Source organism: Taudactylus pleione, unplaced genomic scaffold (assembly GCF_031769625.1).
Source record: "Taudactylus pleione unplaced genomic scaffold, aTauple2 ptg000125l, whole genome shotgun sequence".
NCBI classification, from domain to species: domain Eukaryota; kingdom Metazoa; phylum Chordata; class Amphibia; order Anura; family Myobatrachidae; genus Taudactylus; species Taudactylus pleione.
The window spans coordinates 2,102,120-2,174,208 of NW_028284527.1; the positions used below are offsets into that span (position 1 = coordinate 2,102,120).

At 46.1% G+C, this 72,089-nt stretch overlaps 1 protein-coding gene and 2 pseudogenes across 1 annotated transcript in view; 1 reads left to right on the forward strand and 2 right to left on the reverse strand.

Moving 5' to 3' along the window:
* Positions 1-24,120: 24,120 nt before the first annotated feature.
* LOC148523894 (uncharacterized) lies at positions 24,121-27,101 on the reverse strand (annotated as a pseudogene).
* A 3,760-nt stretch (positions 27,102-30,861) lies between these two features.
* On the reverse strand, positions 30,862-46,402 carry LOC148523895 (uncharacterized; annotated as a pseudogene).
* Positions 46,403-56,200: 9,798 nt separating this feature from the next.
* LOC148523896 (adenylosuccinate synthetase isozyme 2) overlaps positions 56,201-72,089 on the forward strand; it is a 177,522-nt gene continuing 161,633 nt past the window's right edge. The window contains exon 1 of the mRNA XM_088472490.1: positions 56,201-56,482. Coding sequence (XP_088328616.1) covers positions 56,318-56,482 — 165 coding nt within the window. The 5' untranslated portion in view covers positions 56,201-56,317. The remainder of the gene's footprint in view (positions 56,483-72,089) is intronic.

The window sequence follows — 72,089 nt, forward strand, 5'->3', positions numbered from 1 at the left end:
ATTATTTTTTGAGTGCCGGTTCACCCTTGGAATATATATATATATATATATATTATTCTTATTTATTTATTGATGAAATTGGCACTCCAACAGCATAGGTAACAGCAGAGGGTGGCAGGATAAAAAAAAATACAGAATTATGGTATGAACATACCTGTTGATTCTTTTTCTTCAAGGTCCATTAGGGTCCACAAGAATTACCTTGGCATATATAGTTGGACGGCATCCATTGCACCAAACAGCAAAGTTTTGGAGCTCCCAGAATGCACTAGTCCTCCTCCCTATATGCCCCGCCCCCAGCATTCAGTTAGTGACTAAGCCTCATGGCAAGGAGACAGAATGGAGAAGGAAGAAACATACGAAGAGGGAATCTCATGATATATAGTTTTAAGAATAGGGTCCCTCTGAGGCCAGTTGCGTCAGTGAGGGTGCACTGTGGATGTCAAAGAAAAATAATTATCAACAGGTATGTTCATACCAAAATTCTGTATTTCTTCTTTGGGTTTCATAGAGTCCACAGGAATTACCGTGGGACATCCTTAAGCAGTCCTTAGAGGTGGGGACGGTCCTGAGAAGATAGGAGAATCTGTCGCCCAAAGGAAGCATCCTGGGAGCAGGGGTGCCGAGAGGAGGGGGGAGCGGGTACAAATTGCCCAGGCCTGGGCTTGCTGCAGGGGCCTGGCACCGCTCCTCCTCCCTCTAAAGTCACAGCAGCCGGAGCTGTCTCCTATGCCTATGGGGGGAGTGATCATGCTGATCGCGCCCCCCCATTGGCTGTGCACCGGGCTGAGGGGCACACAACGCCCCCCTCCCCAGCGCGCTTCCCAGCACTGGAAAAAATTATATATTTTTTATTTAATTTTCTAAGGGGGTGTGGCCATGCCTCCCACGATTAGGCCACACCCTGTCACCTGGGCCCGGCACAGCTCTCGAAGGCCCTGCCTGGGAGGCGTACGTATCAAAAGCATAGAACTTTCTAAACGTACTCACAGAAGACCAGTTGGCCGCCTTGCACAGTTGTTCAGCAGAGGCGCCCTGTCTTACCATCCATGACGGTCCTACAGACCGAGTAGATTGGGCTGTCACCCTGTTAGGTACAGGCAAACCTGTATAGACCTGCGAGATGGTCATACGAAGCCAGCGAGACAACGTCTACTTGTTGGCTGGCCAGCCTCTCTTGTGGAATCTATACAACACAAACAATGAGTCTGTTCTCCTGATGGCCTTAGTTCGGTCCACATAGATTCTGAGAGCTCGGACCACATCAAGCAAAGCTTCGCCTGTAGACAGGCCTGAAGTCTGGAAGGCCAGCACCACAATTTCCTCATTAATATGGAAATGAGAAACTACCTTTGGGAGATAGTCCGCCTTGGTAGGGAGGACAGCTCTATTCGGATGAAATACCAAAGTATGGGGAGCAACATGACAAAGCTGCCAGATCAGACACCCTACGAGCTGATGAGATGGCCAGGAGAACCCGTGTTTTTGCCGTCAGCCATCTCAAATCCACTTTATCCAAGGGTTCAAAAGGATGTATCTGAAGCGCCCTGAGAACCAGAGAAAAATCCCACGGTGCTACCGGTGGGAGAAATGGAGGTTGCAGTAACAGTACCCCCTGCATGAATGTCCTGACATCCGGCAGAGAAGCAATTTTGCACTGAAACCACACCATCAAAGCTGACACCTGAACTCTCAAGGTGGCCTGGCGGAGACCCAAGTCCAATCCAGCCTGGAGAAACCCCAGCACTCTAGCCACCTTAAATATTTTAGGGTCGTATTTCCTGTTATGACACCACAGGAAAAATGACTGCCAAACCCTGTGATATATGCGTGCAGAGGCCGGCTTCCATGCCCTAAGCATTGTCTGTATCACAGATGAAGAAAACCCCCTGGCTTTTAAAATGGAAGACTCAAGAGCCAAGCCATCAAAGCCAGTCGGTGTAAATCCTGGTAACAACATGGACCCTGCATTAGTAGGTCTTGTCGCAGAGGCAGTGGAAATGGACTGTCTACTGATAGATGCTTCAGATCCACAAGCAAATGCCTCCTGGGCCAGGCAGGAGCTATTAGCACTACCCTGCCACCTTCCTGCTTGAATTTCCTGACCACCCTTGCAAGGAGGGAGGTCAGAGGAAACAGGTATGCCAGTTTGAAGTTATAACTTACTGATAAAGCATCCACAAAGGCTACTGAGGGGTCTCTTGTCCTGGACCCGTACCTGGGGACCTTGTAATTGTGACGCCATCAGGTCTACCTCTGGCAGACCCCATTTGTCCACCAGGGTTTGAAACACCTCCGGATGAAGAGCCCATTCCCCGGCGTGTATATCCTGGCACTTAGGAAGTCTGCTTCCCAGTTCAGCACTCCTGGGATGAACACAGCTGTTATCGCTGAAAGATGGCTCTCTGCCCACAGCAGAATCCCTGCTACCTCTCTCATAGCCGCTGGACTTCGTGTGCCTCCCTGATGGTTTGTATAGGCCACTGTCGTCGCTTTGTCAGACTGAATCTTGACATATCTGCCCCGAAGAAGGTCCTCTGCCGGAAGAAGTGCCCTGTGCACTGCCCGAATCTCTAATATATTTATTGGCAGATGGCTTTCTAGGTCTGTCCACCTTCCCTGGAAAGTGTGCTGACCAATGACTGCTCCCCATCCTCTGAGACTTGCTTCTGTGGTTAGGAGTACCCATTCTGGGATCCACAATGGATGACCCCTGTTTAAATGAGTACCCTCCAGCCACTAGGCTAAGGAGACATGAACCTCTGGCAAAATCAGAATCATCTGTCGTTTTATCTGATGATGTTGACCATCCCACTGAGCCAAGATCCACCATTGTAGGACTCTGGAGTGGAATTGCACATAAGCCACCATGTCAACATGGCTACTATGGAGCCCAGCAACTGCATGGCCAGGTAGACAGATACTACCAGTTTGCTCAGTAGACCGTGTACTCATGGGTTGGTGATAGAGAAGATTACTTCCAGCTGATCACCCACCCCCGTGCTTTTGTAGACAAGCTACCGTAATTCGTAGATGACACAGTAATGTCTCCTGCGACTGAGCAAGTATCAGAAGGTCGTCCAGGTATGGCAGGATTCTAATTCCCTGACACCTGAGACAGGCCATCATGATCGCAATTATTTTCGTAAACACTCTTGGAGCTGTGGCCAGCCTGAAAGATAGAGCCTGGAACTGCAAATGCTGTTGATTTACTACAAACCTGAGAAATCTCTGGTGGGATTTTGTGATTGGGACATGCAGATATGCATCCTGAATATCCAGTGTAACCATGAAGTACCCTGGTTCCATTGCAAATTTTGGTGTCCTGACAAACCTGTAGAAGGATTTTAGATTTAAAATAGGTCTGTTTGACCCATTGGATCAAAAATAAGGTTAAATCATAACCCATCACAGGGACTGGGATGACAACCCCTGCTCTCAGAAGGGCCTCCACCAAATCCTAGTAGTCCCAAATGCTGACTGGTTCCCCCGGTAACTCCATAACCAAGAACCTCCGAGGGGTTCGGCTTCTGAATGTTATGGCATAGCCGTGAGTTACCAACTCCCGTACCTATGCATCCGTGGTCATCCAGTATCGGGCCTAGGAGAACTGTAGCAGTCAGCCTTCAACCCAGAAATCCTCCATGGGAAGGCCTGCCCCATCAACCAGCAGGCTTATCGTCTGGTTTAGACATTGAATATTTGCTTGCCCAGGACTTTCTGGGTGATCCCTTTCTCTGAGACTGCTATCTCTTAGCTGAGGACTGTTTCTTTGCCCCTTGCAACCGAATGGACCGGGAAGGCCACTATCTTCTGGACATAGAGGTAGTCAGTAATTCTGCCGACCTTGGTGTAGCCAGTGATGTCATAATCTCATCTAATCCTGGACCAAAGAGCACCTATCCTTTTTAAAAAATATGAATGTGGGCAAAGGCGCAACCTCCTAAGATAACGTTACCAGATGAAGCAAAATACAGTCTCAAATTATGTGAGTTCATTGAGGATTGAAAAGTCCTTCTTCAATTTAGACAACACCAAATCCAACAGATGTATCCCTCGTAGATCACATATAAAAAGAAGAGAAGAATCGCACTATAGCATAGTAAAATTTAATCACATAAAATATCACACATCTAAAACACAAATCCTTCACCAACATATAAATAGCGTACCAGAGATGGCGGTGTATAATGCACACCTATTCACATATGAGCCAATGTATCCCAAAGTCTCCTGGGAATGACCTGGAATGGCAGTTCTTAGGTGTGTATTCCTCACCAAGATGGAGATCCTCTGGTGCTATATCTCTGTCACCAATGCGTTTCAACTCCCTTCTGGAGTCTTTTTCAAGGTGTATTTTGCTTCATCTGGTAACGTTATCTTAGGAGGTTGCGCCTTTGCCCACATTCATATTTTTTATCACTGTTTTCGAAGTGTTGTATGACCACTTCAGTGGACTGAAGAGCAGCATCCATTTATTGAAGCTCAGGTTCCTACTTTGTTATTTTCACTTTTCCATTTTAAACTCTGGAACCACTCTTCAGGGTTTCAACCATATGGTCCTTCAGGCTGCCACTGTATTAGCAGACACTTTCGATGCAATTACAGTATATCTGCATCAATGCCTCTTCACCCAAGTATACAGAAGCCTCCTGTATCTGACCCAGCAAAAGCTTTTGTTCTCTTGTTGGGTCTACAATCATGTCAGCCATATACTTGGGGTCTCATTCAGACACGCTTGCGAGCGCAGGACACTCGCAAGCGGGTCAATGTTACCCCAATGCGCATGCGCACGACGGAGGGAGCTCTGTTGTGCGCATGCGCGAGACCCGGACAGCGACAGCCAAGCTGTCGCTCCGGGTCTCGCACCAAAGGTGGTGTGCTGTTGATGGTGACCGACAGCACGCCCCCTTTGGTGAGCGTGCCGGGGGCATGGCTGCCAGACGGAGGCGGTCCCATGGGAACGCCTACCGTCTGGGTCTGGCCCCACTGGCATCACTAGTGATGTCAGTGGGAGTGATTTTGGCTCTGATAGAGCCAAAATCACTCCAGAGCTTGCTGCCACGAGACCCTACTGCAGGGTCTCCGTCGCAAGCCCGATGGTCTTGACCATCGCGACCATCATCATGGACGCTCGCATAAGCTGTGGGTGGTAACCCACAGCTATGCGAGCGTCCATAAGGCCGCTCCAAGTTGAGGTAGGAGGGCCCTGATTCAGAGTGAGCGCTGTGGTCAGAGCGTCCGGCTCTGAATCAGGCCCTTAGTCCAATCTTCCATTGCCTTAGCCACCCAGGCTATCGTCATGGCTGGTCTGGTAATTTTCCCTGCTAAGGAAAATATTGTCTTCAGATAACTGTCCAGCCCCCTATTCACACCGTCCTTTAGGGAAGACGCCGTTGGGATAGGCAATGTAGCACTCCTAGCCACTCTAGTAATATGAGCATCTATTGTGGAGGAAACCTCCCATTGCTACATGCTCCCGGCGCAAATGGGTACCTAGCTGCAATCTTTTTAGTAGATGAAAAAGACTTGCAAGGGGGTCTTCCATGCCTCAGAAAAAAAGATTTGTTAATTGCCCTGAGTGCGGAAAATAATCTTTCGCCATAGCCTGACGTCTAAAGACCACTTCTTTAGAGGCCGGTAGGACCTCCTCCTCCTCCTGTATATTGAGAACAGACCTCACTGCCCTCACTAAGGCAGGAACATCCACCAGGGATTGATAATTGTCATTCAATGAGCCTTTCATAGGAGTACCCCCATAGGTAGAGCCCACTGTGGGAACCCCATAACCTGAGGTAACTCCATAGCTGCAATCCGCCCCTCTGTGACCTTGTTCATTAGGAAAGACAGTACATCTGGAGTGACAACCACCCAAGAAAGTTCCGTAGCTGATACAGGATTCGTAGTAGTAGCAGACTCACCAGGCACCTGTTTACTGCAATTTTTACAGAACCCTTCCAGATTCACATCCTGTTCTGATAGGCCTGTAGCACAGGACTTACAAAACACCAGAACTGAAGAACTTGGGGCCTGATTCAGAGCCACTCGTAAGCGACCGCTCGTTCGCGAACCAGTCATTGCGGTCGGAAATTGTGTGCTCGCAAAATAGCGAATGTCTGCTATTTTGAGTGACAGGATGAGGCATTTGTGGGTGGTAACAGGGGAAGATGCTTGAAAACGGGGAGTGGAGATCTGAACGCAGGCGTGCCAAACGGTCAAAACGGACGTTTTAAGGGTGTGCATAATTAACAAAGCAGCGTCATCGACCATGTCACTTGGTTGTCTTTTAGCCTGAACTGCTCGCATGATTGCGGTAGGAAAATCCTACCACAAGCACTGCGAGCAGTTCATACGCCTTTCGATGTACTCGATTAATCTAATAAATAGCGGAGATGACGTAGGATGCGAGCGGCCAGGGGGCGTTTTTTTAAAAATAGCGAGTGAATGATTCGTTCGCTCGTTCAGACATAGAGGCATCAACAGACCGCAAAGAGCGAGCGCTCTATTTAAATATCCGGCCCCTTTTTCTGAACGAGCGAGCACAAATAGCGTCCGGCTCTGAATCAGGCCCTTGGTCCTTTATCAACTGACATAATTGAAAGAACAATGCAATACTTTTACCATCAGTGATGTACCTTACCTTCAAAAGGATAAAGGGAAACACAGGAATAGTAATACCTGACATTTTGTGAACCATAGGCAGTGTACATAAAGCAGCTGATACACAGTCACATTCAATGCATAAAGACTCGCAACTGCATCTGCAATATGTACTCAATCAACTAAACCAACCCCCAAAGGAGAAAGGTAGTGTCACGACCAGGGTTTCTCGGCATGGTGGTAGACAGGTATTACCTGTGAGGTCATTGTGGCGGGGGGCGACTGGCGGTGGTGCTGTGTATGGCGAGGGGCATTGGCTGTGCATGGCTCTGCATGGGCATGCTGTCACGTTGGGCTGGTGAGGCCTGGCAGTGCTTCCGTTCCGTTTGGCATGAGCGCCGCCATCTTGCCTCCGGCCATGTGATTTGCTTGCCCAATCCTGGTTTATCACATGCTCTCTCTGTCCAGTCATGGCACAGCACTTGGTATTTAGGGAGGTTCAGAGCCTCACTTCATTACCAGTGCAACGTGTTTCTCAGCATAGCTGAGAGATAGTTCCCTGTGCTCACCACCTGTTAACCCTACAGGCTGATAATTTTCCCACTGCAAGAACCAAAGTGGCTTACATTGTCTCCCTGTTGTCCGGCTCAGCCTTTGATTGGGCTTCCCCTCTCTGGGAGCATTCAGATTCTCTGCTGGATAACTACACTGACCTTGTGACATCATTCAGGAGGATTTTTGATGAGCCTAGACGTACTGTATCAGCCTCATCTTGTATTATGACACTGACACAAGGAACCCGTCCTGTCAGCCAATATGCCGTACAGTTTCAGATTTTAGCATCAGAACTCAAGTGGAATGAGGAAGCCCTCACCTCAGCTTTTTGGCATGGGCTTTCTGATCGACTAAAGGATGATCATATCGTTTAGGTTAACCTTCCTGTTAACCTAAACAATATGATTTACCTCTGTAATAAGATTGACCTACGCTTCAGAGAACGTCAGGCTGAATAGCACAGAACTGACCGGCAAAGGTCACCTACTTCTCCCTCTACTACCCGTCCAACCCCTCCTTCTATAGATGAAGAGCCAATGCAGGTGAATCATATACATCTCTCCAAAGAGGAACGTCAGGGAAGAATATTAAAAAACCTCTGCCTATACTGTGGAGAAGCGGGTCACCTGGTGGTCTCCTGTTCCTGAAAATCGGAAAACGCTCGCTTCTAACTGACCCTGGGGACATCAAGTTAGGAGTTATGAGCCCATCCCCAAATTCTAAAGATTTTGTATTGATCTTAGCCATAGATCTCAAGTCAAAACCTGTCTTCGTTACCACTCTACTAGATTCTGGAGCAGCCGGAAATTTTATAACCTCCAGCTTAGTGGACAAACTACAGATTTCTTGTTCAGCCCTCCATCATGCGATTTCCTTGACTGCCATAGATGGTCGGCCTCTGGCTAATGGAGTCATCACCAAAGAGACACAACCAGTACTAGTCCGTATCGGAGCACTCCATTCTGAGTCTTTAAAGTTCATAGTGATACCTGAGGTGTCTCAAGACATCATTTTAGGACTACCCTGGTTACGCCTGCACAATCCTAGGATAGATTGGTGTTCTATGCAAATTCTTTCATGGGGATCTGACTGTCAGAAATCCTGTCTTCCCAAGATACGACCTGTAAGGAAAACAGCTTCAGTAATATCTCCATCTATTCCTAAGGAGTATCAAATGTTCACTGATGTCTTCTCTGAACAACAAGCAAATGTCCTACCTCCTCATACAGAGTGGGATTGTCCAATTGATCTTTTGCCAGACAAGATGCCGCCTTGTGGTTGCATCTATCCTCTGTGCTTACCGGAGACCAAAGCTATGTCTGAATACATTCAGGAGAATTTGGAGAAAGTATTTATTAGCCCCTCCACCTCTACTGCCGGAGCTGGGCTCTTCTTCGTTGACAAAAAGGACGGTGGCTTAAGACCTTGTATAGACTACCGAGGCTTGAATGATATAATGGTGAAGAATCGATATCCGCTTCCACTAATCACGGAGTTATTTGTCAGAGTTAAGGGGTCCATCATATTCTCCAAGTTAGATCTTAGAGGGGCCCACAATCTCATTTGTATTCGCTCAGGTGATGAGTGGAAGACCACTTTTAATACTAGAGATGGACATTTTGAATGCCTTGTGATGCCTTTCAGCTTGTGCAATGCCCATGCTGTCTTTCAGGGCTTTGTCAATAAAATTTTCCGGGACTTATTGTACGTGTCTGTTGTTGTCTATCTGGATGATATATTTATTTTCTCGTTTTCTCCAGAGGAACATCATAAACATGTGAAGGAGGTGCTGTCTCATCTGAGACACCTCTACTGTAAGTTGGAGAAATGTGTGTTTAGTGTACCCAGTGTGCCATTTCTCAGTTCTGTCATCTCTGGCTCCAGCCTAGAAATGGATCCCAAGAAAGTACAGGCGATCCTGGATTGGTCCCGACCTCAAACCTTGAAAGCCATCCAGAGACTACTCGGATTCATCAACTATTATTATAGACGTTTTATCAAAGGATTCTCATCACTGATGGCTCCCATTATGGCCCTAACCCATAAAGGCACCAATCCTGCCCTATGGTCACCCGAAGCCTTCCAGCTTCTGAAACAAGCCTTTATCACAGCTCCTGTCCTAAGACAACCAAACCTGGATAGACCTTTCTTATTAGAGGTGGATGCCTCATCAGAAGCAGTGGGATCAGTTTTATCTCAGCGTTATGAAGACAACCCTATGGGCTTTTCTCAAAAAAGTTCTCTCCTGCTGAAAGGAACTACGCCATAGGTGAACAAGAACTCTTGGCAGTGAAGTTGGCGCTGAAGGAGTGGATATACTTACTAGAAGGGACCAAATTTCCCTTCACTGTCTTCGCTGACCATCGGAACCTCCTCTTTCTCAAAAATATCCAGTGTGTGAGTCCTTGTCTGGTCAAGTTCACCCTGACCTTCCGATCTGGAGCTCTTAATCAAAAAGCGGATGCTCTGTCTAGATCTCGCCTCTGTAACTACAGTTCGGAGACCCTACGTAGTGCCTCTGTGCAGGAATCAAGAATGTGTGCCACCGTACAAATACATTTGTGGACCCGGAGTTAAGAAAGCAGCTCCTCACCTGGGCTCATTCCTTTTGCTTTGCAGGTCATTCAGGTACTCGGAAGACTCTGGAACTGTTAAAAAGAAGTTACTGGTGGCCATCCATGAAGGTTGATGTGCTGATGTACCCCATGTGCTCAGCATAAGTCTTCACATCAAGCAACAGCTGGCGAATTGTTGCCACTGCCTATTCCATCAAGTCCATGGATGCATCTCTCCATGGACTTTGTAACAGATTTACTGAACTCTCAGGGTTACACCACCATCTGGGTTGTGGTAGACCGATTTTCGAAGATGGTCCATTATGTACCTCTAAAGAAACTGCCTACTGCTCCTGACTTGGCTCATCTGTTCTTCCAGCACATATACCGCCTCCATGGACTTCCTACCAAAATTATTTCTGATCGTGGTATGCAATTTGTGGCAAAATTCTGGGGAGCCCTATGTTCTGTTCTACAAGCAAAATTGAACCTTTCCATGACCTATCACCCTCAAAGCAATGGATCCACAGAGAGGGTCAATCAAGACCTTGACACCTTCATAAGGATCTTCATGTCATCATCCCAAGACAATTGGTCTGAGTTGCTACCATGGGTGGAATTTGCACATAATGCCTCCTACCATTCTTATACTAATCAAATCCCATTTCTGATCATCTACAGTTTTCATCCTCGGATTCCTGAATTCCAAAGCCTGCCTGTCTTTGATGTGCCTGCCGTGGAGGATACCGTACGAAAATTTGCATCTAATTGGTCACAAGTATGTATTGATTTGGAAAAGGCGTCCTCTCGCTACAAACTTCAGGCAGATAGGAGACATAGGAAGGTACCTTGTATGCAAGTTGGAGACCAAGTCTGGTTGTCCACCCGGAACCTCCGCCTTAGAGTACCTTTGATGAAATTTGCTCCCCGCTTCATCAGACCCTTCTCCATCACAGAAATCATCAACCCTGTGGCGTATTGCCATCAGTTGCCCGCTTACCTAAAAATTCCTAACTCATTCCACATCTCCCTCCTGAAACCCCTAATCTTGAACAAATTTTGCAAGGTCCTTCCTGTTCCCCCCCGCATCCAGACTGAGAGATGCATGGACTACGAGGTCTCCCAGGTCCTGGATTCTCATATCCACAGGACTACAGTATCTCCTAGATTGGAGGGGTTATGGCCCGGAGGAGAACTGTTGGACCGATGCCCGAGACATCCGTGCTCCCACACTCATCAGGAAATTCCACTTTGCTCATCCTGGAAGACCTGGTGAGTGTCCCGAGGCCACCCATAAGGGGGGGTACTGTCACAACCAGGGTTCTTGGCATGGTGGTCGAAAGGTATTACCTGTGAGGTCAATGTGGCGGGGGGCATCTGGCAGTGGTACTGGTGTATGGTGAGGGGCATTGGTTGTGCGTGGCTCTGCACGGGCATGCTGTCACATTGGGCTGGTGAGGCCTGGCAGTGCTTCTATTCCGTTTGGCATGGGCGCTGCCATCTTACCCCTGGCCATGTGATTTGCTCGCCCAATCCTGGTTTGTCACATGCTCTCTCTGGCCAGTCATGGCACAGCACTTGGTATTTAGGGAGGTTCAGAGCCTCACTTCATTGCCAGTGCAACATGTTTCTCAGCGTAGCTGAGAGAAAGTTCCCTGTGCTCACCATCTGTTACCTGTGAAATGCTACCTGCCTGCGGCTTGTCTGCTCCAACCCCGCTGGACTACCCTGTATCCTCCATTACCTTTCCCTTGCCTGCATACCTGAGTCCTGCTGTTCACCCTGCCTCCACTGACACTCTGCTGGATATTTCTTCCTCAGTCTGCATTCTCCATTAATCAGTCACCACCTGGACAGTTCCCCTTGTCTGCCACTACCTGGACATTTTCTATTTAACCAGTCACTACCTGGACATTTTCCATTGCCTGTCTAACTAACGGGACTTTCTCCTATTTGCCTCACTACAGCTCCCAAGTGCACTTTAGTGCTATACCTGGACTTTCTGTTTTACCACATTCATGTCTGTTAAGCCACTCATTAAAAACTCCACATTTACTTTTAAACCTGCTTCAGTGTCTGCTCCTACCATCCCGAGTCCACAACAAAACCAGAACCTCACAGGTAGGATATAGAGTATGCTATATTTACCAAACCCAAGGGAGAGGTACACAGAGAGACAGACCCAAACCTCTGAGAACTCCGCTGCAGCCACCGGGCAAATGCTAAACTGCGTGCTTCTCATGCATGAGGAGGTGCTTTATACCAGACACTGGAATCCTAGCATCTGGGGGGGGGAGGAGTGGCAATCTCCCCTAAGCTGCGTCTTTTGACAGCTAGGTACACTGCACTAGAAAGAGGCAAGACACCGACCAGTGCATCTTGCCACCCATCCGCGTCAACAGACTATAAGGCCCTGACCGCCGTAGTGAGGAATAATCTGTTCTACAAGTAGGTCTTTCACATGCAGTGGCCTCTGATGCGTCTCAACACCAGAGGATGGGACTGCTCATGCATGAATCCCCGAAGGGAATCCTTACCTGACATCTCCGTTTCCCGCAGTCCCACACCTCAGCGTCTTCCGGCCACCAGCTAAGCCAAGCTGAGGCCAGCCCGAACACACTCAGGGCACACAGCGATCTGGTGCATCGGCCGTTGGCGGAGGTAGATGGAGTCACAGTAGAGCGTCAATCCTGGTGCTGGAACTGCTAAACTCATGAAGTTTCATAACTTAAGGTAAGAAAAAAACAAAAAAACCCTTAGGACTGCCTAGCAGCCCCACTGTATGACAGGTGCATCTTGCCGTAAACCAAATGAAACAACTGAATGCCTATGGCTGGGGATATAGGGAGGAGGACCAGTGCACACTGGGAGCTCCAAAGCTTTGCTGTTTGGTGCAATGGACGCCGTCCAACTATATATCCCAAGGTAATTCCTGTGGACCCTATGGAACCTGAAGAAGAAAAAAGTATTTAGACATAGGAATAATGTCACTCCAAAGTAAAGTCCAAACACCAAAATAAAGTCCAAACAAGTAACCTTGGTGCTTGGACTTTACTTTGGAGTGATGTTATTCCGATGTCTATATACAGTATATATCTACTGTGCTTGGTATGAAACGATATGTCATACCAGCACTTCACTTGGGTGCACGTCCGGCGCTGGGACTGTCACTGTCCCAGCGACAGTCAACAAGCAGCTGCTCACTGCTTGTTTAAATTTGGCTCTGGAATGACAGGCAATCAGGGGTGACCAGAGGCATACTGGCACTCGGCTGGCCCTGGGACTATCACCAAGCAGCTGCATGTTTAAATTTATCTCTGGCCGCGAACCAATCACGGTTCGCGGAATGGCAGCCAATCAATAGTGGCAACTTGGCTGCCCCTGATTGGCTGCCAATCCGTGAGCTATCATTTTCTCATGGCCGGCAATGAATTCAAAAAGCTATTGCCCCCAAGGACAAAGATTGGGGAAGGGTCCAGAGAAGGGTGAGGTGGGCGGAGTGAAGTATGCTGTGAGCCATGATGTGTGGTGTGCTGTGACTGTGAGGGAAGGTGTGCTGTGGGTATGGAAATATCAGGGGTCTCAGGATTTGGGCCTGCCTAAGTAAAGCCTCCTTGATATTTCCATACCCCAACTTCAAAAGTTCCACTTCGACCACATATACACACACATTTTAAATAACAAAAACAATGCCCCCTGCAAAGTTTATGCCACTGTGTTGTAGAAGAGTGTACCAGTGGATTGACCAGGCTGTAACTGGGTTGATACTGAGAATATTATAAAACACTCTTCTCACTTGTCTTTGTAACTGGAACACTGGAGTGGTGGTAGATCTTGGTAACATATTGACCAGGCTCAAATTGGGTTGTCGCAGAGTCCAGGATCACTCAGCTGGTACGGAACCGGAAACAAACCAAAGACCGGAATGGATAGTGCATACATGCCTACCCTCCTGGGAGGCTCCCAATTCTTCAGGTAAGCCACCGCACCCCCGGAAGAGTAAGCATATCTCCCGCATACCGCCCACTTCCTAGTAAAGTGGGCAGGATGGGAGATTTTACCTGGAATTTTTGGGTCTGTAGGGACGGGGCAGGGCTAAATGGTGCAATTCGCATCATTTAGCCTGCTCCCTCCTCACGGACCCACAAATTGCAGGAGTTTTCTGTAAAGGGGGCGGGGCCTAATGCCATCTATCATCTGCCCCCCCGAAGAGGAGAGCAGCAGATCCCCTCCTGCTGCTCCCGGAAAGCTGCCCAGGAATGTTGGCAAGTATGGGATAGTGTATAGGGATACCAGGAACGGAACCAATGGAGCAGGAACACACTATGCAGCGTGGATGGTAATAGGATAACAGAACAAATCAGGAACCAGGTAAACATTGTAAGACAGGATTCTCAGGCTCTAGTGCAGTCATAGGCTAAACTGCAATATCAGGATGCGACACGAACAAAGCATAGTTCTGGGAAGGAGCTGAATGCCTGCACACAGCGGGGGGCGTGGCCGGACACTGACTCTGACATTCGGGAGGCTCCCGACCAAATCAGGAGAGTAGGCAAGCCTGGAGCAAAGTTAAACTTCATCCAGGATGGACAGGGTTACACAGTTCACTGGTGGCTAGTGGAGAGTCAGAAATGTAGCAACAATGAACAATGCTAAATCAGAGCTGGGTGCCCAGAGGTTAATAGCACTGCAGGGCTATAGGTTTACCTTAGCGGAGTGGAAATGTAGGGATCTTGCAAAATGTCTGATAGCTGGCTTCTGGAGTCTGAGCAGACAGGTGGATGCTTTGCACAGGTGTGGTACTGGTTCAGATAACTGGAACAGGCTGGAATTACCTGTGCAGCCAGTGGAATAGCTGACACAGGTATAGAATACTTGCAGGAAAAATGTGCAACAGATAGGAACAAAACTGCACAAACCTAAATCCAGGAATAGAATAGGAGCACAGCGTAGCTTAAGGCCCCCATACATCAGCAATTGATTGCAGCAATCGTGCAATTTGCAATCGATTGTGTATAAAAATCTTTCCCTTTTTCAATCGATTGCAGAATTGCCACAATCAATTGAAAAAGGGAAAGATTTTTATACACAATCGATTGCAAATTGCACGAATGCTGCAATCAATTGCTGATGTATGGGGGTCTTTACTCAGTAGGGACTGAGATTAGACATTGTACTGGCAATTTGGTAGAGTCAGCAGCTGGGAGATATACCCCTGGGTTACCAGGGATAGGCTGAGCAGAATCAGGTGGGGCTGGGAGGCTCAGGAACTCACTTGGCTGGCTGCTACAATCAGGTGGTCAGGACTTGTCACTGCAGTACTCTACGCCACGCTTCGGCCTCAGTGGCGCGCTACAACTTTATATTCCCCCTCTATGCAGGGCCGGTGCTAGGTTGTACTGCACCCAGCGCCGTATTGAGTTGCCGCCCCTTCCCTCCTCTGCTCCCTCCCCCTGAGCTTACATATTACCCCCTACCGCCGGGAGGGTGGATGGGCATTTCCTGCGCCCTCTGGATACAGTGGCGCTCCGGGCGACGGACTGGCTTGCCCGTGCCTGGAGCCGCTACTGCCTCTATGCCCACTTCGATAGTAGGGAATGACATTGGACAGTGCCTAATGACATGAGGGTACAAAAACTGAAGAGGATCTGTCCACTTCCCAAGGAGGAGCCACCATACACGTGCTGCAGTTCTGGGCCCAGGTAAGAAAATTTAAATACTGTATATTTGTCATCCACTAGCTGACACCCGTTCCCTATCATCCACTGCTTTCACACTCTCCTGGTATCACCTCCCTGTCACCAGGCCGCCATCAGGGGATGCCTTCTGGAACTTGAGTCCCGGGCCCAGCCTGAAAGGGGGCCAGGCTGGCAGTGGAGTAGATAAGCTCCGGGGGCATTTTGAAAGCGGCGCCGGCCACAAGCCAATCATAGCTCGCAGCCCAGCAGCCAATTAGGAGCGGCCACAGTGATGGCTCCTGATTGGCTGCCGGTCCACGAGCTCTGAATAACTTGTGGATGGCACCAAATTCAAAATGCCACTGCCTCCCAGCCCCCGGGCCATGTCTCTTTCTGGGTGAGACCGTGAGCGGCAGCCAGTCCATCAGCCAGCCAACAGGGAGAGGCTGGGCTGGGAGCAAAGCAGCCAGAGGAGCAACAGCAGTGGGGGAGGGAATAGCAGTGGTGAGGGGAGAACCTAACTGCTACAGCCGCTGAAAGACTGCAGGGATCCCACTTCCCATCTAGGTACAGAGACTCCTGCTTTCCCCCCCTCCCCCTACTGTCCCACTTTTACCCTCTCTCCCACCCTCCCCCTGCTCTCCCACTTTTACCCTCTCTAACACCCTCACCCTGCTCTCCTACTTTTACCCTCTCTCCCACCCACTGCATTACCAGGGCAGGTCGGCCGGGGCTCATGCACTACACAGTAACACACAGGGACGGTTCTAGGGGCATCGACCGGAGCACCGGCCCCTAGAGGGTGCCGCTGAGTCCCCCTGTCATTTGCAGCCTTTTTTTCCCCTCCATTACAATTGCTGGCTGCCGGGCTACTGCTGCTACTGGCAGTCAGATTTATATAGCAGCAGCAGCAGCATACTCCAAGGCTGAGCCTGAGGAGCTCCTTTTCCTTGAGCTCTACTCTCAGTCAGTGTGCTCTGGGAGTGTCCCACCCGGGCATGGCTGTTTGCAATATGTTTGTGGGAGGCTGAGAGAGAGCAGTACAGACTACAGAGCGATGGAAGGATTTTTGTTAAACTAGTGAATTGTTGAAGTGGTGCTGGGGTGTTGGTAAGGGGGGAGGAGTGTGCTGGGGTGTTGGTAAGGGGAGGAGTATGCTGGGGTTTTGGTAAGGGTGGAGTGTGCTGCTTGGGCTGGGGTGTTGGTAAGGGGGGAGTGTGCTGCTGGGGCATTGGTAAGGGGGGGAGTGCGCTGGGGTGTTGTAAGGGGGGAGTGCTGCTGGGGTGTTGGTAAGGGAGGGAGTGCTGCTGGGGTGTTGGTAAGGGGGGAAGTGTGCTGCAGGTGCTGGGGTGTTGAAAAGGGGAGGGGGAGTGTGCTGCTGGTGTGTTGGTAAGGAGGGGGAGGATTGTGCTTCTGGTGTGTTAAGGGGGAGTGTGCTGCTGGGGTGTTGGTAAGGGGAGGAGAGTCTGCTGCTCAGGTGTTGGTAGGGGGTGAAGTGTGCTGCCGTGTGTTGGTAAGGGGGAGTGTGCTGCTGGTGTGTTGGTAAGGGGGGGAGAGTGCTGCTGGTGTGTTGGTAAGGAGGGGGGAGTGTGCTGCTGGTGTGTTGGTAAGGGGAATGTGTTGTTGAGGGGGGGAGTGTGCTGCTGCAGTGTTGGTAAGGGGGGGAGTGTGCTGCTGGGGTGTTGTTAAGGGGGGGAGTGTGTTGCTGGGGTGTTGGTAAGGGGGGGAGTGTGCTGCTGGGGTGTTGGTAAGGTGGGGGGAGTGTGCTAATGGTGCTGGGATGTTGGTAAGGAGGTGGGGAGTGTGTAATTGGTGCTGAGGTGTTGGTAAGGGGGTGGGGAGTGTGGTGCTCAGGTGTTGGTAAGGGGGGGAGTGTGGTGCTTGGGTGTTGGTAAGAGGGGGAGTGTGCTGCTGGGGCATTGGTAAGGGGGGGAGTGCGCTGGGGTGTTGTAAGGGGGAGTGCTGCTGGGGTGTTGGTAAGGGAGGGAGTGCTGCTGGGGTGTTGGTAAGGGGGGAAGTGTGCTGCAAGTGCTGGGGTGTTGAAAGGGGAGGGGGAGTGTGCTGCTGGTGTGTTGGTAAGGAGGGGGAGGATTGTGCTTCTGGTGTGTTAAGGGGGAGTGTGCTGCTGGGGTGTTGGTAAGGGGAGGAGAGTCTGCTGCTGGGGTGTTGGTAGGGGGTGAAGTGTGCTGCCGTGTGTTGGTAAGGGGGAGTGTGCTGCTGGTGTGTTGGTAAGGAGGGGGGAGTGTGCTGCTGGTATGTTGGTAAGGAGGGGGGGAGTGTGCTGCTGGTGTGTTGGTAAGGAGGGGGGAGTGTGCTGCTGGTGTGTTGGTAAGGAGGGGGGAGTGTGCTGCTGGTGTGTTGGTAAGGAGGGGGGGAGTGTGTTGCTGGTGTGTTGGTAAGGGGGGGAGAGTGCTGCTGGTGTGTTGGTAAGGAGGGGGAGTGTTCTGCTGGGGTGTTGTTAAGGGGGGAGTGTGTTGCTGGGGTGTTGGTAAGGGGGGGAGTGTGCTGCTGGGGTGTTGGTAAGGTGGGGGGAGTGTGCTAATGGTGCTGGGATGTTGGTAAGGGGGTGGGGAGTGTGTAATTGGTGCTGAGGTGTTGGTAAAGGGGTGGGGAGTGTGGTGCTCAGGTGTTGGTAAGGGGGGGAGTGTGGTGCTTGGGTGTTGGTAAGAGGGGGAGTGTGCTGCTGGGGCATTGGTAAGGGGGGAGTGTGCTGGGTGTTGTAAGGGGGGAGTGCTGCTGGGGTGTTGGTAAGGGAGGGAGTGCTGCTGGGGTGTTGGTAAGGGGGGAAGTGTGCTGCAGGTGCTGGGGTGTTGAAAAGGGGAGGGGGAGTGTGCTGCTGGTGTGTTGGTAAGGAGGGGGAGGATTGTGCTTCTGGCATGTTAAGGGGGAGTGTGCTGCTGGGGTGTTGGTAAGGGAAGGAGAGTCTGCTGCTGGGGTGTTGGTAGGGGGTGAAGTGTGCTGCCGTGTGTTGGTAAGGGGGAGTGTGCTGCTGGTGTGTTGGTAAGGAGGGGGGAGTGTACTGCTGGCATGTTGGTAAGGAGGGGGGGAGTGTGCTGCTGGTGTGTTGGTAAGGAGGGGGGAGTGTGCTGCTGGTGTGTTGGTAAGGAGGGGGAGTGTGCTGCTAGTGTGTTGGTAAGGAGGGGGGGAGTGTGTTGCTGGTGTGTTGGTAAGGGGGGAGAGTGCTGCTGGTGTGTTGGTAAGGAGGGGGGAGTGCTGCTGGTGTGTTGGTAAGGGGAATGTGTTGTTGAGGGGGGGAGTGCGCTGCTGCGGTGTTGGTAAGGGGGGGAGTGTGCTGCTGGGGTGTTGTTAAGGGGGGGAGTGTGTTGCTGGGGTGTTGGTAAGGGGGGGAGTGTGCTGCTGGGGTGTTGGTAAGGTGGGGGGAGTTTGCTAATGGTGCTGGGATGTTGGTAAGGGGGTGGGGAGTGTGTAATTGGTGCTGAGGTGTTGGTAAGGGGGTGGGGAGTGTGGTGCTCAGGTGTTGGTAAGGGGGGGAGTGTGGTGCTTGGGTGTTGGTAAGAGGGGGAGTGTGGTGCTGGGGTGTTGGTAAGGGGGGAGTGTGCTGCTGGTGCTGGGATGTTGGTAAGAGAGTGGGGAGTGTGTAACTGGTGCTGAGGTGTTGGTAAGGGGGTGGGGAGTGTGGTGCTTGGGTGTTGGTAGGGGGGGAGTGTGGTGCTTGGGTCTTGGTAAAGGGTGGGAAATGTGGTGCTGGGGTGTTGGTAAAGGGGGGGAGAGTGTGCTGCTAGGGTGTTGGTAAGCGGGGGAGTGTGCTGCTGGTGCTGACATGTTGGTAAGGTGGGGAGTGTGTAACTGCTGCTGGTGCTGAGGTGTTTGTAAGGGGTTGGGGAGTGTGGTGCTGAGGTGTTGGTGAGGGGGAGAGGAGTGTGCTTCTGGGGTGTTGGTAAGGGAGGGGAGTGTGCTTCTGGGGTGTTGGTAAGGGAGGGGAGTGTGCTTCTGGGGTGTTGGTAAGGGGGGGAGTGTGCTGCTGGGGTGTTGGTAAGAGGGGGGAGTGTGTTGCAGGTGCTGGGTTGTTGGTAAGGCAGGGAGTGTGTAACTGCTGCTGGTGTAAAGGAGGGGGGTGTTGATGGTGTAAGGAGGGGCTGTTACTGCTGCTGGTATTAGGGTGTTGGTCAAGGAGGGAGCAAGTAATGGAGGCAGGCTCAGCAACATACCCAGGCAGGTACCCTTTACCGCTGAGAGGCATCCATATACACCTGTAGCCCTTATCACTGGGGGGCAACATAACCAAGGTACACCTTGCCACTGAGGCAGTAGGCTCCTCCACATACCCAGGTACCACTCACCACTAGAGACAGGCTCCTACACACACCCAGGTACCACTCACCACTAGAGACAGTCTCCTCCACACACCCAGGTACCACTCACCACTAAAAACAGGATCCTCCACACACCCAGGTACCACTCACCACTAGAGACAGGCTCCTACACACACATCCAGATACCACTCGTCATTAGAGACAGGATCCTACACACATCCAGATACCACTCACCACTAGAGACAGGATCCTCCACACACCAATGGTACCACTCACAAATAGAGACAGGATCCTACACATACCCAGGTACCACTTATCCCTAGAGACTGACACTTACTACTGGATGCAGTCTCATTCACATATCCAGATACTACTGAAGAACGGCTCCTACAATATGTTATTAAAGGCATTACTGCTTGTGGCATAATGTGTTATAAAGGGCATTACTGCGTGTGGCATAATGTGTTATAAAGGATATTACTGTGTAAGGCACATTACTGCGCAATGCATTTATACATCATGAGGAGAAGCTTGGGGAAGCCCAAAAGTGTGATGAATTGCGGGTGTTCCGCAAGGACACGCTCCTTCCCGATCAGTGACGCCCCCTTTCTGAAAGCGCGCTAGGAACACCATTTGTAAGAACTTTTTTTGGGGGGGGGGCACAAATGGAAACTTTCGCCCTGAGCTCCACAATGTCTAGAACTGCCCCTGGTAATGCACACACTGCCGCCGGCGCTGGATAGTACACTCGTACTACCCGGCGGCGGTTTGTGTGTTTCAGCAGCCAATGAGAGTCAGACAGGCTCTCATTGCCTGCTGCGCCCTCTGTCAGAGCCAGGCTGGAGCTCACTCATGAGCTACGCTTTCTGGCTCCTGCAGTGGGTGATGGGAAAGACGTCATGACGTCTCTCCCATAGTACCGAGTGGGAGGATGGAGGAGCAGACAGCGGTGGGCGCGGCAGGTGTGGGGATTCAGTTAAGTGTTTTGTGTATGTATGTCTGTGTGTGTGTTATAAATGTAAGGGGCACTACTGGCCGAGGGCACTGTATAGGGTGCACTGTATCACTACTGGGGGCACTGAATAGGGTGGGGCCACTACTGGAGGCACTGCATAGGGGGGGTTTACTACTGAGGGCACTGAATAAGGGGTACTACTGGGGGCATGCAGGGCTGGCCCAAGCCTAATTTTTTAGGTAAGCGAATATTTTTGGGGGCACTCCCAGGGGTACTGTTACCCGCGCCAGGGATGCGCAACCGAAAAATATAAAGGGGCGTGGGAAAAGCTGTACACATACCTAAACATGTGCACATATGTACATAAATATGCAACTACAAAACTACACAAATGCCTTGTATTGTTCTAGCGCTGTGACAGTGCAGCTACATGCTGTGCATACTTGCCCTCAGGCTCAGGGCATCCATCGGGACCAGTGAGTAGTAACTCACTGTCTATGACTGCCTTGGCACCCTCCTCAGTCTGGCGCTCTATGTGGCCGTGTACCCAGCATATAGGTCGGGCCAGCCCAGGGGGCCTGCACTGTATAAGGTGCACTACTGGATACACTGTATAAAGGGCACTGTATAAGGGTGCACTACTGTGGAAACTGTGTAAGGTTTGTGAAATCCTACTTTAAATCTCTCTACGGCTGTTGATGCTATGTGGACCTTGCATATGGCGATACACAAATGTGAATGCACGGTGTACGCAACGTGTGATGCATACGCAATACCTTCTTATACTGTAACACTAACAATATGCATAATAATTGCTAATCTTCATATCAAAATACAATGTGAATTACAGTGCAATATATATCACAGCATAATAACCTTATCTGAAAGCAAGTGAACACATACACAGTTTCTGTGGTCCAATGCACAAAAGTAATTATTGTATTGAAAGAATATATGACATTACTATTAAGTAATTCAGTGGTACAATACAGTTCAAGAAAAAGGTCAGAGTTACAAACCAGTATACATACGTTCGCATGCGCGTCCCTGGATCCAGAGAGTGCAGGCATCACCAGATGACTGGTAGAATACAGCTACTGGACTCTGGATCCAGAGGAGCCTCATTTTATACAGTTAAATTATGGGTGTGTATATTGGCAAGTTGTGTTGTATTCCATTGGTCCAGGGGCGGGATGTTTCCAGTTCACTGGGGGTCATTGGTTGTTTCAAACAGTGCGTGAAGCCTAGGCTCATGATGCAGTTACAGGAGTTCACCTCTGGGTCCCAATACAAAAAGCTTAGTTCAAATCATATGCTATATTAAACATAAATCTGACATTGTCGCACATTGCGGCAAGCAGATATTAGCAATCTATTCGCAATCACCGGAATACTGCTAACACTATTCTGCACAATATGATTCCTGGACTATATGTATTGTGTGAACCCCGAATGCTAGGTTATATATAATACATTGGACAAGTAATATAAATGTCTAATTCTTCCTATATCCATATATACTGAAATTACTAAAGGGTAAGATAAAATTAAGTTTGGTTTGGAGAAATGTCTCAAAGAAGATTAATGTGTAATCAAACCAATCTCTCACGGCCACAAGGGGGAGCATTAAACATTAAATCGTCAGAGGGGTGCCTTGTGTAACACCATGCGATAAAACACCTTCTTAATAAATTATATGAAATAAAGATTCGGAGACATGAGATTTGGCAGAATAACCAACTCAGACAATCCCACTGAATCCACATAGGGAGGGAGGGTGGGAAGACAGGAACAAAAGAGGCTTAGTCTCAGCTCACACACCTAGTTAAAACACACATACCTATCCAATAGGGCAACTAAGTCACATGGTGTTACCCAAGCCAGCCCCCAGACTCGTACTTTAACCAACAACGATCTTATTCAATCAGTTTGTTTATCTAAACTTTCAATCGTCAGAGGGGTGCCTTGTGTAACACCATGTGATAAAACACCTTCTTAATAAATTATATGAAATAAAGACTTGGAGACATGAGATTTGGCAGAATAATTAGTTGGTAATTTATTAAAATTATCTAATTATTAAATTAATCTAAATTGATTGGAGATATGGTGGCAAAGAAAGAACGGCAACATACAGCTTACTCCAGCCATGCAGCACACAGACATGCATACCAATCGGACACCACCTAAGGTGCAGTGCAACCGGTAACTTAAAACAACGGTCAACAAAAGGTATCCACTCAACCCTCTATCATGACTACCCACCCGGAAGGGTGATGACGCTATCCCCGGCAGGGTGATCCAGCGACTAAACGAGTCAAAGAGGGTGAGCGCACCCAAATACTATAAACTACAAACTGAAAGCTATTTGCACCCTAAGCGACGACCTGCCATTCTTTCCCACCAACGCGAAGGTCTGGTTACAGAACCAACGCACCGCCACCATACCTTAACTAAAACACTGAAGAAATAACCTGGAACAGATCCTCAACAAAAATCGAAACCCCCTCATAAGTCAAATGAACACCATCTCTCCTATACAGATATGCATGCCGGAAACGTATCCTCTCAGGCACAACAACATCACCACCAGAGGCCAACACCTGCTTTGCGACTGCAGCATTCACCTTCTTTCTGGCTTCATCAATCGCCCTACCATTCTGTACACCATGCCAGACCAGCCGAGGCATAATACACAGCCAAACATTCTTGCAAGAAGGCCATGCTGAGGCAATCCTAGCAACAACATCAGGCATGGATCTCCTCAATTCCAACCCAGTCGTCTTACCAAGATCATTTCCACCTAAGTGAATCAGTAAAACCTCGGGAGTCCCAAAATGTCCTTGCAGATTCTAAAAGTTTAGGACACAAGGCCTTACCAGAGCATCCCTCTCACACCAATCCACCACACACAATCAGAGCAAGGGAAGGAAGGAGCACCACAAGCATTCATGTACTTAGCAGCCCAGAAAATATAGGAGTGGCCAACAATCCATATTTTGAGAGGGTCAATTTTAACACCTGAAGGGGGAGAAAAAGAATGCAAAATTAAATTAATTTGCAATTATAATTAAGTAGAGGAGGATCTGCCAAAAAGAAAAAAATTGTATAACCAGCTGCCAGGCTGAAATTTAGACAAGCTTCAGTGCCAATTCGAAGCAAACATAAAGACACATGAGGGTAGAAGGGGGTGGGGAGGAGGGGAGGGGGGAGGAGGGGTAAAGCAGGGAAACACGGATAACTCGGCTGGAGGAAAAAGCGAAAAACCTGCTGAGGGACGTACTAATTGTAATTAGTGATGTCAATCAGCCGAATTAGGTCCGTCAGTTCACGCAACAAGAAAAGGTCAAATGCCTCCAGACTTCCGCTGCCACAGCGGCAAGTAGCTAATCCCCAAGTCGGGTAGGCAGGACATACAAGACACACAAGACCACACTTTGAAGGTAAACAAACAAATAACATGACAAACGAATAAACATAACATTATTGAATGCGCAATGCAATCAATGAAGGGGCCGAATGCAATGCTTATAACTGGAGGATTTCCAACGCCCTAAAGCCTTAATCTCGGATACAGAAAATCCCGCTGAAGCAGCGGAAGTTGCTGCCCCGATACGAAACGAGTGCGTACCAAAATCCTGGGGGGGAGGCCAACACGAAAGACACAGCGCTTCAAAACCCAACCAAACTGATATTTAGTTAATGGCGAACCATCTACATGCAGAGGCCAAGAGCCCGCAGTAGCAGGCCTGACCTGAAGATAACGCTTGGCTAGGGCAATGGGGCAAATACGCAAGTCCTCAGAAGGGATAAGCGAAATCCAATGTCCTCTACCAAGCTGATCAGTCTTGGAGCGCCTAATCCTACAAAGCAATGACCTCTCCCCTACCAGAATGTCCGCCCGAAGGAGCGCAGAATCGGTTCGCTTGGAGGCCGCCACCAACTCCAAAATCCGGAAAGCCCCATGAAAGGCCATAGAAAAAGCTAGTTTGAACAAATCAACCTCAAAAACCGAATCAGCCACGTCCGTTATGACCGCGAGGAGTAATGGGAGGAGGGAAATATCAATGGGACGTCTCTTCTCGGGCGCAGCCGGAACCAAACGAGCCCAACCTTTCAAGGCCCTCTGAATCAGAAAGCTCTTTGTCAGGTCTGGAAGGCTTTTTAACTTAAAGAAAAATGAAATACCGGCCAAATAACGCGAAACCACAGCTCTGGATCTACCAGAGACATAGAGATGCCAAATAAAAGAAAGCATCAACTGATGCCTGCTCCTACCTAGATGTCTGTGGCGACGGGAATACTATTCCCACTCTTTCCAAGCCTGGCGGTAAACTCTCAGGGTACCTGGAGCGAGAGACTGGCACGCTAAGCCCTCCATGCTGGCTTGATGACCTGCCAAACATAAGAAGGGCAAAGCACACCAGTAGCATCAGCCCCAGGGGCCAATGATCGAAACCTAGACCACTGAAACTGAGATAACACATCTGCAATTTCATTCTCTGCCCCGGGAATATGCAGCGCCCTAAATGAAATATTGCATCGCAAGCAAGTTAAGACTAATTGCGCCAAAACTCGCAACACTAGCAATGAATTAGCACGCTGCTGATTAATCGCATGCACAACACCAAGGTTATCACACCTGAGCACTATACTGAGATCACGCAAACGCTCACCCCACACCTCCAATGCAACCATGATTGGAAAGAGTTCGAGGAGCAACAGGTCCCGTGTGAGACCCAAACGCACCCATTCCTCAGGCCAAGGAGCCGAACACCAGGACCCGGCAAGGTAGCAACCAAAACCAGCTGAACCTGCTGCGTCGGTGAAAAGCTGCAGCTGAAAGCTGTCGACAGCTGGAGCCATCCAAATCACCACACTATTAAATTTAACAAGAAAAGATGCCCAAATGGACAGATCCCTCTTGATTTCAGAGGACAGGCGAATCATATGGTGCGGCCTGGACGCCCCAGCCGTGGACCGCTCCAGCTTTTGACAGAAAATTCTGCCCATCGGGATAACCCTACAGGCAGAATTCAACAGACTTAAGATTGACTGGGCTTGCCGTAAAGAAATTCTCTTTGCAGCCAAACATGTAGCAATCACGTTGCGCAATTTCGCCACCTTGTCCTGAGGAAGCCTGCAAACCCCTGCCAGAGTGTCAATCTCAACACAAAAAAAGATTGGCAAGCGAGAGGACCCTCAGTCTTCTCATCAGCAACTGGAACCCCGAAATGAAAAAAAAGAGCTTGCAAAGAACAAAAGAAACGCACAATGGTCTGAATTGGCAGGACCCACGCACAGAAAATCATCAAGATAGTGAGCTATCCTGTGACCCCCGCAAGAAGTCTCCACGCACCAATGAAGAAAGGTGCTAAATCTTTCAAAAAAGGCACAGGAAACAGAGCATCCCATAGGCAAGCACTTGTCTATAAAATATCTGCCGCCAATGCATAACCCCATGTACCTGAAGGAGTCAGGATGCAGGGGAAGTAGACAAAAAGCCGATTACACATCTACCTTAGCCATGAGAGCACCGGGGCCAAACGACCTAACCATCTCCAAGGCCTCGTAAAATGACTGATACCCCACCGAACAGAATTCCGGAGGTATAGCATCATTTACCGATGACCCTGCTGGGTATGACAGATGCTGAATGAGCCTAAATTTACCAGGAGACTTCTTGGGGCCAACTCCCACTGGAGAAAGAATCAAATCCTCCAGCGGAGGCTGTTCAAATGGGCCTGCCATACGCCCTAGGCTCACCTCCTTCTGAATCTTTGCCTTTAGTACTTCAGGTAATGCATGCGCTGACCGCAGATTCTTCGGGGGGCCAAGTCTAATCTCATCCTTAATGGGCAACTTAAAACCAAAAGTGAAACCGGAATACAAAAAACAGGCGACCTCAAGGTTTGGGTACCAACCCAACCATTTGGCCATAGCATCCAAACACAATGGGGATGATGTCTTACTTAGCCCCGGTATTCCCGGGTGGCTTGGAAGACTGCTGTCCAGCTGGTCGGGAACAATTGGACACAGGGTGGGCTCCGCTGCAACGCAAGCAGAGGTGATGAAAATGACACTGCTGCCCCTGAGTACAGGTGGCATTGTTAAAAGCAATACATTTGCCTTTATTCTGAGTCTGAGCGGAAAAATTACCCGGTCCTGGTGGATGCCGAATAGGGGGAGTTTCGACTTCCAGCCACACCTCCACGTCTTTACCACCAAACTCAATGACAGGCCTGCCATCCTGCTTCCGACTAAACTCTTCATCGTAAGCTCGCCAGGCAAACCCCCGCTTGCGCGCCCTAGCAGAGCTGCTGGCATCAGACACTAGCGATGAAGAGGAACAACAGCTGCTACTGTCATCGTTCTCGATAAGTAGACCCACCTGATGCACTTGGCTGTTCGTCACCCAAAGAATCAGCCGAAGCCACCTCCTCGTCCACAGCTGGATTCTCGGAACTGTTGCTGGCATCGCCATCTGAAAAAGAGGGTAACACAGCATCTGGTGCCACAGCCCCCGATGCAGACAAAGGTGCAGAAGAAGGAACAGCTAAATTGGCCAAAACCAGGGAAGGGACCGCTCCTGAGGTACCTTGCGCTATTAAGGACCCAAACGCGCGCACTGTTGACAGAAATTGGTCGGGCATGGGTGATGGTAATTGAGACGTAGAAGTGCCGGGGATGCACAAGCTGGAGACCCGGCCGCAGGTAGTTGTTATAAGGCAGCCACAAAAGGGGCAAATAACGTGGCCATTGAGGACATGACATTTAAAACACCTGCAGGATCCCCAGAGTTTATGGGCATTGAAATCGTATTCATGTTGGGGGTCCCTACACTGAGACTAGCCCCTTGTGCCTGTGGCCCACCACCCTGACTGGCACCCTGAGCCTGGCTATCCCTCCCTGTAGAGCTGCTGCCAGAACCCACCTGCAGCAAGCTCTGATTTATATCACTAAAATGGCGGCTAAGCCCCGCCCCCCGAGCAGGTTCAGGGGGCTGAGCAGTAGCTGCGGGCCCTACTTGCCCTGGAGGTCATAGCTGGGGCCTGAGACCGGGCTGGTCTCGAACCCACGGCCACCTCCTCATTTAATACAGAAGCCCCAGCCGGTATCCGGGCTGGGGCACGCGCTTGCACGCATCTGCGGTCTGCAGCAGTGCCGCGAGCCAGGACATGGGGGCGGGCAGGCACAGCTACAGAAGTGCGCTGACCCGCCCGCCTATTAGAGCCAGCAGCCGGAGCAGTAATAGAGCCGGCAGCTTCAGAAGCCACCAGCACCACGGCGGACAAGCGCGCTCGCGCTCCACGACCTTCCCTGCATTCTAAAATGCCGGATGAGGTGGCAGCAGTGGGAGGGGACCCGGCACCGTCCAGGAAAGAGAGCTAAACACAGAAAGCAGTTAGGAAGAATGCAAGAAAAACAATTAAACAGCACAATCTTGCACAGCACTTATCTTCTGCCAAGACAGGAACAAAAGAGGCTTAGTCTCAGCTCACACACACACCTAGTTAAAACACACATACCTATCCTATAGGGCAACTAAGTCACATGGTGTTACCCAAGCCAGCCCCCAGACTCGAAGTTTAACCCATGACGATCTTATTCAATCACTCTGTTTGTCTGTTACTGCAGCTAGCAATTAACTGCAAAACTAAATACTAGAATAACACTAGGATTAAAAGGGAAATTGTTTAAATTAATATACCATAATGATTGAAAGTGGTTTTCACCAAGTATATATATATTTTGTAGCAAGAAGTTCATATGTGTTTGTATGTACACATGTATCAAATAGGGAATAATATATTAGTTTGTTAGGGAGGCAGTTTGAACAAGTTTTCCTGCTTATGTCCTAAAACAATGGGCTGAGCACTTGTGTACACAGGTGTGTGTAGGCGATACGTATAATTAAGATCAAATCTCAGTGCAGCAGACCCGGGGAGGTCATTAAACCAGTTCATCCATTGTCCAGTGAGGTTCACATAAGCAGTTATATACAGTCAGGTGCATAAATATTGGGACATTGACAGAATTTTCATATTTTGGCCTTTATTCACCACCACAATGGCTTTGAAATGAAACAAACAAGATGTGCTTTAACTGCAGACTTTCAGATTTAATTTGAGGGTAATTACATCCAAATCAGGTGAACGGTGTAGGAATTACAATGGTTTCTATATGTGCCTCCCACTTTTTAAGGGGCCAAAAATAATGGGACAAACTAAACAATCCTAAATCTAACTTTAACTTTTTAATACTTTGTTGCAAATCCTTTTCAGGCAATTACAGCCTGAAGTCTGGAACGCACAGACATCACCAGACACTGGGTTTCATATGCCAGGCCTCTACTGCAAATTTCTTCAGTTCCTGATTGTTCTTGGGGTATTTTCCCTTCAGTTTTCTCTTCATCAAGTAAAATGCATGCTCAATCGGATTCAGGTCAGGGAATTGACTTGGCCATTGCATAACATTCCACTTTTTAGCCTTAAAAAACAGTTTGGTTGCTTTTGCAGTATGCTTCGGGTCATTGTCCATCTGCACTGTGAAGCGCCATCCAATGAGTTCTGAAGCATTTGATTGAATATGAGCATATAATATTGCCTGAACACTTCAGAATTCATTCTGCTGCGTTTGTCAGCAGTCACATCATCAATAAATATAAGGGAAACAGTTCAATTGGCAGCCATACATGCCCACGCCATGACACTACCACCACCATGCTTCACTGATGAGGTGGTATGTTTTGGATCATGAGCAGTTCCTTTCCTTCTCCATACTCTTCTCTTCCCATCACTCTGGTACAAGTTGATCTTTGTCTCATCTGTCCATAGGATGTTGTTCCAGAACTGTAATGGATTTCTTAGATGTTGTTTGGCAAACTCTAATCTGGTCTTCCTGTTTTTGTGGCTCACAAATGGTTTACATCTTGTGGTGAACCCACTATATTCACTCTTGTGAAGTCTTCTCTTGATTGTTGACTTTGACACATATACACCTACCTCCTGGAGAGTGCTCTTGATTTGGCCAACTGTTGTGAAGGGGGTTTTCTTCACCAGGGAAATATGTAATTCTTCTGTCATCCACCACAGTTGTTTTCCGTGGTCTTCCGGGTCTTTTGGTGTTGCTGAGCTCTCCGGTGCATTCTTTCTTTTTAAGAATGTTCCAAACAGTTCATTTGGCCACACCTAATGTTTTTGCTATCTCTCTGATGGGTTTGTTTTGATTTTTCAGCCTAATGATGGCTTGCTTCACTGATAGTGACAGCTCTTTGGATCTCATATTGAGAGTCGACAGCAACTGATTCCAAATGCAAATGTTGCACCTAGAATCAACTCCAGACATTTTACCTGCTTAATTGATAATGAAATAATGAGGGAATAGCCCACAACTGTCCATGAAATAGCTTTTGAGTTGATAGTCCCATTACTTTTGGCCCCTTAAAAAGTTGGAGGCACATATAGAAACCGTTGTAATTCCTACACTGTTCACCTGATTTAGATGTAATTACCCTCAAATTAAATCTGAAAGTCTGCAGTTAAAGCACATCTTGTTTGTTTCATTTCAAAGCCATTGTGGTGGTAAATAGAGGCCAAAATATGAAAATTCTGGCAATGTCCCAATATTTATGCACCTGACTGTATATATATATATTGGTGCCAAGAGACCTCAGGCATCACATGCTTGTTTGTACATCAAATACAGGGAAATGTTGGTGCATAGAAAGTCTACATTTTATGACACCATGCTTGTTTGAGCAGACCTATTCAACCTGGGCCAGCAAATATGATTTACATCTCCCTGGAGGTTACTGGCTAACCTCTAATTATCTATTGCATTTGGAATCTGTGAGACCATGCCAGCCATTGCATAAGATTTGGGCCATAAGGCATTATTTTTGTATTTACTATATATCTGACTTTGATAGCCTCCATTAGCTATCACACAGAAGAACATATTAAATATTTTCAAACACTAATTGATAAAGTAGGTATATGTATACATATCTATATTGCAAGTCAGACATCGGCTATTAAATTTGAGTTGGGAATTACAGGGGTATGGGTAAGACAAACTTTATACACAATCAGTGGGTCCTCAGGGGATCATTGGTAGGACGTGGGAACTCATCTAACCTATAAAGAATGCCTGGGGAAATTAGGACTACATTTTCTATGATGTCTGAAGTAACATTTACTATACATATATTTAAACATTGACTAAACCTCTTCACATTTCTATCACTTGATTGTGTTTTCGATTTCAGGATTATACACCAAATCTGCCACATTTTCAATACTGCCCCTCCTCAGACTCATTAAATTTGTATTTCTGGTTGCCCTCTTTCGCCGAGTCATAATTGGAACACATTTGTATATCAGGCTGATAAGTATGATGACACCTTGGGTGTCATGGTTTGGCGTGCGCCTGGACCCAGAGTGGAGTCGGATGGCGAGTGAGGGTTCATTTGCTGGTACTTAAAAGCAGCTGGTCTTAGGGGGGTATGACTCATGAAGGAATGGTACACACGAAGGGGTGAGACAAAGCTGGGAGACGCTGACTGTACTCAGAGAACCAGGGTAGGCTGGGCAAATAGCGGGTAGATGGTGTCAGGAGACAGGTAGTAACAGGAGCAGAACCGCACCAAGGCTGAGAGGTGAAACTGCAGGAACACAATGGAGCGATGGCACTTTAAGGAGCAAGGAAGCACAGAGAACTAGCTCACAGCATACGCTGTGATAGACGTTGCACTGGCAACTAAGGAGCCTCTTGACAGCCCTTTAATACCTTCAGGTAGTGCAGGATTGGCTGCTAGCCTCCCTAGCCCAGGCTGTTACCTGATTGGCCCAAATCAACATGTGACCCAAATCCAAGATGGCCACGCCCAGTGGTCACCGTGCGGAAGTGCTGTTGGTCTCATCCCCTCTCACCTGCCTCCAGATGGAAGCCCTTAGTCTGCGGAGGCTCACAGTACCCAGCGCTGCTCTCCAGGACCCTGCACCCCCGCCAGAGATGCCACGCCAGAGAGCCCAGAGCGGTAAGGACCATGATCTCGGCAGCTTGTCAGCCCTGATCGTGACATTGGGTACAGAGTAAAAGTTTCCCTAAATTCATCACCATTTCTTGGGCCCACTCTCCTAACCACTTGAATGGGTTCAACCAAGTGACCCATCCAGTTAATTCCTTGCCCACGACAGCTAAAGTGAGGTTGTGCTTACTCCTAAATTCCCACTTCAGCTGCAGTATTTTGTCCATTTTCTGCTCAATCACCTCCTTCGGATCATTTGTACTATTAGTGATGTAAGTGCAACATTTTACTCCATACTGAGTTGCTAAGGTTACACAGTAGTCACCCGTTACAGCCGTGACATAATTCAAAACCATCCTGTGTTGCACAAGCTCTTTCTTGTAGGCTTGCAATTCCCTAACAGTAAACCTGAAGGTGTCATCATACGGGATACGTTTAGGAAGCCGGCGGCCGCAATCCCGACCGCCGGCTTCCCGAATCCTCTATCCCGCCTAGGGATAAATGACGGCATCTAAAATCTAGACACCTGTAATTTTCCCGGTGCCAGGAGACAGCCGCGGGGTGGGAGGGTTAGGTTTAGGGCACCCAGGGGGGACTAAGGGTTAGGCACCCCCCAGGGAAGGTTAGGGTTAGGAACCCCCGGGGGGGACTTAGGGTTAGGCAGCGGGGAAGGGGGGGTTAGAGTTAGGCACTTAGAGGGGGGAGGTTAGGGTTAGACACTTGGGGGGAGGTTAGGATTAGGCACCCCTAAGGCGGGTTAGGGGGGTTGGTTAGGTTAGTAAGTACTTACCTTAGGGATGATCAGGATTTCCAGCGCTGTTGGCTTCTGCTGCCGGGTTCTGCTGTTTTGTCGGCTGCCGCAGCTGGGAGTCGAACTGCCGGTCATGCGGCAGCCGGCTATTCATACCGAATGCCAACATACATCTCAGTGATATTATAAATCAAATTTGCCAATGTTTGGATGTACCTATAATTTATAACTCCTCTGGCCGTACGGGTGATATCTAAGGCGATGAGGAATTGAATTCCGGTGGATTCCTGTATCAAATTTGATGCTAAGGGGTCTCCTCTGTCTATGAAGTGTCTATTATAAATGTGTTCATAATGAGTATGGGTATAAGGAGGAGGGGAGTTGTGGTGAATGTCTATCATTTTATCATGTGTAAGGATTATGATTTCTGTTAATACCCTTCTGAGATAGTATAAACCTTCAGAGTTCGGAGAGAGCCACTTGTACGCTTTCCTTCCACATATGAAATACACATCATCTAGGAGAACATAAGGAACAGAGGACCTCATTCAGAGCCGGACGCTATCAGCCGTTCGCTCGTACGCATTCGATTGTTTTAAACCACGCATGCGTCCGGATCTCATTGCGCATGTGCGGCCGGATCATTGCGGTAATTTCTCGATCGCTCGTATACACAGCGAACAGGAAGTGACCTATGTCATTTGATTGACAGAATGTTCCATTTATGGATGGTAACGGGGGTGGAGATGAGAAAACGCAGGCGTGGCAAGGCGTTTTTTGGGCGTACATGTATTATCTTGTGCAAACGTCCAATGTGGACGCTATTTTGTACACGTCACTGTGTGGTCCATTTTCCATTAAGACTGCTCACTCAGCTTTGGGTCTGGTATAGTCTACCGCAATGACGATGGTCTCCTCGTACTTCCCCGGATTCATCGATGGTGTTGCGATTAATCAAGTGAGGCAACAAAAACAATTAACTTTTAATAGCTAAACAGCTTGTAAGGTGTTTAGCAAATAGACCTTTTTTAGTAGCTAAAAACCGAACGCAGGTGAACTACTCAGCTGCTAATTTCTGGGGCATACAATCAATTAGCTAACAAATGTTTGGGTTTTTTGAGTGCTTTTTACATATTTGTAAGTGTTTAATTTGTAGGCAAACAATATTGTACGCATGTTTGGTTTTTTAAATTTTATTTTATGACCAAGAAACCAATCGTCCTTTTGTTTTTTGATAATTGTTAATTAAAACTCATAAATTGATTTTAACCCTTGTTTTTAGGCAAAATATGAAATGTTTCTATTTCCGTTGTACTGTTTGTAAGTTTGTTAGAGGGATTACCTTTTAACCAGTTTGTGAATAAATCAACAATAGAATTTTGCCATTTTGTTTCCAAAGTTTATTAATATTTTGGGTTTTTTTGTTTCAAGTTTTTTTTTAAAGTAAACATATTTTTTTTCATGGGCCAAAATCTAGAAATTATTTTGCCCACACACCAACAAAATAAGTGGCATTTGAACACAAATAAAACAAATAAAAACAATTCACAAGAAAGGAGAGGGAGGTTCTTGCCATGCAGGAATATGGGGCAAACACAGAGATGGATTGTGGGGAAATTAGCCAGTGCTGTCATCGCCTTTTAGGCCATTTGGCCGGGGGTTGGAGGGAGCCTGAATGGGTACGGGAAGTCCTTCAGCTGGCCTGGCCAGAGGCAGATGTTGTGGCCTCTGGACTAGGCATAGGGCTAGGCACATTTGGAGGGATGGCTGTTGTTGTGCCAGAGGTGGAGGGTCCTGATGTTCCAGCAGGAAGGGAGGCCAGCTCCAACATGTGTTGGCGAACGAGCTGCTCCAGGGCATTTGCTATTCGCACATTGGCCCCAGTATTTTCCGCAAGGGCCTTAGCAATGGTCACGTTGGCCGCAGCACTTTGCTCCAGGGCGTCTGCCACTTGTAGCAGATTGGCGTCCATCCTCTGCAGAATCTCGGTCTGCTGATCCGTTTTACCATTGAGATCAGTGAGGAGGGCCACTGCCTGTGAGGGGGAATGCCCTGGACTGTCTTCCACAGGGTCCCCAGCTGGATCTACTGCTTCCTCCCCTGCAGAGCCAGAAGAAATTCTGCGGCCAAAGCTCACCTCTGGAGCAGACTCATCCGCCTGTGTCTCTGTGAGAAAAAAGAGAAAAGAGTAAAATTATAATCTAGATATTGTCAAAAATACATTTCTGAGTTGGAAACCTTACAACATTTACCTGGGGCAACATGAGGAGCCGCAAAGTCTGGCATGTCGATATCCATGTTCGACACGCCAAACACCTCCTCATCCTGCACACACCCCTGGGCCAGCTCCTCCAAATCTGTGAGCTCAAGTGACACAGGGGTGGGACCCCCACCTGCCACCCCTGCATGCCTAGCCTTATCAGCCAGTTTTTGTTTAAGCCGATATTTGAAGTCGCTCCATCTGTTGGTTTAAAAGTTGGCATTTTTCCTGCAGTATTTTGACCTGTAAACACTTTTTACTAAAATGTAGTTTTTACGCACCGGCGTTTGACTTCCCGGGTTGAACGTTCAAACTCACCCACACCATGGACACCACTGGCTATGTCGTCCCACAGTTTCCATCTCTGGGTTGCACCCATATTCCTTGGTGCCTGTGCCAGGTTGTCATTGCACATTTGCACCAAAACCTCCATCTCCTTCCTTGTGAATTGTGGCTGCCTTTTTTTTTTGGCCCTAGTTTGCCTACTAGGGCCAGCAGCCTCTTCCATGGCATCCTCCACACCTTTTTTTTAAAATGTTAAAAATGTTTTTTATTAAAATGTTTTAAAATGTAATGTTAAACGCATTTTCCCATAAAATAAAAAAAAAACTTACATGGTGCCTGTTGGCTAGTACTTTGCTGCTCTGTACTCATTTTTTTTTGGTCAATGTAGCACACCGATTTTGGCCTTCAGTGATGTTTTTATACATGCATCAGCATTATTCGGCCGCATCATTCCTTGTGTGCTCCTATTGTCCGTCCTTAATTTGAGCGGGAAAATAAAGCCTGTTTATGGCTTGGTGTGACTCGAGTCGAGGTGGCATGTTTTGATTGTTGGAGGTTTAGCGTTGGAGTTGATTGTTGGTGATTGGTTTGGAGAAGGAGGACTGGTTTATTTTGATCTTTTGGCTTTTTTTCTTCGTTATTTTCCGTTCGCATTTTTTTATCTTTTTCGGCTTTTTGGATTTGCATTTTTGAGTAAGTATTTAAAAAATCCACCGTAAAAAATAATAGTAAATAGTTTACATTTGTTTCTAATTTTTTTTTTCTTTTACAGTTATTTTGGTAGTGACCGAGTGAAGTTTTTGAACTTTGGGATATTTGTCTGTTTTTGGTAAGTGTTTTTGGTTTCATGATTTTACAAATTCGATGTGTTGGTCTTAGCATATGTTTCGCTAAGTAATGTTGTTTTTTTTCTTTGAACAAACATGTCTTACCACTAAATGTAGCGTACTATTTAGCGAACTAATGTATCCTTATTTAACTGTAAAAGTAGCATACTATTTAGCGAACTAATGTATCCTTATTCAACTGAAAAAGTAGCGTACTATTTAGCGAACTAATGTATCCTTATTTAACTGTAAAAGTAGCGTACTATTTAGCGAACTAATGTATCCTTATTTAACTGTAAAAGTAGCGTACTATTTAGCGAACTAATGTATCCTTACTCAACTGTAAAACTAGCGTACTATTTAGCAAACTAATGTTTTTTCAATTTCTCTGTGTAAAATCATGTCTTTCCCACTAAATGTAGTATACTATTTTGAAAACTAATGTGTGCTCCCTTCTCTATTTTTTAGAATACGAATTTTTTTAAAAAATCCTAGTTTTTGAAATTAATATCTGTAAAAATTTCTTATTTTGAAATGTCGGTTGATTTACCCATGACACGTCCTATGCCTGTAAGCATCTTTGGTTTTCTTGGAAAAGGTATGTATATTTTTCTTAACACATTTGTCTAAACCTATAACTATAAAAGGATAGAAGAAATATATTCCGCACAGGTCAATCGTAGATAGAAATTATTCCTATGAACCCCTAGTGTTACATATAGACTATTTTCATTTATTCTTAGTAGGGGGTGCTATCATTGACAACAGTTATAGCAAAGTCTACACAGATAAAGAAAGAGTTGTCTTTTTAGATGCACAGTTAATATTAAAATGTAACTTTTATTAGTATTTTAAAATATACATATTTTTACAGTCTGAGAAATATTAAAAGAAAAAAGAGTGTGATCAAAGAATTAGAAATAGTGCATTAAAATAATTATTATGGCTAATACAAGTCTGTATATCTATTTTCCATGAAATTTTTATATATATATATATATATATATATATATAATAGTGGTTTATATTGTTATTTATATATGTATATGTCAATTATTAATTAAATCCACTTATTTCTTCCTATCAGAGTTGTTATTTATTCCACAGTCAGATTGTATCAGTGTGTAATCAAAATTACATAGACAGTTGGTAGACCTTAGATTTCTAGTTATACTGGATACATTTGTAATTCTTGTGCTTTTTGACATAAAGAGGCAGATTGAACACAAACTATGTTACAAATAGGACTATACTCCAGGGAGTCAGACAACTCTCCTCTTTTCCATCACTATGTGTACTGCATTGGTTATTCAATCACATCCACTCATATGTTCCATTTAGAAGTGCACAGAATCCATATATTGGTTGTATAAAATCAATATCTCAGGTAAATTAAATATATTTAAATTTAAATTAATGGTTTTGTTGTTCTCTATGTATTGGGCTTATCGGTTATATTATTCTGACGTGAAAAGACTACTAATAGTGGCAGATGCAGCAATTTTATATAGAGTCCATATTATTCAATCATATTCAACTGAAGGATATGGCTTTTATTTAGTCAGTATACATGCTATACTGCCTCTTCAGTGTTGCTATTATAATCAGCTTTTGTTAATCTGGACAGTGATACTATAAATTCATTGTTATTTAGTGCTACAATTGTGTTAACCATATGTTAGTTTGTACATAATCTAAAGCTTATAAGCTATCTCTCCTGTTGTATTTCCCACTGTTACACAGTCAGAATTGTATAGACAAAATCTTACAGACCAATCGTTATACGACCAGTGGGAACTTGTTAAGTGATTGTGAGAAATAAATGTCTCCTACATTGAGTTTATACCACGCTGTTATTATACAATGCGGTGCTGTGCTTGTACCAAACACTGACACTCTCTTTCAAGTTTATCACTCACTTATTATTATAAATAAATAGTGCTGATGGATTCTCATGGGTCAGTTGTTAGGTGATTGTGAGTGTCCCATGCACATTTTTGCCTTGAAAAAGCAGTCTCATGTGAAACGTACGTTGGCTTTACCAGCTGTACATTGTCTGTATACATGAAAATGACTTCCTAAACACTTTATAGTGGCAGTATGTTAGTGTTGGACAGATAAGAGAGCAATTTGATACAGTGAAGCTGGTGCTGTCAGCTGTAGCACAAGCACAGTGCTACACAGCAGCAGGAATAAATCTCTCCTTAGACGGAGTCTCTGAGTTTTACATAGCTGTACCAGCGTGATATAACATAGTGCATGGGATACTCACAATCACCTAACAACTGACCCATGAGAATCCATCAGCACTATTTATTTATAATAATAAGTGAGTGATAAACTTGAAAGAGCGTGTCAGTGTTTGGTACAAGCACAGCACCGCATGGTATAATAACAGCGTGGTATAAACTCAATGTATGAGACATTTATTTCTCACAATCACTTAACAAGTTCCCACTGGTCGTATAACGATTGGTCTGTAAGATTTTGTCTATACAATTCTGACTGTGTAACAGTGGGAAATACAACAGGAGAGATAGCTTATAAGCTTTAGATTATGTACAAACTAACATATGGTTAACACAATTGTAGCACTAAATAACAATGAATTAATAGTATCACTGTCCAGATTAACAAAAGCTGATTATAATAGCAACACTGAAGAGGCAGTATAGCATGTATACTGACTAAATAAAAGCCATATCCTTCAGTTGAATATGATTGAATAATATGGACTCTATATAAAATTGCTGCATCTGCCACTATTAGTAGTCTTTTCACGTCAGAATAATATAACCGATAAGCCCAATACATAGAGAACAACAAAACCATTAATTTAAATTTAAATATATTTAATTTACCTGAGATATTGATTTTATACAACCAATATATGGATTCTGTGCACTTCTAAATGGAACATATGAGTGGATGTGATTGAATAACCAATGCAGTACACATAGTGATGGAAAAGAGGAGAGTTGTCTGACTCCCTGGAGTATAGTCCTATTTGTAACATAGTTTGTGTTCAATCTGCCTCTTTATGTCAAAAAGCTCAAGAATTACAAATGTATCCAGTATAACTAGAAATCTAAGGTTTACCAACTGTCTATGTAATTTTGATTACACACTGATACAATCTGACTGTGGAATAAATAACAACTCTGATAGGAAGAAATAAGTGGATTTAATTAATAATTGACATATACATATATAAATAACAATATAAACCACTATTATATATATATATATATAAATTTTTCATGGAAAATAGATATACAGACTTGTATTAGCCATAATAATTATTTTAATGCACTATTTCTAATTCTTTGATCACACTCTTTTTTCTTTTAATATTTCTCAGACTGTAAAAATATGTATATTTTAAAATACTAATAAAAGTTACATTTTAATATTAACTGTGCATCTAAAAAGACAACTCTTTCTTTATCTGTGTGGACTAAACCTATAACTACCTTGCTTAACATTTCAGGTTGATGTTGGTCGTATTATATTGGCCATGGTTCCAGAACCCGACCAACCTCAACTGCGTCCCAGGCGTAGGCCTCGTAGGCGTGCAAGGCCCCAGATATATAGAACATGTGTCACCCTTTTTGGAATGCCAGATGATGAGGTGTTAAGGCGCTACCGTCTTCCGCCACAACTCATCATAGGCACTCTCTCATTAATAGAGAGTGATCTTGAACGGCAAATTGACAGTCCTACAGCAATACCACCACTTACGCAATTAATGTCGGTGTTACATTTTTGTGCCTCAGGATCCTTTCAAACCACTGTGGGAATAGTCGCTGGAATTTCCCAATCCTCCTTTTCAAGGATCCTGAAGGCAGTGATGGAGGCCCTTTTCAAACACCTCCATCATTTTATTAAAATGCCATTGGATATGGGTTCCCTTAATGTGGCGAAGGCTAATTTTTATCAAATAGCTGGCTTCCCACACATCATAGGGGTTGTGGATGGCGCTCACATACCACTTCAGCCTCCAGCAAGGCAGGAGGCTATATTTAGGAATCTCAAAGACTTTCACTCGATGAATGTAATGGTGGTATGTGATGCCTCCCTCCAGATCCTGTCCCTGAATGCCAAATTCCCCGGCAGTGCACATGATTCCTTCGTCATCTGGCAATCAGGGATTTGGCACAAATTAAACAACCTACAAGCTGGTGATGCGTGGCTTCTGGGTAAGTTGACACCTTCTGTTGAAACCAATGCAAAGCTTATTACACAATGGTCCTGATGTTTTTTTATCTGTTTTCACAGGAGACAGTGGTTACCCTTGCACGCCCTGGCTGCTCACTCCTTATTTGGCTCCCACAACAGGGCCACAAAGTGAGTATAATTCCACACTTACAGCCACCAGGCAAGTGGTGGAGCGCTGTATCAGCCTTTTAAAAGGCTGATTCAGATGCCTCCACTACCTGCCTGGTGCCGACCTCATGTATTTGCCGGCTATGGTTTCGAAAATTGTGGTCCTGTGTGGGATATTTCACAACATCACCATAAGGAGTGGTGTCCCAATGCAGCCAGAGGATGCCTTGCCTGAGGACGGCCCCCCCGAGGTTGGTCAGAGGTCAGTATGCGGGGGGCCATACGCGATGAAGTTGTGGCCAGATTTTTTAAGTAATTATTTCCTCATAATGTTTAAAAATGCCACAATGTAGACATGTAATATTTTAAAGTACACTTTTAACTGATTTTTTTTTGTTTTGTTTTTAATCCCTAAAATGACCATAAAAATCCATGCCTACTACCTGATCAACACAAATGACTTTATGTGGACACATTGGATATAACTTCGGGAACAATGATTTCTTCTCCTCATTTGTGGATTCATGTTGGCATGCTCCTTCTTCAAACAGTTCCTGATTTAGTTTTTTTGGGGGTTTTGGTGTGTTTTTGACGTGTGTGTGTTTTGAATTTTTGTATTTATTGTGTGTATTCACTTGGTGTTTATTATTTGTGTGTATTAAAATTTTATTTTACGTTCACCATCGATCTCCATCGTAAATTACAACCAAGTGTAACCTGTTTCTAAAAATGCAAAGTTGCTTAATGCCTAACACTGTAAGTTCTTATTTGTAAAAGTTTAGTACCCTGCTTTGTTGCTAAAAACAAACACTAAAGGTATTATGGTGAATCAGTATGTTTGCAATTGTAGGCCTAAGCAGGTACCTTTAAATTTAACATTACCCACACCAAAAAAAAAAAATCACATTTTGAGGTTACTTCTCCAAACCTATTGGTATTGTTATGTGTTTAATGTGCAAGCTTACATACTTACTTGAGCTTTCGACAAACACATTTACATTTCTTAAAAAATCATGGACAAATAGAAGACTTATGTAAGGTTCAACAATCTAAGATTGACACACAAGGAATGAGACTTAAATAAATCAAAATAAATTTAATTTTTTAAGACATTTTTGGAGTGAAACAAAATAATTAGTGGTGCAGGCGTGCCAAAATGTGATCCAAGGCCACAAGCATGGCAACTATATGGCCCCTCAAATTCAGCAAGCCTGCATAAATTTCAGTGTTACGCCTCTGGTCCTCTGTGGGTAAAAAAAATGGGCGGATTACTAAAATGGCACCTTAATTTATATGTGAAAAAAACAACTAAAAAATTATACTGTACAAAAAAAGGTGACAATAAAAAACTACAAAACAAAAGGAATGCCAAACAAAAAGATTGTCGAAAAACAAAGCCAAAAAATCTATGGCAAAAATAACATAAAAGAGAGTTACAACTACGCAAAAATACAACATTTGTTAGTACCGTAAACAAGAAAGACACAAGTATGAGTGTTTGGACATGTGTCATATGTGTAAGGGGAAAACATCCTAGACATTGTTTCACAAAGATATATATCAAAAACATTAGAAATACTTTACAATTTTGAAATGCACAGGCAAAAGGACAACATCAACCAAAATCAAAATAATGAAAAAACAGCCATAGTTTTAAAGCGAAACATACCGGTCCTAATGGTGCCTGGTCCTGGAGCCCCAAAATCGTCCTCATCAGAGGTGGGCCAGTGCAGCAGGGATGAAGGGGTGATTTGGGATGAAGTTGAGGGTGAGGAAAAGAGAGGGGGGGTTGAGGGGAGTGTGAATTGGGAGGGATAGGAATGTGAAGAGAGGGAGGGGCCTCACAGTCGGCCAGGTCTGGGTTGGAGGGGGAATTTGGGGAAGAATGGGCAGAGGAGGTTTGGATGGGATTGGGGGATAGGGGACGTGCCCGTCATCGCTGACGTTGGCGACGTTGTAGTCTGCGCTCAGCCCCTAAATGATGTTGAAAAATTTTGATTATTACATATTTCATTTTTTGTTTCAACAATTCACACACCCAAAAAAAAAAAAAAAACAGGGCTATACAGTAAACATGCACACGCAGGTATGTCCAAAATAAAGAAACAGGGCTATACAGTAAACATGCACATGCAGGTATGTCCAAAATAAAGAAAAAGGGCTATACAGTAAACATGCACACGCAGGTATGCTTCCATTTTAAATATAATTAAAAAAAACACTTACTTTCCTCTAATTGCTGATGCAAATTGGCCAACAGGCGTGGGGATCTGCGCCTCAGATCGGACCACCTCCTTTCCAGTTGGCCGATATTCCTGCGGTAGCCGATCGTACGCAGGCGGCGCCGCACCTCCGCGTAGGCCAGACGCTTGCGGAGGTTAGTGATGGGGTGCGGCTGGTGTGTGATTCTCCGGTCCATCACATCAGTGAGGACCAGGAGCTCACGTCTACAAAAAGCTACGGCTCTCATGATGGCAATGATTTTTTTTACACAAAACAGTTTTAATAAAGGTCTGAGAAAAATTTTGATTGGCTAATGTACTTTGTAAATGAACAAAAAGCATTCTATTGGTTATTGTATGAGTCATGTGACCTACACCCTCACAAATATAATGTGAGTTATGATAGGCTTGATGCAGTGACATGCGTAAGCTAATTTAAATATTAATAAAAAAGATGAAAAATCGGGCTAGAAAGAAAACGCAAAACAAGAGTAGCATTCAAACAAACTTTTAATTTTGAAAAACCATCCCCTTGGTCCAACCGTACGTATTCTGCAGAAGCAATGACACACTAACAATAATAAAGTTTATTGACATTGAAAAAAAAAAAAGGATTGCAAACATGTGAATAACAATTAAGCTAATTAATATAGTGATTGCTATTAATCGATTCAAGTATGTTTGCTGAATGAAATAGCAGGCAATCGAAAACTGACAGGGCCACTTCCGGATTTGACTTGTGCGAGCTATACCTGCAATCAAGTAGGAGACGGACGGTCGCTATTTCGAACGTTCACTAACTAGAGGAGGGGTTGGGAGACTGTGGGGCGGAAGATTAGCTGTGAGCGAACATACGAGCGAGCACTTGAATTTACATTTTTTCGCTCGTACGGTGGACGAGCGAACGGCCACTTGCGTCCGGGTCTGAATCAGGCCCAGAATGCATCATTATCATTGAACACATTATTCTGACAAAGAACCCTGTCCCCATCTCCTCCATTTGACTTGTACACGTTTCTGGTTGTATAATATTTGCACAGTACCCTAGTGATACTCTGCCAACCATTACTGTCGTATCTACACATGTACCTATATCGGAAGTATCTCCCACTTGCAATAATTCTGTGTACAAGTTCAGAATCAATAGGCTCATTATCAGCTGTGTGTGAATAGGTCATTGTCTGATTGTTCCAGATCACCTCCCAATTTCCTGGTTTTATGAAATTGGTGAGATTTAAACATACCAAGGATCTATCTACATGGTATTGGTGGAGCTTAAGACTAGGGGTCTAGATATATTATATTTCTTGTCCACCAGTCTTTCCCCATTTAAGTCAAGTACCTCTGCTAACTTTAATGGGTATGGCACTAACCCCGAATTACTCAATCCTTGAGGTACTTGTGAGCACACCCAACATTCTGTTTGGTTTAGTACCTTACCCACTAATGAGTGGTAATCACTAAAAGGGTGTCTGTCAAATTCGACATTACTACTTGACTTACACCTTTGGATACACTCATTCTCAATTATGGGTTTGCAGTACTTACAGATACAGTATTCCTAAGACAATAGCCCATCACACTGTCTCTGAACTCCGTGACTACCAGACCTCTTACTTACTTACTTTGATCAAGGTGATAGACCGATCCTGGGATTTTATCAAGTTCTCATCCTCTCCATCAGAACCACCTACGGACCCATACTCGACTTCTAGGGGCCTCTCACAAAAACAAAATGTCCTGATCAAAATAAAAGTACAAAGGGAAAACAGGAACAAAACAATTCTTGATTGAAGATACTCCATCTTGAAATAACAGTCCTCCAATAACTCTCTGATATGCTCAGGTACAGTTCAACAGGCTACCTTTCAGTCCTCCTGTTAAAGGTTCTCAAGTGATATTAGTGTGGATTCACCTTTTTCTGCTTCATGAGTTCTCTCTGGGTTAGCGACCTTCATGCAATGGGAGGAGTGGACCCAAGTCTCTCTCTCAGCTACTTTCAGTGATGTCGTGCTGGTCAACAAAACTTGGTATGGTCCTTCCCACCTGTCTATTAGGCAATCTGAGCATAGAAAATTTTGAATCATAACATAGGCCCTCATTCAGAGCCGTATGCTCTGAGCAGAGCGCACGCTCTGAATGAGGGCCGGGCTCCATTTTCATGGAGCATCCTCCTGGACGCTCGTATAGCTGTGGGTCACCACCCACAGGCTATACGAGCGTGCTTTTTGATGGCCGCGATGGTCGAGACCATCGCGACCATCGAAATTGCGAGCCGGAGCCTGCGGTTGAGGTTTTCAACCGCAAGCTCCGGAGTGATTTTGGCTCTATCTGAGCCAAAATCACTCCCACTGACATCACTAGTGATGTCAGTGGGCCGGCTTCTGACGGGAGGCGTTCCCGTGGGAACGCCCCCGTCAGGGAGGCACGCCCCCGGCACGCCCACCAAAGGGGGCGTGCTGTCAATCAACATTGACAGCACGCCCCCTTTGATCGGACACAACGAGCGAAGGACTTTCCTTCGCTCGTCGCGTCTGGCGCATGCGCACGACGGAGCTCCCTCCGTCGTGCGCATGCTCAGTGCATAACATCGACCCACTTGCGAGTGGACAGCCGCTCGCGAGTGGGTCTGAATCAGGCCCATAGTCCCCTGGTTCAAAATCATGACAGTTAGTGTTTGGTAGGTCAGGAATCGCTAGCTTCAGGCTTCTTTGCTGATTTCCAAACTGCTGGCTCATCCTGACAAAGTATTGTATTGTCACTTCACTGTTACACTTCAAATCATCCTGGGGATCTATCATTATGTGTGGCTGTCGTCCAAAAAAGGATTTAGAAGGTTGATAGGTTAAGCGGGGATCTGGGAGTGGTCCTGATGCTATACAATACTAGTGGCAGTGCCTCAGGCCACAATAATCCCGTTTCAGTCATCACTTTGCTCAATTTGTTCTTAATAGTGCTGTTCATTCTCTCCATCTTGGCACTGGCTTGGGGTCGGTAGGGAGTATGAAGTTTACTATTCATGCCCATAAGCTTACACATGACCTGAAAGACTTCACCAGTAAAATGGGTACCCCAGTCACTTTCAATAATCTTAGGGATACCATATCTACACACAAATTCTTGTACAATTTTCTTTGCGGTAAACACAGCAGTATTTGAAGCAGCAGGGAATGTCTCTACCCAGTTTGAGAATACGTCAGTCCAAGTAAGACATGACATTGCTTTCTTGCTCGCCTGAGAAGAGAATCCTGGTGCACTCCAGTAAGCTCTTACCAATTTGCACATACCTTCCTTACCCAGATGAGTCAGACCATGTGCCACCTCAGCCAAGCTTGGGAGATATGCTCTGGGGGCTACTGGCTTACCTTGTCCATCTCTCCAGAGTCCTGAGGACTCTTGGCCATATCCCTTCACCTTCCAGACCGCCTTCTCCTGTAGGGAACACAAATCTTGCATTTCGATTAATTTCTGTGTGTCTATGGTATGGAAGGTCATCAGTAGTGTATATGTTTGTATGTTGGCACTTGCTGCTTGTTTAGCAGCTTCATCTGCTCGGCTGTTATGGTACCAAGTGAGACTGGGTCTTGGTTGCAAGTGTGAGCCTTACATTTGATAACAGCCACTGTGTCCGGTTTTTGTATGGCTGTCAGCAGTTTTTTAATGTGTGACGCATGCGCTACTGGTGTGCCAGCAGCCGTCATAAAATTTCTGAGGCGCCATAGGGCCCCGAAATCATGCACCACTCCGAAAGCATATCTAGAATCCGTGTATATATTAACTGACTTATCCTCTGCCAACTCACATGCCCTGGTCAGTGCCACCAGTTCAGCGACTTGTGCTGAGTGGGGTGGCCAAAGGGGTTCAGCTTCTATGATACCTTCGTCATCTACAACTGCATATCCGGTGCACAGGTCTCCTGAGTCCATCTGTCTGTGACAACTGCCATCTGTATAGTACGTCAAGTCTGCGTCCACTAACGCGTTGTCACTTATCTCAGGTCTCGCAGTGAAGGTCTGGTTTAAGTATTTCTTACCGTCATGCGTATCAGTGTCTACTAAATCCACCCTCACCAGTGTTCTCATCCTCCACCCTTTGTGCATTACAAGGCACACTAGGCAAATAAGTTGCAGGATTTAGTGTGTTGCACCTTTTTATGGTGATGTTTACAGGTGCCATCAGTGATAACTCCCATTTCGTAAACCTTGGCGATGAGACATGCCTGGTTTGTGCTGAATTTAGCAAGGCTCATACTGCATGAGGTGTATGGACTGACAAGTCATGTCCTAGCACTACATCTTCACTTTTACTTACCAGCTATTGCAGCTACACTTCTCAGGCAAGTAGGGAGAGACCGTGCTACAGTGTCCAATTGTGCACTGTAGTAGGCTACTGGTCTGCTAGCATCACCATGTCTTTGTGTCAAAACGCCTGCCGCACACCCAGCACTCTCTGTACTGTATAGTTCAAATGGTTTCTCATAATCAGGCATTCCCGGTGCAGGTGCTTTTGTCAAGCACTGTCACTTTCTCAAATGCCATCTCAGATTCTTCAGTGTGAGAAGCCCATTCTGGTTTGTTTGATGAGACCATTTCCTGCAGCGGTAATGCTAAAATAGAGAATCCTGGAATCCAATTCCGGCAATATCCACACATTACTAAGAATGTACAAATTTGTTGCTGGGTTTGTGGCAGTGCCGTGTCATGTATGGCTCATATTCTGTCTGTGGTAAGGTGTCTCAGTCCTTGTGTCATGCAGTGTCCCAAGTATTTAACCCTTGTCCAGCACAACTGTAATTTATCCTTTGAAACCTTGTCTGGGAGAGATGAAACAGAAGCTGTTAAGTGTCTGCCAACGAGGACTCAAATGAATCAGAAAATAACAACAAGTCATCAATATATTGTACCAGGACCGATCCATTCTCTGGTTGAAAGGATTGTAAGCAGTCATGTAAGGCTTGGGAGAAAATACTTGGACTGTCAATGAATCCTTGGGGGAGGCGGGTCCAGGTGTACTGCACTCCCCTGTAGGAGAAAGCAAAGAGGTACTGACTGTCAGGGTGAACAGGAACAGAAAAGAAAGCGGAGCAGAGGTCAATAACAGTTAAATAGGTAGAGGTGGAAGGGATCTGCATTAGGATGACAGCTGGATTAGGCACTATGGGGATTTGGCTCTCAACTATTTTGTTTACTCCTCTTAAATCCTGCACTAACCTGTAGCCCCTCCCACCACTTTTTCACAGGGAAGATGGGACTGTTGGCCTTACTGGATGTCCTGACCAGAATTCCTTGCTGCAGTAGATGTTCAATGACAGGATACACACCTAACTCCACCTCTGGTTTCAGAGGGTATTGTGGGATTTTTGGAGCTACTCTACCGTCTTTTAATTGAACAACTACTGGAGCTGTATCTGCCATTAATCCAGTGTCTTGTCCATCCTAAGTCCATAGGGAACTCTGTATTTTTTAGATCATTTCCTCTACCTGCGATGGACATGAATCTAGTACAGTAGGATGCAACATTAATCTTTGAGAAGTATCTAACATGTCTTGTACTTCCAGTGCGTGATTTTCAGGGATATCTAAAATCACACCATCAGGTGTACAATATATTATACATCCCATTTTACACAAGAGATCTTTGCCGAGTAAGTTAGTCGGGGCTGCTGCAGCCACAAGGAAAGAATGTTTGGTATGCAGAGGCCCAATCATAACTTCTGCAGGGTTAGTCAAAGGGTACTGTTGCACTTTTCCCGTTACTCCCATTGTCGAAATTGTTTTACCCATAGTTCTTATACCTAGAAAAGATGGTATAACGGATTTGTCTACCCCTGTATCCACAAGGAAAGGTTGTCTTTTAACGGCCACATTAACTATGACCTCCGGTTCTTCTTTAAGGTCTCTAATCAATCTAACCGGCTGTATGACACAGGTGTGACCTAGTCCCTATTGTTGGTCTATGTTTCCCCACAGAATATTGGCAGCTATGTAATGTGGGGGTTCTAACTGTGATGGTTCGGAGTCCTGCTAGTCTCTCCTGGGTGGGTATCTATGTGTTTCCCCTCTATGTAGTTCAAAGTCCCTATGGTTTCCATAGTTTCGTCTAGGTGGCTAGTAGTGTATTCTGTGTGCTTGGTAGTTATGTTTACCCGGTTTATCCGGGCACTGTCGGATGAAATGTCCCTCTTTGTTACACCTATGACATTTGTCTCTCTTTACCCCTTGTTGCCCATATGTGTTATTTTGTAGTGGTCGTGTTTGTGTGTTTTCCAGAGCCTGGATACTTACCGTCATTAGCTTCTCTGTCCTTTCTTACTTGCGCTTACTTATGTTTTTTATCATGTTGTAAGGTGGATTCCCTAAGGACTTCTACAGTTATACCCCTACAATTGGGCAGTGAGGTTTGTACCCTTCTTTTTAAAGATTCTTTAAGTCCATCCATTAGTACTGAGATGGTTACTTCCCGGTGATGTATATCATCTTTATGTCGGCTACCCCAGTATATTTAGACATTTCTTGTTATGCCCTTGTAAAATTATCCATTGCAGTCTCGTTATCTTTTTGTTTTATTGTAAAGATTTTCTTCCAGTCCACTGCAACTAGGAAGTATGTGGCCAATTGGATTGTTATTTGCTTTATATTACTTTGGCTGTCTGCGTCAGATAAAGATTTGTCCTCTCCTAGTCGACAATCTTCAATACATTTTTATTTGTGGATACTGGTAGGAAGACAAGCTCTCAGCACCATCTGCCAATCTTTATTAGTAGGCTCATGAGCATTACCCAAGTCCTTGATACATTTTTTGCAACCTGTCAAATCTTTTCTGGGGTCTGGGAAATCTGTGATAATGGACCACAATTCGGACCTACTCCAAGGGCAATACATGTCTACATTTGTAACAGGAATTACCCCTTGCCTGTCTGCTTTCCCACTGGGAACTGTTATTGTGCGAACAGGATGTATTCCTGCTACTTCACTACTTTCCAAATTAATCCGGGCTTTACCATCTCGGTACTATGGATGGCACCATGCTTACCTGTTAGCTGGTCCCAACCACTTCTCCTATATCTGCTGCAGCCAGTCCTTTACTTTGGGAATATTGCCCCTCTTGGATGCTGAGTGCATGAGAAATGGCCGAGACCAGGGTAGGGTCATCATCTCTTCCTGAATAAAAACTTCCAAAAAGGGTTAGTACAGGTTACAGTTATTTATTTATTTTTTTTAGTTATACTGGTTGTAACTCTTTCCCCTCCCATATATGGTGGCGGTGATGCACCTGCTTTCACTCTTTCTAAAGCACCAGTTTTCTGCTCCTTACTCATTTCACTTTGAATTTCCCCTCAAATTTAGACAATCATTATGTTTCATCCTCAATTTGCGTGATTTTAACAGGCATATTTGATTTTGTACTATCTGTAATGCCTCGGGATTGAAACTACCAATTTTTGGAAATGACACTTTACCACTCTCATGCATACCCATTCATTAACATAAGCCATTGTGTACTTACCATACTTGTTATGCATTATGTACCCTGCGGACCCTTTTGGTCCACCCTCAACTGGAACCACAGTTGACTCGGTCATCCTATAAGTAGATTTAGCACCCATTTTTGGTGGCTTTACCAAACTGCTAAATTAGTTCTTTAGGATACCAGTGGGGGATTCTTTCTAAGTACTCCCACAGAATTTCTTACCCGTCAATATGCAACTGACCGTTATACAACAGGCAACGCATATAGCGGTAGTCCCTACCTACTTTGGTTTATTTCCACTGGAATTCTGGATGGGAAACGTCAGCACCCCATCCAGTGGATTTCAAACAGGATTTTTCAGCTGAGAGAATCAGTGAAATTTCCTTTCTTTTACGCAAATCACGTTTGCGTATTAAAATCTATGCATACAATACACAAACGTGCAGTCCAATCGCAAGACACACAGGTACTGGTTATTTATGTGTCTTATGATTACAGAGGCAGTTTAACTAGGACATGCCCCCTGGACCTGAGGTCTTCATAGGACAGCCTAACACCTGGAAATCGATTTCAAATAGGACAGGTTTCCTGCACCTTTTAACATGTGGATGCAATCCTACAGGCCGCCAGAACCTCTCCTTGTTCAGCATTTCCCTGCGGTACCTTCCTGGTTCACACACTCATGCAATTCTATTTCAGCTGTTCACACACAAAAGAAACTATATTTTCTGTACAGGAAAAAAAAATATTTCACAGAAACAGATAGTATTTTCCCAGAGGTTTTACACTTTGTTGCAACATATTTCTGCAATCCTATTCAAATTGGATAGTTACTTTTGTCAATATACATATATATATATATCTTAATTTAATGTATTAACCCGTTGCTAATAGTGCAGCAAATTTACACACTCTCAACCGTACTTGCGTACCGTGCCACGTGTGTGTCTGCTTACGCACGCACGTGTATCGTATACCTGTGTACACAACTATCACACGTTAACAATCAAATCTGGCAATAAAACATAAACTATATTCTTATTGCTGTTAATGATTGGTACTTTTATATGCTTCCACGTTCCCCACAAGCACCGGAAGTTACCCAGGCAGACAACTTCTGCTGCCTGCTACCTAAATGTTTAGGCGTGAACGGAGCTTATGTTATCTCAGGCCTATGCAAGTGTTATGTGCTTATACGCTCACACAGCTTTATAATTTCAAACAAATAAACTTATCCGATTTTGATTCAGACCTAAAATGAGTGCTATAACTTATGGCAACAGTACAAGGACATAATTTATACAGTGTGCATAATTTCGCTGTGCGTAATTTTGCGCCAACCAACCAAAGAAATTGCTTTTCTTTGTTGTCCCTCTGTTCACATCAGCACCTCTGAGACTATACAAGACATACATGATTTAACAACATTAGATAGTTTTTAAACAAAATTGTTTTAGTGATGCATCTTTCCACCCTTTGTTGTTAGACCAACGTCTGTGCAGTCGTGTAAGACCGGACGTAGCCCCCAACTGTGAAATCCTACTTTAAATCTCTCTACGGCTGTTGACGCTATGTGGACACACCTTGCGTATGGCGATACACAAATGTGAATGCACGGTGTACGCAATGTGTGATGCATAAGCAATACCTTCCTATACTGTAACACTAATAGTATGCATAATAATTGCTAATCTTCATATCAAAATACAATGTGAATTACAGTGCAATATATATCACAGCATAATAACCTTATGTGAAAGCAAGTGAAAACACACACAGTTTCTGTGGTCCAATGCACAAAAGTAATTATTGTATTGAAAGAATATATGACATTATTATTACAAGTAATACAGTGGTACAATACAGTTCAAGAAAAAGGTCAGAGTTACAAACCAGTATACATACGTTCGCATGCGCGTCCCTGGATCCAGAGAGTGCAGTCGTCACCAGATGACTGGTAGAATACAGCTACTGGACTCTGGATCCAGGGGAGCCTTATTTTATACAGTTAAATTATGGGTGTGTATATTGGCAAGTTGTGTCGTATTCCATTGGTCCAGGGGCGAGATGTTTCCAGTTCACTGGACGTCATTGGTTGTTTCAAACAGTAGGTGAAGCCTAGGCTCATGATGCAGTTACAGGAGTTCACCTCTGGGTCCCGATACAAAAAGCTTAGTTCAAATCATATGCTATATTAAACATAAATCTGACATTGTTGTACATTGCGGCAAGCAGATATTAGCAATCTATTCGCAGTCACCGAAATACTGCTAACACAATTCTGCACAATATGATCCTAAACACGATATTAATATGTGATCCCGTTCCTGGACTATATGTATTGTGTGAGCCCCGAACACTGGGATACATATAATACATTGGACATGTAATATAAATGTCTAATTCTTCCTATATACATATATACTGAAATTACTAAAGGGTAAGATAAAATTAAGTTTGGTTTGGAGAAATGTCTCAAAGAATATTAATGTGTAATCAAACCAATCTCTCACGGCCACAAGAGGGAGCATTGTTACTGCAGCTAGCAAGCAACTGCAAAACTAAATATACTTGAATAACACTAGGATTAAAAGGGAAGTTGTTTAAATTAATGTACCATAATGATTAAAAGTGGTTTTCACCAAGTATATATATATATATATATATATATATATATATATATATATTTTGTAGCAAGAAGTTCATATGTGTTTGTATGTATACATGTATCAAATAGGGAATATATTAGTTTGTTAGGGAGGCAGTTTGAATAAGTTTTCCTGCTAAAGTCCTAAAACAATGGGCTGAGCACTCGTGTGTACAGGTGTGTGTAGGCGATACGTCTAATTAAGATCAAATCTCAGTGCACCAGACCTGGGGAGGTCATTAAACCAGTTCATCCATTGTCCAGTGAGGGTCAGATAAGGAGATATATATTTTGTGTAACTATGAGACCCTCAGAGAGGAGTGGAGGTTGCGCAGACACCAGAAAAACTCACTCTAACATATATATATATATATATATATATATATGTGTGTATATTGGTGCCAAGAGACCTCAGGCATCGCATGCTTGTTTGTACATCAAATACAGGGAAATGTTTGTGAATAGAAATTCTACATTTTATGACACCATGCTTGTTTGAGCAGACCTACTCAACCTGGGCCAGCAGATATGATTTACATCTCCTTGGAGGTTACTGGCTAACCTATAATTATCTATTGCATTTGGAATCTGTGAGATCATGCCAGCCATTGCATAAGAATTGGGACATATGGCATTACTTTTGTATTTACTATATATCTGACTTTGACAGGGTGCACCACTGGAGGTACTGTATTAGGGTGCACTACTGGGGGCACTGTATAAGGGTGCACTACAGGGGGCACTGTATAAGGGGCACTACTACATGGGGCACTGCTACAGGGGACATTGTATAAGGGGCACTACTAAGGAGCATTAAGGTGCATATGGAATTGAAAGGAATGTTCCCAAAGTGACAAGAAACAGGGGGGGTCATGTTGACACGCCCCAATTTTCAGTGGCCACACCCCTTGTGGCATGTGACCACGTCCACTTTTCACGCGCACACATGGGGGGGCGGCCCCGATTTCATCTTGTCCTGGGCTCCAAATACCCTAGTTACACCACTGCTCCCACCCTCCCCCTGCTCTCCCACTTTTGCCCCCTTCCACCCTCACCCTGCTCTCACACTTTTACCTTGCTCTGCCACTTTTACCCTTCTTTCCCACTTTTATCCTCTCTCCCACTTTCACCCTGCTCTCCCACCCTCACCCTGCTCTCCCACTTTTACCTTGCTTTGACGCCCTCACCTCGCTCTCACTGTCACCCTCACCTCTATATTATAGATTAACATGTTATAACACCAACCCCCACAGCCCAAACTTTGATTTTTTTTTTGTTAAAAATGGTTTACGCACCAATTAATACTACACCTCTGCTATAGCTCCACCCACATCCACAGCAACGTCCACCTCTGACAAACTGGCCCCACCCACCCAAGGGGATGGGCCCTGCCTATTTTGACAGTCTTGAGCCCCACAATCTTTAAGTTTGGCCATGTTCTGATTAATTTAAACATGCAGCATGTTATTCAGAATCAGATGCAGAAGCCTGTCACCCAGTGCTGTCACCCTCTCCCTGTCCTGTATAACAGGACAAAGGGTGGGAGAAGAGGAAAAAATTTCTTTAATTGGTGCACACTGGTAACAAGAAAGGATCCTTTTTAAAATGTAACTTTTATTATACTAATAAATAAAATAATTTAAATGAATTGTTTATAAAAAACTGCAAGAGAAGCAAGCAAAATAAAAAAAAGTAGATCAAGTGGGTAGAAAAATAAAGGAATGTGTTAAAAAACTGGTTCGCTGGTGTGTTTTATTAGTGCTTTAGATTTATATATTGTTTAATACCACTTACATATTTTAAAATATGGGTGGGCTAATTGTACCTCAACATAACAGATATTTGTAATAATAATCAATCTTTAATATTCTCATCTGAGGTACACGCCACTAAATGTAGATTTCTCAATTTACTGCCCCTCATATATTGCACTATGGTTTGTTCTTATAATCATATTGATAGTATAAGGAGCTATGTAATACCCCTTCTACACCAGAACAAAAACCTGGGTTTTTGCTGGGTCTAACTGGGTCGCAGCTCAGTGTAAAAGGGACCCTCAAAAATATCCCGGATAAAGTGACCCGGCAATCCAACCCAGGTAGCTACCAGGGACGGACCAAGGATGGACCTGGGTAATGGTGCAGTGTAAATGTTGCAACCCGGGTTATCTCACCTGGGTCACAAGTTTAACAGGGCAGACCCAGGTTCAGTGTGAACGGGGCTGACCTGAGAATGATGGTGCTATATAAACGTTGTCTGACCTGGGTTGGAACCATGGACCTCATTCAGACCCGCTCGCTAGCACTCGCAAGCGGCCCAATGGTTTGCGAATGCGCATGCTTCGTTCTGCTCGTGCATGAACTACTCTGTGCGATCGCAGCCTGCTCGCTCACCCAGCAAAGACAGCCCAGTGAAATGAGTGACAGGAGAGGCCGTTTGTGGGTGGTAACAGGGGCAGGACACTAATAACGGGGGTGTGGAGGTGCGAACACAGGTGTGCCTCGGTGTTTCAACGCCGTTTTTAAGGTGTGCATAATTAACAGGCAGCGTCATAGTACACGTCACATGCCTGTTTTTTACACTGAAGTCCTCACAGTGCTTGCGGCAGGGTAAGGCAACCACAAGCACTGCGATCGCTACCGATGGTGCTCAATGTATTAATGTATTAAAGAACTTCCTGGAGATGACGTGCGCTAGTGGGCATCTCAACATACGCTATTGGGTGTCTGCATACACAGAGCGATCTCTCGCACAGCCAAAGTGGGTGTACTTATGCCTTGGCGAGCGATCGCTTCCCATGTCGTCACTTTGACAAATTTGCATACGCTGGATGCGAGCGATCGCATCTAGCGAGCGGGTCTGAATGAGGTCCCATATCTGAAAACCCAGGTCGGACTCGGGTTTTTGGTGGAAAAGAGGTATTACACACAGCTTAATGCCAAACTAATATTGAAATAAATTACCCCCTATAGATAGGGGCTACGTTGTGTGTTTATCGGTACGTGACCGAAGTGCGCACCGCCACGACACAGCTGGCCCAGGGTGCTGTATCTGACAGTCAGCAGGGTCAGTGACATCTGGGCTGAGCACACCTCCGTTTTGGAGAACGATTCTGGTCGCTTATCCCAAAACGCAGCAGCATGTTAATAATGCTGCAGCTAAGAGGGGTCTGCGAACGAGCATGCAGGACCCTACGGCCTATTTCACACTTACCGGTTTTGACCGGCCTGCAAAAAAAAACCCTTTTTTTGCCGGGTGTGAAATGCAGGGAAGCGGGTGGGTCCTTTCACACGGCACGGTTGCCGTGTTACGGCCGGAAATGGCTGCCGTGCCGTCCCTGCACGCCAGTGGTGTATAGGAAACTGTTTCCTTTCACATACACCGGCCGGCTTATACAGCAGCTGCTGTGCATGTCCAGTACGGTAGTTAAATAAAAATGAAAAAAAAAACATTGAAAGCCGCTGCTTGTGAAAGGAACTGAGGACCTGAAAAAAACGTCCAGCTACTGCCTGATTTTTTGCCGGCCGGTCAAAACCGGCAGGTGTGAAACATACCTACGCCTTTGCAGAGTGAAACTCAGAACTACCGGAGATGTACGCAAGCCATCTGGTTTGTGTACATCTCTGAATAAGGTCCCTTCTGTACATGTACACTACAGTACATGAATGTGGAATCCACTCCACAGAGATGCCAGCAGGGGGCGCTGAGCAGAGCCGAACATGAGTCCTAATGAGGAAGGGGCGTACAAGGGGTTACTGTCTCCCTCCCTCCCTGCGTGTAAGTTACGGAAGCAGCAGCGGGCGGTTGGCGCTGCCTCTATAACTTTGTAACACATTTGCCGCTTCCTGAATCCGGCGTCACCGCTCTGTCTTTGGGCGACATGTCTGCCGTAATGTCTAACGGAGAGAGCTCAGCATCTGCCGCGCATCCAGTGCCTGTGGGCAGCAGAGTGACCGTGGTGCTGGGCGCCCAGTGGGGCGATGAGGGGAAGGGCAAAGTGGTAGATTTGCTGGCTCAGGATGCGGACATTGTGTGCCGCTGCCAGGTAAGTGCAGGGCCTCGTGCTGTAGTACTAGCCGTGCTGGTTATAGGAGTGTGAGTGCGGCTAGTAGCTGGGGAATGCCCGTTGTGCTGTGAGTGAGTGAGGACATGTGCACGGGAGCGACACGTGGGTGCAGTGATACTGTAACCGCCTGTAATATGCGGATCGGGATGCCGGTCTGGCTCCATATACATAGATTTGCTCCTTTATTATTACATATGCTGACTTTGTGCTGGGCTGATTGCGGTCACAGATCATGTTTATGTCTCCGTTATAGGTGTGTACTGTGTGTGTCATTCCCAGGCCTAGTATTACACCTGCCACAGCTACATATCATCTCTCTGGCTGTACCAGGAAATAACTTCACTGTCTCTGTTAACGTGCATGTATGTGCTGCTGTCTCCATGCACATCCAGACAGTATATAGAGAAGCTGCTGCTGTATCCATGCACATCCAGACAGTATATAGAGAAGCTGCTGCTGTATCCATGCACATACAGACAGTATATAGAGAAGCTGCTGCTGTATCCATGCACATCCAGACAGTATATAGAGAAGCTGCTGCTGTATCCATGCACATACAGACAGTATATAGAGAAGCTGCTGTTATATCCATGCACATCCAGACAGTATATAGAGAAGAAGCTGCTGCTGCTGTATCCATGCACATACAGACAGTATATAGAGAAGCTGCTGTATCCATGCACATACAGACAGTATATAGAGAAGCTGCTGCTGTATCCATGCACATACAGACAGTATATAGAGAAGAAGCTGCTGCTGCTGTATCCATGCACATACAGACAGTATATAGAGAAGCTGCTGCTGTATCCATGCACATACAGACAGTATATAGAGAAGCTGCTGCTGTATCCATGCACATACAGACAGTATATAGAGAAGCTGCTGCTGCTGTATCCATGCACATACAGACAGTATATAGAGAAGCTGCTGCTGCTGTATCCATGCACATACAGACAGTATATAGAGAAGCTGCTGCTGCTGTATCCATGCACATCCAGACAGTATATAGAGAAGCTGCTGCTGTATCCATGCACATCCAGACAGTATATAGAGAAGCTGCTGTTGTATCCATGCACATCCAGACAGTATATAGAGAAGCTGCTGCTGCTGTATCCATGCACATACTGACAGTATATAGAGAAGAAGCTGCTGCTGCTGTATCCATGCACATACAGACAGTATATAGAGAAGCTGCTGCTGTATCCATGCACATACAGACAGTATATAGAGAAGAAGCTGCTGCTGTTTCCATGCACATACAGACAGTATATAAAGAAGCTGCTGCTGCTGTATCCATGCACATACAGACAGTATATAGAGAAGCTGCTGCTGTATCCCCATGCACATACAGACAGTATATAGAGAAGCTGCTGCTGTATCCATGCACATCCAGACAGTATATAGAGAAGAAGCTACTGCTGCTGTATCCATGCACATACAGACAGTATATAGAGAAGCTGCTGCTGTATCCCCATGCACATCCAGACAGTATATAGAGAAGCTGCTGCTGTATCCATGCACATACAGACAGTATATAGAGAAGCTGCTGCTGCTGTATCCATGCACATACAGACAGTATATAGAGAAGCTGCTGCTGTATCCATGCACATCCAGACAGTATATAGAGAAGCTGCTGCTGTATCCATGCACATCCAGACAGTATATAGAGAAGCTGCTGCTGTATCCATGCACATACAGACAGTATATAGAGAAGCTGCTGCTGTATCCATGCACATCCAGACAGTATATAGAGAAGCTGCTGCTGTATCCATGCACATCCAGACAGTATATAGAGAAGCTGCTGTTATATCCATGCACATCCAGACAGTATATAGAGAAGAAGCTGCTGCTGCTGTATCCATGCACATACAGACAGTATATAGAGAAGCTGCTGTATCCATGCACATACAGACAGTATATAGAGAAGCTGCTGCTGTATCCATGCACATACAGACAGTATATAGAGAAGAAGCTGCTGCTGCTGTATCCATGCACATACAGACAGTATATAGAGAAGCTGCTGCTGCTGTATCCATGCACATACAGACAGTATATAGAGAAGCTGCTGCTGTATCCATGCACATACAGACAGTATATAGAGAAGCTGCTGCTGCTGTATCCATGCACATACAGACAGTATATAGAGAAGCTGCTGCTGCTGTATCCATGCACATACAGACAGTATATAGAGAAGCTGCTGCTGCTGTATCCATGCACATCCAGACAGTATATAGAGAAGCTGCTGCTGTATCCATGCACATCCAGACAGTATATAGAGAAGCTGCTGTTGTATCCATGCACATCCAGACAGTATATAGAGAAGCTGCTGCTGCTGTATCCATGCACATACTGACAGTATATAGAGAAGAAGCTGCTGCTGCTGTATCCATGCACATACAGACAGTATATAGAGAAGCTGCTGCTGTATCCATGCACATACAGACAGTATATAGAGAAGAAGCTGCTGCTGTTTCCATGCACATACAGACAGTATATAAAGAAGCTGCTGCTGCTGTATCCATGCACATACAGACAGTATATAGAGAAGCTGCTGCTGTATCCCCATGCACATACAGACAGTATATAGAGAAGCTGCTGCTGTATCCATGCACATACAGACAGTATATAGAGAAGCTGCTGCTGTATCCCCATGCACATCCAGACAGTATATAGAGAAGCTGCTGCTGTATCCATGCACATACAGACAGTATATAGAGAAGCTGCTGCTGCTGTATCCATGCACATACAGACAGTATATAGAGAAGCTGCTGCTGCTGTATCCATGCACATACAGACAGTATATAGAGAAGCTGCTGCTGCTGTATCCATGCACATACAGACAGTATATAGAGAAGAAGCTGCTGCTGTATCCATGCACATACAGACAGTATATAGAGAAGCTGCTGCTGTATCTCCATGCACATACAGACAGTATATAGAGAAGCTGCTGCTGTTGTATCCATGCACATACAGACAGTATATAGAGAAGCTGCTGCTGTTGTATCCATGCACATACAGACAGTATATAGAGAAGCTGCTGCTGCTGTATCCATGCACATACAGACAGTATATAGAGAAGCTGCTGCTGCTGTATCCATGCACATACAGACAGTATATAGAGAAGCTGCTGCTGCTGTATCCATGCACATACAGACAGTATATAGAGAAGCTGCTGCTGCTGTATCCATGCACATACAGACAGTATATAGAGAAGCTGCTGCTGCTGTATCCATACACATACAGACAGTATATAGAGAAGAAGCTGCTGCTGTTTCCATGCACATACAGACAGTATATAGAGAAGCTGCTGCTGTATCTCCATGCACATACAGACAGTATATAGAGAAGCTGCTGCTGTTGTATCCATGCACATACAGACAGTATATAGAGAAGCTGCTGCTGTTGTATCCATGCACATACAGACAGTATATAGAGAAGCTGCTGCTGTTGTATCCATGCACATACAGACAGTATATAGAGAAGCTGCTGCTGCTGTATCCATGCACATACAGACAGTATATAGAGAAGCTGCTGCTGTATCCATGCACATACAGACAGTATATAGAGAAGCTGCTGCTGCTGTATCCATGCACATACAGACAGTATATAGAGAAGCTGCTGCTGCTGTATCCATGCACATACAGACAGTATATAGAGAAGCTGCTGCATCCATGCACATACAGACAGTATATAGAGAAGCTGCTGCTGCTGTATCCATGCACATACAGACAGTATATAGAGAAGCTGCTGCTGCTGTATCCATGCACATACAGACAGTATATAGAGAAGAAGCTGCTGCTGTTTCCATGCACATCCAGACAGTATATAGAGAAGAAGCTGCTGCTGTATCCATGCACATACAGATAGTATATAGAGAAGAAGCTGCTGCTGTTTCCATGCACATCCAGACAGTATATAGAGAAGAAGCTGCTGCTGTATCCATGCACATCCAGACAGTATATAGAGAAGCTGCTGCTGTATCCCCATGCACATACAGACAGTATATAGAGAAGCTGCTGCTGTATCCATGCACATACAGACAGTATATAGAGAAGCTGCTGCTGCTGTATCCATGCACATACAGACAGTATATAGAGAAGCTGCTGCTGCTGTATCCATGCACATACAGACAGTATATAGAGAAGCTGCTGCTGCTGTATCCATGCACATACAGACAGTATATAGAGAAGAAGCTGCTGCTGTTTCCATGCACATACAGACAGTATATAGAGAAGCTGCTGCTGTATCTCCATGCACATACAGACAGTATATAGAGAAGCTGCTGCTGTTGTATCCATGCACATACAGACAGTATATAGAGAAGCTGCTGCTGCTGTATCCATGCACATACAGACAGTATATAGAGAAGCTGCTGCTGCTGTATCCATGCACATACAGACAGTATATAGAGAAGCTGCTGTATCCATGCACATACAGACAGTATATAGAGAAGCTGCTACTGCTGTATCCATGCACATACAGACAGTATATAGAGAAGCTGCTGCTGTATCCATGCACATACAGACAGTATATAGAGAAGCTGCTGCTGCTGTATCCATGCACATACAGACAGTATATAGAGAAGCTGCTGCTGCTGTATCCATGCACATACAGACAGTATATAGAGAAGAAGCTGCTGCTGTTTCCATGCACATCCAGACAGTATATAGAGAAGAAGCTGCTGCTGTTTCCATGCACATCCAGACAGTATATAGAGAAGAAGCTGCTGCTGTATCCATGCACATCCAGACAGTATATAGAGAAGCTGCTGCTGTATCCCCATGCACATCCAGACAGTATATAGAGAAGCTGCTGCTGTATCCATGCACATACAGACAGTATATAGAGAAGCTGCTGCTGCTGTATCCATGCACATACAGACAGTATATAGAGAAGCTGCTGCTGCTGTATCCATGCACATACAGACAGTATATAGAGAAGAAGCTGCTGCTGTATCCATGCACATCCAGACAGTATATAGAGAAGCTGCTGCTGTATCCCCATGCACATCCAGACAGTATATAGAGAAGCTGCTGCTGTATCCATGCACATACAGACAGTATATAGAGAAGAAGCTACTGCTGTATCCATGCACATACAGACAGTATATAGAGAAGAAGCTACTGCTGTATCCATGCACATACAGACAGTATATAGAGAAGAAGCTACTACTGTATCCATGCACATACAGACAGTATATAGAGAAGAAGCTACTGCTGTATCCATGCACATACAGACAGTAGATAAAGAAGCTGCTGCTGTTTCCATGCACATCCAGACAGTATATAGAGAAGATGCTGCTGCTGTATCCATGCACATCCAGACAGTATATAGAGAAGCTGCTGCTGTATCCATGCACATACAGAGAGTATATAGAGAAGAAGCTGCTGCTGGTGTATCCATGCACATACAGACAGTATAGAGGGAAGCTGCTGTATCCATGCACATACAGACAGTATAGAAGGAAGCTGGTGCTGCATATATGCACATACAGACAGTATAGAGGGTGTGTGGGTAAAATCCGGAAACATAGTAACTGCAGTGAAAAAGCCGGAAACAATGTAAAGTGTATTGAAAAAGCCAGAAATCATAGCAAGTGTATTGAAAAAGCTAGAAATCCATAGTGAATGTATTAGAAAAGCCGGAAATCCATAGTAAATGTATGAGATAATCATATTACATGTATTGAAAAAGCCGGAAATCCATAGATGTATTAGAAAAGCTGGAAATCGTATTGCATGTATTTGAAAAAGCCGGAAATCATAGTAAAGTGCATTAAAAAAGCTGGATATTATAGTAAATGCATTATGCATTAAAAAAGACGGCAATCATACATTTACTATGGATTTCCGGCTTTCTTCTTCGGGGTCCATGGGGTCCACAGCCATTAATGTTGGGTGTGAATCCCGGTCACCAAACAGTTAATACAAACGAGCTCTCTGCTCCCAGGATGCACTGGGTTTCCTTCTCATATACCCCACCTCCTGCCTCAGGTAGCCAGTTCTCCCTGTTTGGTGTGTTCACCACATAGACAGTGGTTTGTACTCGTCTTGCAGACGAGTACAAAAAAAAAAAAAGTTTTACACTCTATCTCAGCGGGTGGTCTTAGCTGCCTGGAAGCAGCCTCGCACCTGATTGGAGGCGCACCGGCCACGCGATGCAACTACCTCCTCTGGTGCCGCATCGCTAGCCTCGGCAGGTCCTTGGCAGAGGCTTTCTGGCCCTGGACCACAACCGGCTCAAGGGGATGGCAGGTAAGCAGGTGGCCGCGGCGGCCGCTGACGCCGGGACCACATGGCGGTCCGGCCTCCGGTGGTGAGACTGGCCGGAGGAGCGCTGCAGTCAGGAGGCATACGGCTTGTTCTCCTAGCCTAGACCGCCGGAATTTGATGTTCCTGACCAGCCGGGGCTTGTGGCGGCGGCCAGGTCAGTTTACCGGGCAGGTCCAAGCAGCATAGGGGAGGTATGCTTCCCTGGCGGCCCCACCCCCAATCCACACGCTAGTTCAGTCCTCTGGCACAGTTGATTGTGGATTGTTCCTCCCAGCCTCCATATAGGGCAGCCAGAGTGTATGTCAGTTGCTCTCAGAACACTGCTCCTACAAGAGGGACGCTGGGCAGTCTCCCTGTATACCTTGCCTACTGCTGGTCTAGGTTTTTACAGGGCTCTATCCTACCTAAGCTGAGGCTGATTATGGTAGTGAGAGCTTATATGCATATGGCTCGCAGAGTATTTATGCATGACATGTGATTGTTGTTTATGGATACTGTTTCTTCTGTAAAAGAACTGTAATTCCTGTATACTGTCACTGTCTCTCCCCTTCCCTTGCTACAGGTGTGTGGGTTGAGAGTAGAAAGCAGCACATATACACTCAGAACCAGTGGCATAGTGTTATGTCTAAGGAGTCTGAGGATCAGGTGGCGGGAGCCCCGTTGCTGATATCCTGTGTAGCCTGCAAGGCAGGTTTGTCCCCACAGGACTTTCTAGAAAATGGGCTTTGTGGGAACTGTTTCAGACAGCCACCACACCAATTAAGTTTGCCTGTTTCAGGCCTTGAGCCTCCTTGGGCATTTTCTCAGGTTATGGCTCAGGTCGCGGAACGGCTGGCTGCCCCGGTACCACCGGTTTGGGGTTTGCCTCAGCAGATGCATCTTGTGCCCATGATGTGGCCGCCTTGGATGGACCCTGGTGCTGGTAAGGTTATGGCATCATCCTCAGGGGCTTTTCAGCCTCAGGCTGTCAAGTAAAAGCAGCCTAAATCTAGGCGCCATGTACCGCCTTACATGGGTGAGTACTCGAGTGCCTCCTCCGAGGAGGAACAGGCACAGGACTTTTCGCAGGAGTCTAGCTCCGAGGAGGGTGATGATCATTTCCCAGTAGCCGATGTCCCTTTTCTGATAATGGCTGTAAAATCGGTGTTAAATATCGAGGAAGGGGATCTTCCGCTTAGGAAAGCCCCCCTGTTCAAGCGCCAAAAAGTGGTTAAGGCAGAATTCCCAAAGTCTGAAAATTTATCAGAACTTATGGAGGAAGCCTGGGTCCGTCCGGATAAGATAAGCCATTCTTCTAAATGAATGGCGCTTCTATATCCTTTTCCAGCAGAGGACTGTGCCACGTGGGAGAATCCACCATTAGTTGATGCGCATGTGGCACAGCTGATTAAACGTACCACTTTGCTAATCCCGGCAGTTTCGCTGAAGGAAACCACGGATAGGAGACTGGAGTCTTGTCTCAAATCAATTTTTTCGCTGGCAGGAACGGCCACCCGCCCAGCTATGGCCACTGCCTGGGTAGCAAGAGCTACTGAGGAGTGGGCCAAAACTCTAACAGATGCCTCTAAGGAGCAGCTGGATATGATCTACTTTATTAGAGAAGGGGCCTCTTATTTGGGTGATGCCGCCTGAAGTTTCAGCTGAGTCCGTGGTGGCACGTACGATCCTCTGGTTGAAGGATTAGAGGGCATATGTCGGGTCCAAAAAGGCCCTAGAATTCCTTCCATTCACAGGAGGTGTGCTCTTTGGTCCAGAACTGAACAAAATTGTATCCTCCATGGCAGCCTCAAAGACGGCAGGTTTACCATCAGCAACCTCGTCTAAATTGAGGAGGGTGTCCTTTCGGGGGTTTCGGCCGCAGGGCAAGGCCAAAGGTCAGCCCTCAGCGAGATTTCCACCAAGAAAGGCAGGACCCAGGAAGCCCTGGCAGAACAAATGTCCAGGATAAACCAATGGCCTGATGGGACGGGCCTCCCCCTGGGGGATCCCAGGTTGGGGGGCCGACTGCTTCGGTTCTCTGAGCCCTGGCACCTCACGACGGAGGATGCCTGGGTTCGGGGAGTTGTTTCCCGAGGGTACGCCCTGACGTTTTGGAGGACTCCTCCTCAAAGGTTCTTTTGTGTAAACCCGCAGGTGGGTTCAGAAAGAGCTTTGGCCCTTCAGAAGGCTATTCTTGCCTTACTAGCATCAGAAGTAGTGATTCCGGTGCCAGAGAACCAGTTCCGAGGTTCTGAAACCGAATGGGTCATACCGGCCTATTCTAAATCTGAGAGAGCTCAACAAATTTGTTCGAGCCCCCGGGTTCAGGATGGAAACATTGCGATCGATTGTGTTGGCAATGGAACAGGGGGACTATATGGTGTCCATAGACATACAAGATGCCTACCTTCACATCCCAATCACACAGGCTCATCAAAAATGTCTTCGTTTTGCGGTAGGGGAGGAACATTTTCTGTTCCAGGCCCTGCCGTTTGGCCTGTCCACAGCCTCTCGGGTATTCACCAAGGTGATGGCAGCGATGATGGCATGCCTCAGGCGCCAAGGCGTCAGGATTTTGCCTTACTTGGACGACCTCCTGTTGCTGGGGCAGTCCCCACAGCAGTTACAGGATCATTTGAGGCTGACAGTATCATGTCTGTACAGTCACGGCTGGATCATAAACTGGCAAAAGTCGTCACCCTGTTCGGTACAACAGATGTCATTTGGGAGCGAGATTGGACTCTGTGGTGCAGAGAATATTTCTGCCGGAGGAGAAGATCCTTGCTCTACAATCGCGAATATGCAGGTTGCTTCGCAACAGGCAAATATCCGTTCTAGTAGCCATGCAGGTCCTGGGATCGATGGTGGCCACCTTCAGGATGGTAGAATACGCTCAATTCCACTCCAGACCACTGCAGCAATTCATTCTGTCTCGCTGGAACAAGGATCATCGAACAATCAGGTCTCAGCTGCTGCATCTCTCTCCCAGAGGTACGGTTGTCCCTGACCTGGTGGTTGCAGACAAAGCATCTCAGGCAGGGTCGCCCCTTTTGGGTGTCTGATTGGACATTGGTCAAAACCGGCGCCAGTCTTCAAGGTTGGGGGGCGATGACGGGGTCACACACTTTCCAAGAAAAGTGGTCAGTGACGGAAAGCCGGCTACCGATAAATATCCTGGAACTAAGAGCTATATTCAAAGCTTTAGTGCAGGCTCAGGAAATCTTAAAGGGCAGGTTGGTGCAGATACAGTCGGACAATCGCACCGCGGTCGCCTACCTAAATCATCAAGGGGGCACGAGGAGTCGGGCCACCTTGGCAGAGGTATCAAGAATCCTGGTATGGGCAGAGACTCATCTGCCCACGATATCTGCCATGTTCATTCCAGGAATCCTGAATTGGGAGGCAGATTTTCTCAGTCGGCAAGAGATAAATGCAGGGGAATGGGCCCTACATTCACAGGTTTTTCGGAACCTTGTGGATAGATGGGGTCTACCAGAAATAGATCTGACGGCATCAAGAAGGAACAACAAGGTTCCCAGGTACGGATCCTGGACAAGAGATCCGAGAGCCGAGTTTGTAGACGCACTGACAGTAAAGTGGCGTTACAAGCTGGTATATCTGTTTCCCCCGTTTGCTCTTCTGCCCAGAGTGGTCAGAAAGATCAAACGAGAGGGCAGCACCGTCATATTAATAGCTCCGGCGTGGCCGAGACGGCACTGGTTCACAGATCTGCGGTCTCTCTCTCCATAGACACTCCATGGCCTCTGCCATTGAGACCGGATCTGTTGCTACAGGGTCCCTGCTGGTACCCGGATCTTCATCAGCTATCTTTGATGGCATGGCTCTTGAGGCCTCCGTTTTGAGGGAAAAGGGGTTTTCCGAGTCTGTTATACAGACTATGCTGAAGGCACGTAAACCATCCTCAGCCCGTAAATATTATAGGGTTTGGCATACTTTCTTTCAGTGGTGTGAACTGAAAGGGTATGATCCACATAAATTCTTGATATCCAGAATGCTGGATTTTCTTCAAAGCGGTCTGGAAAAAGGGCTACGCCTGGCCTCTTTAAGGGTACAGGTGTCAGCTCTTTCAGTCTGGTTCCAACATAAAATTGCTCTGAGACCAGATATAAAGACCTTTTTTGAGGATTCAGCCTTCCTTTGTTTCCCCGGTTGTTCCGTGGGACTTGACTCTAGTTCTGAAGGTTTTACAGGTTCCTCCGTTCGAGCCTATAAAGTCAATAGACATCAAGTGGCTAACAGCAAAGACTGTATTCCTCCTTGCTATGGGATCAGCATGTAGAGTGTCTGATTTAGCTGCGCTTTCCTTTCGGGAGCCGTTCTTGATATTTCATCAAGATAGAGCAGTACTACGTACTAGGGAGGGTTACCTTCCGAAAGTGGTGTCTAAATTTCATATTAATTAAGAAATAGTAGTTCCAGCATTTTAGGGCACAAGTCTCTCACAAGGTGAGGCTTCCCTGGATGTGGTCCATGCGTTGAGAATTTATGTTAAACGCACGAGCAAATGGAGGAAGTCCGATTCACTTTTTGTGCTTTATGGTTGTCATAAGCGTGGCTGGCCATCCAATAAACAGATTCTGGCTAGGTGGATTCGCATGGCAATTTCATTGGCTTATACACAGGCTGGTAGGCGTGTGCCGGATTCAGTGACGTCACATTCTACTAGGGCGGTAGGTCCATCATAATTGCTGAGCAATTATGTAAAGCAGCCACATGGTCTTCTATCCATACCTTTGTAAAATGTTATGCCTTTGACACTTTTGCCTCTCAGGATGCCTCCTTCGGGCGTAGGATTCTCCTCCGTGAGTCAGGAGCGTCCCCGCCCGTTAGTGCTTTGGGATATCCCCAACGTAATGGCTATGGACCCCGAAGAAGAAAATAAGAGTTATGGTATAACATACCTTTTTGTTAACTTTTTCTTCGAGGTCCATGGGTTCCACAGGACACCCACCCAGATGTAACTGTAGTTCTGGGGGAGGTTTTCCGTAGTTTCTTCTCTTGAAAGTCTGGACTCGTAAGTATGGGTCTTTTCTTTCTTACCCTTTGTCTCTGCCTGCTTGAGCTTGGTAACGAACTGGCTGCCTGAGGCAGGAGGTGGGGTATATGAGGAGGAAACCCGGTGCATCCTGGGAGCAGAGAGCTCGTTTGTATTACCGTAACTGTTTGGTGACCGGGATTCATAACCCAATGTAATGGCTGTGGACCCCATGGACCTCGAAGAAAAAGAGTTAACAAAGGTATGTTATACCATAACTCTTATTTTTTCAATGCATTTATTATGTTTCCGGCTTTTACCCTCCTCCGTATAGAGGGAAGCTGCTGCTGCTGTATACATGCACATACAGACAGTATAGAGGGAAGCTGCTGCTGTATACATGCACATACAGACAGTATATAGAGAAGCTGCTGCTGCTGTATACATGCACATACAGACAGTATAGAGGGAAGCTGCTGCTGCTGTATACATGCACATACAGACAGTATAGAGGGAAGCTGCTGCTGCTGTATACATGCACATACAGACAGTATATAGAGAAGCTGCTGCTGCTGTATACATGCACATACAGACAGTATAGAGGGAAGCTGCTGCTGCTGTATACATGCACATACAGACAGTATAGAGGGAAGCTGCTGCTGCTGTATACATGCACATACAGACAGTATAGAGGGAAGCTGCTGTATACATGCACAGACAATTTACAGAGAAGCTTCTGCTCTAAACATGCACATACAGTAAACTTAACCAGACAATATTTTCCCTATACAGCTGACATGCTGCCTGAATGGTATGTCAACATGTTAATTCAAGAACCCTGCACTTGTCACAGCCTGTGCAGTTCCTCTTTCCTGTCTGGGGTGTAGCTCTCTGCTCTGGTGCTTCTAGAACACTCTGGTCTGTATCTCAGCAGTTTTTTTGCAGTAGCTGAGTGTGCAAGAAGCACCAGAGCAGAGAGTGACACCCCAGGCAGGAAAGAGGAACTGCACGGGTTGTTACAGGTGTAGGGTGCTAGAATCAACACTACATTCACAATGCTGACAGCCAGAATGTCTACAGTCTAAAGGTTAGGGCTAAAATGATCTGAAAAACCCTGTGTGGACACGTGATATGTCGACATTCTGAATGTTGACAATATGTACCACACCTGCCTAAGCTCTGAAAGTAGCATTTTAAAATGTTTTTCTTTGGTATAAACCTTTTATATTCAACAGTTTAACTGCAATCTCAAAATGGCTATCCGTTGTGTCTCTGTAATTCCATGGGGGATATGTATCATACATTGAAGAGTGATAAAGTGGAGAGGGATAATGTACCAGAGATAAAGTGGAGAGAGATAATGACCGCTTTTAACTGTCATGTTAGATCCTGTGTTTGAAAAATTACAGGATTTCTCCACTTTATCACTCTTGAAGGTTTGATACTTCACCCCATATCAGCTTCCTTTCTGTTTGATGCAGTGTCACTTCAGAAGGTTGCCCTCATGAAATTAAATTTTTTTCTTCTTCGGGGTCCATAGGCTCCACAGGGAGACCTTGGGATGTAGGTAATGGATCTGGAATCCGGGCACCACGCAGTTAAAAGCTTTCAGCTCCCAGGATGCACTAGGTCCACCCTCCCTATACCCCGCCCCCGAGGCACCTCAGTTTCGTTGTTGCCCGGCCGGAGTCGGTCACCATTACGCAGGGGGCTGGTTAGACAGCCCATAAGCTTTACGTTTATGATTGTTTTGTTCTACTTTTACAATCATAGAGCGAGCAGCAGCAGACTGTCCGTGGGACGTCTGCGCTGCTGCTCTGTCACCTCTCCGGTGCCGCAACGCCAGTACTGAGCTGGGGATCCCGGCAGGTATTCTAGGGGTTAGCGCTAGTCAAGGCCCCCGTGGAGGACCCAGACTGCATCCTAAATAGCGTTTTTCAATACGTGGTGCAGAATAATATTCAGGAGTATTTTTTTTTTTATTTTTTTTTAATGAAAATAACTATTCCCAGCAAATTTTGGGGTACTTGAAAATGGGGGTGTGCATATTTAAAAGTTGCTAAAGTGTAGTTGTAAAAATCGTGAAAAACCCATCTGCTGCAAGCACCTGCAATAAAAAAAAAAACTTGGGGCATACTTGGGGACCCCCCAGAGTCAAGTTCGCTAGTTTTTTACTTTGTACCCCAATTTTTTTCTCCCCTTTTTCAAAGTAATTTTTTGGGGGTCCTTAAATGGTGTTTTTTTTTTTTTTTGACAGTTTACCTTTGGGGGACTGTCTGAAGGCTGCAGGGGGGTTCCCGCAACGTTGCACCCCAAAACCCCAATTCTGCACTTTTTTCCTCCTGCTATTCATAGGCAAAACTTTTTCGCCTGGTACATTGCATTGACTTTCTGCCTAGGCGGAAAGTTCTTCAAACTGTATACGGGGTAAAACCAAAACGGGCGAAAATTACGTCACCCGCGAAAGTTTTGCCAAAAACACGCAAAAACTGCTTTTCGCTCCAAATTGAATACGGGCCTATGGCTGTCGATACCTCTGGTCTCAAGGGACAGACTGGAGGTGGCTGAGTGTGGACGCAGGCTCTAGCCACCGCGATCCACTAGACCACCAGGGACAATAGGTGTCGGAACCACCGTCCCGGAGGTTAAAAATCAGCACGGGGAGACATCTTCCCCATTTCAAGCTGCTCCTCCCCTCACTCAGGGTGCCTTTTCTCTGAGCTGCTCTCCTCCTCCGGCCACGCCCCCTCTGAGGTCTATGGCAGCCATTTTCTTCAAGTGGTGCAGTTGCAGCTCTCAGGACAGGGCGAGGTCCGGTCCCCCCTACATACCTTTCCCTTGGGTTAGTATATGTAGCACTATATCCTACCTGATACTGAGCCTGTGTAGTTGATTGTAGTGTGAATTTGTAGTCTGTATTATGCATTGTATGTAACTTATGCTAGTGCTGCCTGTCTGTCGTTTTTTTTTTTGTTTTTTTTTTAACTGTCAGTATATATCTATACTTTTCTTCTCATCTGCCCTAATATAGGTGTAGTTAGGGTGGTTCCTATACCTCGCATATATAAAAAGTTAATATTTGTGAGGTCTGTCACATAATTGTGTGCTGCACTGTGCCATATTTAGGCAAAGGTTCCTGCAGCTTACCCAGGCATCAGTCAGGACCAGGGTTGTGCTCTCAGACTAGTATTCTATATACTCATGATTGCACCATACCCAGTGCCATATTGTTAGACATGTCTGACAAGGGTAACGAACACACTTCACCCATTCTGCTATCTTGCAGGTTATGTGCTGCAGGTTTAAGTGAGGAGGATTTGGTTCTGGAGGGATTATATGCGAAGTGTTCTAATCCTCCAGGCACTTCATACCCCCCCAACAACGGTACAGGAACCCCCTTAGGCTGCCTTTTCTCAGGTCCTGGCCTCCATTGCGGGACCCCTGGCGGTCCCTGATGTTATTCCCCAGATGGGGTTACCTCAGCAGACCATTATGCCCTTTCAGGGTCGGTCTCAGATTATGCAGCCTAGTCCTGTACCTCAGCAGTCTGTCATTCCCTTACAGGGATTACCACAGGCTATGCATCCACCATGGGTAGATGCTTTTTTCTACTTCAGTGCAGAGCCTGGTGACTTCCTCTACTGCCCTTCAGTCTATATTGTAGGGTGAGAAACCCCTGAAGCCAGCTAAACGTCCTGTGGTGTCATATTAGTCTACTCAAGTCTGAGATGTCGTCAGACGACGGAGAGATTGTTGATGCCTCTGACACTGACTCACCTCTGCAAGAGGTGGAGACTAGGGGCCTGATTCAGAGCCGGACGCTCTGACAGAGCGAGCGCTCTGCTCGCTCTGAATCAGGGCCCTCCTCCATTAAATTGGAGCGTCTTCCTGGACGCTCTTATAGCTGTGGGTGACCACCCACAGCATATACGAGCGTCCAAAAAGATGGTCGCGATGGTCTTGACCACATCGCGACCATCGGACTTGCGACGGAGACCCTGCGGTAGGGTCTCCCTGCCACAAGACCTGGAGTGATTTTGGCTCTCTGTCAGTGGGGCCGGCTTCAGACGGTAGGCGTTTCCATGGGAACGCCTCCGTCTGGCAGGCACGCCCACCAAAGGGGGCGTGCTGTCAGTCACAATCGACAGCACGCCCCCTTTGGTGCGAGACCCGGAGCGACAGCTTGGCTGTCGCAGTCCGGGTCTTGCGCATGCACACGACGGAGCTCCCTCTGTCATGCGCAGTGGGGAACAGCGACCCACTTGTGAGCGTACTGCCGCTTGCGAGTGGGTCTGAATGACCCCCTAGGTTCATTATTAGTATTCCTGCCTTGGTGCGT